Source organism: Amblyomma maculatum, chromosome 5 (genome assembly GCF_055883805.1).
Source record: "Amblyomma maculatum isolate TAMU_Amacu chromosome 5, ASM5588380v1, whole genome shotgun sequence".
NCBI lineage: Eukaryota > Metazoa > Arthropoda > Arachnida > Ixodida > Ixodidae > Amblyomma > Amblyomma maculatum.
Window position 1 is genome coordinate 79,399,998 of NC_139348.1, and position 72,089 is coordinate 79,472,086.

Here is a 72,089-nt window from a genome sequence, read left to right on the forward strand (position 1 = left end):
TGCCTACATCTATCATTAATGTGGAAGGATGTAAGAGAAACATTTTCTGGCAAGTATGTGCACCATACGGCGCCACTAGCACTGCGCTCCTCAACACCTCAGAGTTACCTGGAAAGCTTAGTTCGGTACAGTTATCTTACTTAATATTGTTTAGTCTCCGCTTATGAGGTGAGGTGAACAGCAATATGACGATGACCGATTAGCACCGAAAACGCGCCGCTTATTCATCGAGTCCTGACGATTCACGCATCTGTACCAGTGGCAGCGATAAACGTTTGCAGCGTCATCGCGCGATGCATCGCAAAAGAAAGATCGCCTGATGCGGTTACCACCACACTAAGTGTAGCTGAAAAGGATGAAATACAGGTATGTCACCTCCGAAAAGTTCTTGTAGTGCTTCTCCCGAGCCAAGGTAAATTTGATCTAGAATTGGAGGAGAGGTGTGTCAGCCATACGGCTTACCAGGTGACTTGCTTCCGCAGCTGCGGCTCGCGCTCGCCTCGCATTTGAGCGGGACTATATGTTTTGTGGCCCGCCTAAATAAAAATTAGCAGAGGTTTTACGCAGTAAACTTGGTATTCAGTGAAAGCTTCACAACTTCATTACGCTTGAAAGAACTCTTTGTTTCAACATATGGTTCTCCTTCGTCTTGGCTGCAGCCCGCTTAGCTCTTTTGGCCTCGCTGTTTTTCGTCTTTATCTTCGCACGACGAGCTATGTCATCCGAACGATAGAACGTCGCAAGCGCCAAATGACATCTTCGCCGAGCTCTAAGAACATTGCAGCCTCCGTTGTATCCCATGGCTAACTTTGAGTCAAGGCGCGATTTCTTAGCCCTCATACCCAGCCGTAGCTGACGTCATGGCTTTTTCATTTATAGTCACTCTTAGTCTATGACCTCGAAAGCCAAATTGAGGTCAAATTAACGCTCACTTGAAACGCGGCTCTGCTGTCTGTTGATTTATAGCAAAGGGAAACACAGTGTCTGTCATATATTTCTGAGAAAGCCTGAACCATATAGCAACAGTTTGTGCTCCTGTGCCCTGAAAGTTAAATCATGGTCAAATTATCAGACACGCGAGGTGCTGCTCTACCTAGTATAGTGCCGCTTTTGCTTCAAGAGAGCAAGACATTTCCTTGGCGTTCGCAGACATCCATGAAGGCGTTTAATCCATAGAAAACCGTGTCTGACAATTCCTAACAATTCCTGACAATAGGGAGATCAATAGGTTTGAGTGCAACTAAGTGGCGGTAGTATCCAATGTCCTTGTTTGGTGCTAGACAGACGTGCCATTTGCCGGTTTTTATGTTGTATGAGGTCTCCCAGGGGCAAGAACAGCCCCATAGAATATAGGCGCTCTGTGGGCGTATGTACAGGTTAGAGTAAGGTATGGAATTGTGTGCAACATTTTGCTGAACGCTAATGCGTGGACAAGCTGACTGACTTGACTCTCGCGTAGCCCGGTGTACTTATTGAGAATACGGCGAACTAGATGCGTAAGCTGATTGCAAACTATAACGGTTGTAGATACATTGGCCTGATTAGTTGACGCATGGATATGAAGTCCAAGAATCTGGCAGGATGATACGCGAGGGATGGGGTGACCTGCCATTGTCAAGTGGCGGGCGGCCGCAGAGGCACCCACTTAGAGAGAGTGGGCCTTTCACAATGCGGACGCCGCTGCCCAGATCACAAACCTACGTTGATTCAACTGCACTAAAATGTAAAAAAAGTAAAAAATAAACTATTTTCGTTCATCTGCCCGATATTATAAAATTAAAATAAGCAACACACAGACAGTTAAACTTTATGCATGAAACATTTTATATCAAATCAAAAAGATGCACAACAAACTGTAAAATGCACAGAAAACTATACAAGGGGTAAGCGCTGCTGGGCACATAGTTCGAATTTAATTAACAATGTAAATTGGCTCTAATCTTTTTCATATTTGAATTGCAGGTAACTTTGCAAACAACAAACGCCTACTCGTGACGCATCATATATGCCCAATGATAAGTTCGTTTTGTATATCCCATGTTTAGATCGCCACTCTCTCCTTTAGTAATGCCTTCAAATTTGAAGTTTTAAAGTAATAAAGTGAAGTGAGGAGGCAAAGACAAGTGCAGCTTTAAAGACGTGGAGTACGAACTTTTAATTATAGTAAGAATAATCAATAAATCAGTCAATCAATCACTCAGAATGGAGCTATTTGTTGGTTACCTTTAGCCAACAAAAGAATCTACGGTGCAAGTCAACTCACCGCCGACGCCAGCTTGGCGGCAGCGATAGCAGAAAGTGTGCTTGTAGCCATCGAACTGCGAATTGCCGCTTACTCGTCAGTGCTCAATTTGAAGTCAGCGATGTAACATGTATACAAAGCTGCCAAAGGTGACCAGAAAAGCTTGGAACAATGCAGAAGAAGACGCTAGGGGCTGCAATCATTCATGATGCTTGTCGGCGCATCTTGGGCGACAAAGAGAATGATAAAACCCCGCTCGGCAACTTGAGCTGGCGGAAACAGAACAAAATGTTCTTAGTATCGTCTAGGCCATTCAGCGCGCTACAACTGCATGCCTTCCTAGGTTGCCAGCAGCAAATAAAGACAATGGCTTGCAGCAGATTACGTCCTTCTGGTTCCAAAGTGATAAGGATTGCTGAGTTAGTAAACCTGATAGCGAAATATGTTCAAGTGTTTTGCAGTAGTAGAATTCATCTCAAGATATTAGGCCTTCCGTGTCTATTGGAAAATTCGTCATGCGTATATCGTCCTTACAGAGGGTAATATGTTTATTTTCTCTGGGATACGGGGGGTTGTCTACAATTTGAGTAACATCGTTTAGAAACATGCTCGCGAGTTTTTTCACAGAGGGGCAAAAAGGAAAGCAGATAGATGGGCGGAAAGGTGAGTTTCAACTTTTTAGGCTAGTACAGACCAATCAGTGCCAAGTAACATCTGACAGGGGCATCGTATGCTGTTCAAGATGCCAGGAAAGAAATGACGCCCCGCTCCAAACGAGCTAAATGAGCGTTCCTGCATCGAGTATTAGTTGCTTGTCTGATTCCTGGTTCCAGAGTAAAAATGGGTTTGATTTCAATCTGAAACTCCCAGTTCCTGGCTGCAGCTACTAGAAATTGACCAAAACATGCAGCCTCACAACGTTTTAACGACCATAAAACCTTGTATCCTGACCGGTAACATGTCAAGAATTGCCAACTAGCCCAATCAGCCACGTTTGCATGCAGCTGCCCACTACCGGCTGCCAGGCACGTGATTTACAGATTTACCTAATAACCATACAGACGACAGAGCGATAGCGAAACAAATTTCATCGCAGCGTTGTAGAAATAACTGTGAGGAGGTTGCGGAGGAGGAAGGAGCCGCGAAAGCCTCGCAAAAACACGCTGAAGATGAACCGAGGAAATAACGAAAAACCCTTCCAGGCCATAGTTTCTGTATCTCTTCTTTGTACTGGAACAAAAGTTTTAAATCGGATAATTGGCTCGATGCGATGATGTTTGCCGATGATAATGGGCTTGGTTTGTCAAATCTTAAGTGAAAAAATGAATTCAGCTTCGACTTTCAAATTACCTGTCGCGGGGCACACCCTATTTATTTATTTAAAAAAACCTTACAGGCCCATTAGGCATTGTGTAAGGGGGACATAAAATCTATGCAGTGCAATATATACATAAAATGTAAGGAAACAGGCAAAAAATACAAAGGTAATTAATATATGAACAAACAAAATAGTACGACGCGGAAATTATTATATCATTAAGAAAAAGAAATACGCGACACAGATTAAAGCACAATGGTACACACACAGATTAAGCACAATAAACAGCAAGCGGCACACAGTGCCCCGAATGGCGCTTAAAAAGAGAATGGTAAGGAAAAAGAAAACGGAAAGAGTACATAGGCAAACACAAGTAAAAAACCCATCAAGACATTTAACAGCTGCAACAAATTTAATAAAAATGGTATAAGACAAATAAGGCAAAATGAAGACTCAGTGATATAATGTGATGAGTTGGCGATGGAAAGCTTCTAGATTAGTAAGAGAAGCGATAATGTCTGGCAGGTTATTCCATAATCTGATGGCTCGTGGAAGTGCTGATGAGTTGAAGGCTAATGTGTCACCATATATTCTTGTAAAACGAAGGTGATTGTGCAATCTTTTGGACGTGCTGGATGGAACATCGAGGTGAAGCGGACAGGATCGATTGGGGTATACATACTTGTGAAATAGTGTTAGGAGGGCGATGTCGCGGCGTGTTCCTAAGGATTCTAACGAGAGGTTACTTTTAATCACAGTGACACTTGAATGGTAGTTATAGTTTCGAGATATGAATCGTGCTGCCCTATTTTGGATGGATTCTATTGCTGTGATCATGTTGTTATGATAGCGAGACCAAATGGATGAAGCAAATTCAAGTTGTGGACGAACAAAAGTAAGGTAAGCTAGTTTACGAATATTAGCAGGAGAATTCCTGAGCTTATGTCGTAGGTACCCTAATGACTTTGAGGTGGCAGCGCATATGGATGTAATATGGAAGGACCATGAAAGATCAGAGGAAAGATTAACACCGAGGTATTTGTAATGGGATACGACAGTCAGTAAATCGTCTTGAATGCGATATGGAAAGCTGGAATTGTTTCGTTTGCGGCTAAATGATATTATTTTGCACTTCGATACGTTAAGGGTCATTGCTCAGTGCTCAGATCGTGGTATCGCTGGCTGCTCAATTAGAAGGCGTATCGTCAGGTGCCCCATTGTCAGTTTTCTGGATCAGTTCTTTGTTTGCCCAAATTATAGATCTCTCTCGGAGGTAAAAGCACATTCCGATAAAAATCGTTGTCAATACCATGGCGGCTGCAAAGGACACGTACAAGAAGACGTCCGGAGCGTTGTCCAAGAATTGGCCCACGAGAAGCGGAGGCGATAAAAATCCAGGTGCCGCCGAAACCAGGACAATCGACATCATTTTATTAGTGATGTTTATGCGCTTCGCAACCCAGGATGTCACCGCTGCGTTAAGAGGGCCTTGAGCTATACCCATGAGAGCACTGACGGCCCAAAGAATTTCAACACTTCTTGATCCCCACGCCAATAGCAGACCAGCTGTAGCCACTAGGACGACATGAGATATGACCAGCACAGAATGGGTGGATACTTTGACAGTAAAAATAGCAGCGGCCAGCCGACCCGCGGTGAAGCACAGGAAGTAAACAGCCACAAGGCGAGCAGCGGAAAGTTTCGAAAAGTGCAGGTCGCATTTCACAGCGAACGCCGTTAACATTTGAGACATTGTGCTTTGAATGGTTGTATAGCCGAGCATGAAGGCACAGAGTAAAGCTAGCGTGATCCGGGCGAAGTGTCTGCATTGCGCCGACTGCTGCATGTTCTCTTCAATCCTGTTCACGACGTTGGTCCTCCGCGTCTTGAAGTTGGTTTTGTCGATAAAGTACAAGATGGTCATGGAAGCTCCTATAATCAGCTGGTAGGCACTGGCTATCGCGTACGCGTAGTAAATTTTGCTCCTGTTTGAAGGGGTTTTTGCGAGCGTTGTATTCAAAGGCACAGTGTCTATGTCTTCTCTAGGTTTGAAAGTTATACTGGTCAGAGTCGTTGAATTTTCGATATCGGCTGCTTGGGAAGACATGAATGACTGGGAAATTAAAGGAGCCATTATATAGCCTACGCCACAAGTAAAATGGAAGACCTGTAGCACTGGGCTCGAGTTCTCAGGCCACATCTTCATGGTCCAGACAGTTGCGCCTGCAATCAAAAAGAAAGGCAACGCCATCCTCACCTTGGTGGGTCCTCAAACGCTCTTCAAAATATGCCGATACACTGACTTTCAATTTATATCTATACTAAAATAAACCTAACTCTATGCGTCTCTTTTCGAAAGAGTACTTCAGTACTCCATGATGGGAGAGCTGTGCGCATAACCATGGCTGTTAGCATTGCGCATTGTACATTGGAAGCTGTCGCTTATATCACTAAAATACGCATACACGGCTTAACGTGTAACCAGAACAAAGTACGTAATAATAGAGAAGGGCTTTGGAAGTTTCTAGTGTATGCACGTCATTATGATGTTGTCAGTCATGATACAATGGGATGTGGAAGTCAGTGTACTGTGGGCGTGCCATGAAGCGCACGTGGGTGCTGCCACGCTAGATTACATTGATCTTTTGTGGCGCGTCTTTGTTTCGTATCTATGCCGCGGACCACTGCAACCTTTATTTGATGCGGCTAAGAACCTCTAGCATGCGGCCTTATCACTTTGCTTCGGGCGCGCAACTGACGAAACTGACGTGATCTGCTAGGCGCCTTCGTTCACCCAGCAAACAGCATTACTGTAAACACTTGATGAAAATAGGTGCCAAAGCTGAACAGCAATGTTTTTCTTACCTGAGCCGAAAGCACCCCAGCTGAATCCTTCAAAGAAGATCGCAACATGTGCCACCGCCAAGTATCCACAAAGCGGGATCGTGAAAGCTGTCAAGCTGGACAGCGCGATGGTCAAGATGGAAATGACTTGAGTATTGTACGTGTCGTACAGCTTGCCTCCTGGAGAAGAGTTGCGTACAGAATACGCTTGCAAAAAACCAAGAGAACCAACTCGGCGTTTTTGGAGGAACCTAGATTGCAACTTAATCTGCTTATAGTCAAAATCATCATCATCATCAACCTGACTATATTCACTGCCGGGCGAAGGCCTCTCCCATATTTCTCGAATTAACCCAGTTCTGTGCTAGCTGCATCCACTTGACCCCTGCGAACTTCTTAACCTCATCCGCCCACCTAACTTTGTGCTGCCCCCTGCTACGCTTTCCTTCCCTTGGAATCCAGTTTGTTACCCTAAGCGACCACCGGTTCATTAAAACTTCCTGCTGGGCGAGTTGGTAGTTCATCTTGATGTTCATCTTGTGCTTGTCTTTGCGGTAAAAAACCCCCACATCAAGACCATCGGTTATCCTTTCTTCGCACTACATGTCCTGCCCATGCCCGTTTCTTCTTAATTTCCACTAGAATGTCAGTGACTTGAGAGTATTCTCTGACCCATTCTCTCGGACCCATTCTCTCGGGCCCATTTCTCTGCTTATAGTACTTTAAGATATAAACACAGTACGAACTGCTCGTGCGGAAAAGTCACTGCATACGAGGGCCATATATATAAAAGACGAGGCTTCCGGATTGGCTGACGATCGACGTATTGAAATATTGGCCTGCTTTCAAACATTACTTATAACTAATGGTTTGGTTTGTGGAGTTTAACGCCCCAAAGCGACTCAGTTTATGAGAGATGCTGAAGTGAAGGGCTCCAGAAACTTCGACAACCTGGGGTTTTTTTAACGTGCCCTGAAATCAAACAGTACACGGACGCCTTGCTTTTTCCTCCATTCGATCCCGCGTCCTTGGGTACAGTAGCCGAGCGCCTTAACAATTGCGTCAGTAAGTGGCACATTTTACTAATGGCAGAAATACTATTTGCACTGCAAGCAACGGTGTTATTACCTAAACATACCAAGGATGGAATATTACTGTGACCATTTCCGGCATTCAACGAAAACACACTACGGTGCACGTACGCAAAACTTCTGTCACGGTCCCCTCATCACCACCTTTTATTTCTAATTATAGATCACGAAGAACGTTGCGGTAGGGATGCAACAAATATCAGTAAACTAGAAGAGAAACTGTTTAAATCCAGTTTCCTCAGTTAGACGTGAGTCACTTTATACCGCAAAAGCACCACTTTAAAAATTATCAACGACGAAATATGTTCTTGTGATAAAACTAAAATGTATAGGGTTTTTCTCGGTGTTCGTCTATTGATCGGGGCTATGCACAACGCACCGATGAGAGAGCCGGCGAGAACTCCGACAAACCGCGTCGTGATGAGCTGCGAGACGGCCGACAAGCTCGTGTTGTATATCTCTCCGAGGTCCAACAGTACAACGCCGGTCATAGCCATGATTAGTCCCTGGGCCAAAACAAAAACAAAAACATTAATGTCTTATTAGGGTTAGTGATCTCTCCAGGCGAATCGTTCGGGTGTTAAAATGGAGTATGCTAACCAGCGGAAGTCACTTAGAGTAATAAGAACGCCTGAGTTGCGTACATGGCGAATTTTTATAGGTTTACTTCCCCTCTTTTTGTTGAAACTCAACACTTTATTTACGTGCAATTAGAATTATTTTCAGAAATAGCTGCAGTATAATGAGAATAATTTTTGGTGCAGTAAATGGTAAAAGGACTATATACATTACCACAATCTTTAGTAAAGTAGTTACTCCAGTAGCTTGTTGTTTCTAAACAAACGAATTTCGCAAAGGACACAAAACAAGGCAAGTGCATGGGAAAACACTGCAGGAAAACTCAGAGCTCATGTTATTCAGAAACTGACTTTAGATATGCAATATGGAAACAGTCGGAGAGTATGCAAAGGCTTCTTTAATTTGTAGAAGGCTGCCGAGATGTACAAATAGTGTCTTCCTTGCAAGGAAGAGCCGCAAAAAAGACGGATAAGAAATATTGCATTAATTAGTTGATGAAGACAATTTTTGTAAAGTTGGGAGGATGTTGGATCCTTGGATCGAGCCGTGGAGCCCCGGCGGCCTCTGTTGTCAAGGGCACTACCCCCGCTTGAGCGGCAGGGCTATAGCAGCGCATCATTGCTTCTCTCTCCTCCATGATGTGGATATCACAGCTCGGGGTTGATATTGTTGCGGAAGCAACACTACGCTAGTCGCTGAACCATTTTGCGGAGCCCCCGTGAGCCTAGCTGCACATGCGCGAGGAGCGAGTGACGTCATACTTAGCAAAGCTGGCGAACCGTGTCCGAGCCGCCACCGACTCCTCCGCTGCGCAGGAGACTCAGAGGTGCCGCCGCCGCCGCCGCCGCGCCAGCTGCGCATGCTCCAGGAAGGAGTGACGTCACACGGTGCCCAGCTGGCCCCCCGGGGCACAGCTACCTAAGGCTCCTAGAGGAGCCTTACAGCCACCAAGACGACTCCTCCGCGGCGCGGGGACTCAGAGGTGCCACCGCCCCTGCGTTCGCCGCAGATACTGCTTCCGCAGTTGTACTCGGGATGGTCATTGGCCAAACCACAGCCAATTTTTTTGCGAACATGGCCTCAGAATGCTGGTTATGTATGCAGGTTATTTACAAAGCATTGCTGTAGTGATTGGAGTTGATTGCGTACAGTTTGGGGTATGCTATTTCGTGGATGAACATTATTCAGGATAGTTTGTGGACAGAGAAAATGGGGCAGCAAACGTCTTATTTACTCGGAAGACATGTCGACCTTTTCGTGCGTTTTGTTCTTTCATACGATAAACATTTCACGCGCATGGAGCTATATTTGTCAAATATCCGTAAATTAAAGTAAACCCTAAGAAGCCTACTTGTAAGAGCTACCTTGCCCTATTTATCCTTTTCTGCGCTGTAACTTTACCTTGAGCCGACCACGCTAGCATAGTATACTGCGCTCTACTTAGAGATATACGTCGAATGTTATGAATGATTGTAGAATACAGGATATGCTCACGGTTTCTCTTTTTGTGAAATATAGAAAATAAAAATTAAACGAATTTGCTAAAACCTAAACGAAAACAAAATACTATTCATATTAATGCACAAAAATAACCAAGAAATCTGCTGTGTTCAGAATGTCTACTTTTATTGCTAGAACCGCACATATCATCAATCTGTGTGTGATTCATTCTGTACGAGGACCTACGCGTAGATGCGCCGCGCACAAAGCACACGTTCCCTTGAGAGCTTTCGGCACAGTTCTGTGAGCCCGTTCGATCTTTTGTTGACGTGCAACGCGAAATGAGCAGCGTGCACTGCAGGTACGAGGGCTCAAAGGTACGAGGGCTCAAAAACTGCTTGGAGTGAAGGCCTAGCCACACGCGTTTAAACGTTTTCAAGTGCGACCATGGACGAAGCAGCGAAACCTTGAGATACTCACACTGTGATGACATACTACCAAACAGCAACCATTCACACATGAAAATATGAGGCCTGCAATTTAAAAATGATAATGAATCCGTTTCAGTCGTTTCGTGCGACATAAGGTACATTACTGCGATCTCTAAATTTATGGTCAGGATAAATGGCAGTACACAAAAATGAAATGGATTTTGTCAGGCTTTCACATAGCCTTTAGTCCCTGCCTCCTCTCGCTTGTACGAGGAATCAATGAACCAATTCCAATTCCAATTCCAAAAAAAGATTTTCAGTGCTATCTTGTGATACAGAGTGTAAGACATGCGAAGTGGGGTTTATTGGGTTGTCCGGAGAACTTTGGACGGCCACCGGTAGGGCAAAGTGATCTTGTTGCGAAGCACAATTCTGGTCCGATCAAAGCAGCACGAGCTTCAAGTGCGCGACAGCTGATTGCGAAGAACTCTTCATTGTCGTTTGTATTGGCACAGCGCCATCTTCTTTTTTACACATGTTCTTTTTCCGCAATTTTCAGTATTTGTTTTCGGCCTCTTATATATATACAACCTTTCTCAAAAGTGTAGAGCCCAGGGGGGGGGGGGGGGGGAGGGGGTCTGCTTCTGAGCCTCGTAGTGGCGCTGATTCAGCATTTGTTAAGATCTTCCCATAGGAGAGGATAGGAGAAAAGAGTGCTCATAGCATAAAAAGATTTTGAACATCGGAAATGCATTACAAGCCACACAGAGTGAATCAGAAGCAGACCCCATAAGCTCTACACTTTTAAAAAAGACTGTACCTCCCTACAGTGGTACTCCAGCTTATTTTTACTGGCTCGGGCTATTCGCATGCGATCGGTCTTCGGAACTTGCGGAATAACATGGCTGCACTAGATATCAAAGCTCTTGTGTAAAGGTTTTTTCTGTCTCACAGTGCTGGAATAATAAACGTGCCTGATAGTCTACTCTAGTTTCTCTATCAAACCAGGCTGCACTAGATATCAAAGCTCTTGTGTAAAGGTTTTTTCTGTCTCACAGTGCTGGAATAATAAACGTGCCTGATAGTCTACTCTAGTTTCTCTATCAAACCAGCCAAGCATTAATATCTATTCCCACTGTAATTCTCACCATGCCGAGGTGCCCGAGGCAGACATTACATGTTCGACCCATATTTGGCCACCATTGGGAGGAAGGATGCCGGGTCCTGAGTGAAGCGACGTAGCCACTGCACGAAAGAGACAACATTGTAGTATACTGATAAGGAAAATAATAGGGGAGTTTCTCATATATGTCAAGACGAACGCTTGAAACTATGATTCATATACAGTGATGAGTTGGAAATAAAAATGGTACTGGTAATCCTGAGATGAGTAAAAATGAGTGCGCAATACAGAATAATCAAGACAGAGGCGAGCAAACCAATTTTACCGATACTGAAGCTTGAGTAAATAAATTGGCATATATACTCAGGAAATAGTCCGGTGGACGGGCAATCAACGTTCCGCTGAAGTTCCAGCATGTTTTCTAAGTGAAAGGGCATGTAGCTGGAGACAGAAGAGAGATTGAATGGCGAGCGGCTGTTAACTAATCAGATGGGTAGCGTCTTGAGATGGAAAGATGCCTTTATGTGGCATTGTAATTAGGCTGGCGGTGGTAATAAATCCCCCTGGAATGACTGTCTAGATCTGAAAGCATGACATTATCTAGATGACAGATGAGAATTTTAACTAAAATACAACACATCCAAGCGCTCTCTTGAGTGCTTTGTGCACTAATGTGTCGACATAGTCTGGTTATGCAAGCACACAAACAGAGGCGCTGATTGAATTGAAGTTTTGCTGGATAGCGAAAGAGAAGGCAGTCTACATATATCATAGACAGAAGCGCAAATAAGTAGCTGTGTTAGTGGTCACACGAAGAAAACAAATTCTTTGCGGCCATATATTTCCTCGATCCAAGTGCATCTAAGCGCAGATTTCGTTAAAAATTAAAAAGTGTGCGTTTTCAGGTTGCTGCCACAAGCCCTGCAAGCGGCACGTGACAGAGTGAGGCCGGCAATCCGAGAAGTCAATGTTTTTGTGGATCGCCGATTTATGGCACGATTATAATATATGAAGACTAGTGTGACAAATACTGCGACCTTATCCAAATTCATGCCGCCAAGCGCAAGAGGTTGATTTGAAAGCATAAAACCTTTCAAAACTATCTCTCATAACACGTGAAATTATTACAGTCAGACCATCAATGCGCATATGCGTATTAATATGCATGTGCGGTATAAACCCTTCATACGTGGTTAGAGCGCTTGAAAAGCTTGTTCTCTCCTCCAACCAGCTTCTTTTACAAATTCTAGGACTCTTTTTGTTCGTTGTGTGTAAGCATGCAATAAAAAAAAAAGAAAATATATTAGGCATATGAATCCTCAGGTTCATCGGCGCATGCGCATTGTTTAGAGTTTACTTGGAATATTCTCCACTCAACTACTGCGATTTTAATAATGGCTGAAATTTAAATATGCGCCTTTTCTTCAATCTTATTCATCATTAACCATTCATCGCCTCTGTTTCAAAGTCTCCCCGTACATACCATCTCAAGCCGAGTCCCCGTTCAATTACTCTAAAGCAGCTTTTCAAAGCGTCCTTTGTTTATCTATCTTGATACGTGTGATTGGAATGACCATTGATTGGGGTTTAGATGGTTTAACGTCCAAAAGCGACACATGACATCACGTATGTGACCTGCCAAAATAGTTTGAGAAATATACTTTCTATTAACCCTTTCTTTTGCAAAAATATTATGCGACACAGTTTGCGATGACTAAGACCGGCAAATCGGAAGGAAATAATTTGAGGGCAACGACGAGAATAAATCTGCGCTTCGGTGTTTTGCCATTTACCGGTGAAAACTTTCCGCAGTGTGCAGCAAGCTAGTTCGCTCAATGATTTTTTTTTAAAACGTAGGAATTAAGTAGAATTATTGCAGTCACATTTTTTATATTCACGTCTCTTTGTAGAACCTATAAGGTACACAAACAAGTAAAAAATAGCCGCGTTTTTTTTTTTCTTCATCAAGTCGTGAAGCATGATGGCCTCGTCCCCCAGAACGATATAAAATTAAAGCAAGAAACGGTCCTAGTTATTAACTGTTCAAAAGGTTTGCAATGCCTCTTCATGAATTCTTTCTGCTCAGCATTTTCAAGCAATCTTTATAGAGGGATCGCCGCCCCTTGTCTAATTTGAATTGGGCAGCGGAATCCCGAAATACATTCTTCCCTAAAACCTGGCCCATGGCCAAAACGTTTGAAAAAACACCGGTAAGTATGTAGAATTTTGACTACTGGAGTACAGGAATCGCTGCTCACCTTTGGCTAATGACAGCCGCTGGATGCTCGTAACGCACATCACCGAAATCTATATGGGTGGCATCCCTGCTCATTTCCGACTACTTCGCATTCCTAGTGAACTGACAAATATTTTCGAATTCTCAGTGTGTTGCTGTACGGGCTACGCTGGTATAGACCAGCAGGAGCAAGCTGATAGGTTAAAAACAGCCTGGCGATGAAACTGTGCAGATGGTGGCGGGATCGTCGGCTACGAGAACAGCTGTTGAACGCGCCGAACAAGGACACTAAACTTTTCATTTTGAATGCTGGAGGCTGAGCAGGGAACTGCTGCTAGATAGACTGAAAAAATAAAATCTCACCTGACAAGTATAGGCAGGCAGTGTCGCAGTTACACGATCGGCCTGCAGCTAGAAGGCGGCGGCTTCACGCTGACGCCTCAGCAGCGTTGCTCTCTTAAGCGCTGCCTTCGCCCGATACGGCAGTCCCGAAAGTTGAAGGTGCTGTTTTTCTGCGATGTCGTTTTGACCACTGCCACTGCTTCGCTTCGTCGTGCACTGCACTTTCCTTTCTGCCGATCGTCTTCTTGTTAAGTAGCTTCTTACGTCGTGAGAGCGACGAACGCCCTCTGTATCACCGATTGCACTGCGGCGCGGCAGTTGATGGCGCCATCCACGCGGGCTCCCTTTAGTGTAGAATAAGGGCTGCTCATTTTCAAGGATTTTGGCCAGGTGGATTTGACGTCTTCCTCGCTCGCTCGAAGAAAGAAAAGACCGAGGCAGAGAGACCAGCCTCTATTAGACCACTGTACCTTATCGCTAGCCGGCTTCAAGTGTTAGGTAGCTCTTATGGTTTATAGTGAGGTAACACTAAGGTCACCCCTCATTGATTTTGCAGACCTCTGTCTCGAGCTTGACTCGTATTGAAGGTCGTGCCTAAGACCGAAACCATAACAGAACAGAAAGAAAGGCTAGCATGCCCAATTAGCATTTGTCCCCATGAAAAGCATCTGCCATTTTTGCGTAAATCCTGAATGATTTCTGTGTGGTATTTATGACGATACGCGTCATTTACGTCAGTTACATCCTTTCTTTATGCCTTTGTTCTCCCATCTCCTAATATGAATAGCTTCTACATGGTGTGTACGGGGCGTCCGGAAAACTCAGCATATATAAGAAATTTTGTATGAGTGGTCCACAAAGCATGAACGATTCCCGAAATTGTTTTACCAAGTGTTTATTTGTATTTTGAGTTTGTGCACAGTTTTTCCGCAGTAGAAGGGCATGCATTCCTTTATTTTCGAAGTGAGAAAATGTTGCCGCATCCTAGACTAAAGACTGGACGGGCACAGCGACCATAGGTTAGCCCTCAAAGAACCCCTCTCCAGCCAGTGGCATCGCTGCAAATGTGTGACGTCGTGGCACACAAGGGAAAAGAAAAAAAAAAGAAAAACCTGTTCTTCTGCGCTCAATATCTCGCGAGATCTCGCGAGAATCTGACCGAACCGGTTAGGGGAACAGGGTAATAGCGGGGTGACAATGCACACACACAAAGGGCTGCGATGATTAGACATAGGGCAATATTCGGGGGCTATTGTGCATGCCCAGAGTAATTACCACATGTTTCCCATATTCATCGCAGCACTGCGTTTGCCTACTGTCGCTCCGCTATTATCCCATTCCCCTAACGGGCGGGGTTCCCTTACTTTAAAACTCCCTTATGGCAGCAAGCGGTGTTACCTCGTAGGGCTCTATGGCGGAACAGAGATGCAGTGGAGCGCAGACCAACTAAGGAGTTTCGTAAAAATTCGTTTTACCATTTGTACTCAACCTGATGAGCGAACGACCGTAGTAGCGATCCTGTTGAGTAAAGCTATGTATTTTTGCTGGAACTCGGGATGCATTTAGGAACTATTTGCCAGCGCTGACTGACTTGAAGAAACCACGTTCCAAGCGTTAATGGTAGGTGCAAGGCGGTCGGTCGTGACGCCAAGGTATAGCTCGGCAGCTATTGGTAGGAGGGGGGTCCTTTGATAGCTGGATGCCGCTTTATTCTTGACCTGTATCTTACTATAGTGACTTGGTGTGTGCGCGGTGGTTATTGAATGTGATTCTGAAGGGAGTTTGATTTTGACCTATGCATTGCACTTGGCAGTGGCCATATTCCAGTATGCATAGAACGTTGTCTATGTCGCATTTAAGGTTTTCTTTAATGTTATGGTCATGACATTAAATGTCATGACACACAAAACAACCTAACCCACTTCATTGCAGCATTCAACAACGCCCATCATCCAACTATGTCTTTCACACACACCTACTCCGCACACCAAATAAACGTTCCGGACCTCACGATCCAAGTAGAAGGGGGCACACCACTCACTAGCATCTACACAAAACCCACTGACAGACAACAATACCTTACCAAGATACTTTGTTGGGCGAGTTGGTGTCAGCAAGACGTCTCTTGCTCTTTCAAGCAAAGAGGTGTCTTTTTAAGTGGTTTTTTAAAGTAATTTTTATGCAGCAGGTGAACCCAGGGGTTTTTTTCACGTGTCTGTTTCGTTTTCTTCATGTTTGTTTTTCTGGGCCTTGGAGTAAACGGCTTAGGCTTAGTTGTGAGTCAGCGCATGTACTGTGGCTTTCTTGTTTCTTGTCCCTTGTTTTCGTGTTCGCGCTGTTTATATCAATAATGAACAATACCTTCCTTTTAAGAGCTGCCATCCACGACACTGCAAAACATCTATCCCCTACTCCCAAGCCCTTCGATTTAAACGCATGTGTTCACGCCCTGGGGACTTTGAGGAAAACGTCAACCGCCTGCAGACGGTCCTTAAGAACGAACACTGCCCGGCTCCTATCAATAACGACGCTATTAATAAGGTTATGAAACTACGTCACGAAAATATTGTCAGGCAACGTCATATTGCACCTCCGAATCCTCATCCCTGAATCCTGATACTAACCCTCACAAGTATGCCCTCTAACATCAACAAAATTTTGAAGAAGCACTTTAATATTACTGAGTAGAGAGAGCAACTCTCCAAAATATCCCCAAATCCTCCACGGGTAACCTATGTTAAGAAATTACAAAGTCCGCAATAAAGTATATAAACCACCTCCCGTAGGTTGCCTACTCTGCGGCAAAAGTCGTTACCAACAGTGAAAACACATGCAGACCACAAAACTGGCTAACAGCACACATTCCGCTTTCAAACATTATCTTAAAGAAAACCTTAACTGCGATTCGGGGAACGTTGTATACCTACTGAAATGTGGCCACTGCCAGATGCAATACGTGGGTTAAACCCGAACTCCCTCAGAATCAGATTCAATAATCACCGCTCACACACCAAGTCACTACCCGACCTTCCTCCATTTCAAACACACTAATCAAACAGGTCATGAATTTGAAAAACTAGAAGTTACTTGACTGCAAGGCAACTTCAGAACTAATTGCAACCGTGACCAACGCGAGTAGTATTTTATTAATAAATTTCTACAGTTGACTGTGGCATAAATGAACATCCCGTAATCCTTTCGTCCATTCGGAGTCACTAATCCATTGAAGCATCCCAAGTAACAGATTCACAGTGAAGATAGCCTCAGACCTGTGCACCTCCCTTTACTTAACTGCCTTCACAAAGAGATACAGCCGGCGAGGTCATCTGAGCTCATACCAAGTGTTCTGTCCATTTTTCTCCCAAATACTTCACTCCCAATATTGACCCCCCCCCCCCCCCCCGCCTCCCCGCTTCTCTTCTTTTTCTTCCTCCATCTAATCTTTCTTTTCTTACTCTGCCTGCCCCCATCTTTCCTGGCCGAAGATGACATTTGCGGGATCTCTCCTTTTTCAAAAAAACAATCATTTTTTCATCGCTCCCAGCCTTTTCTTGCTTTGTGCACCCGCCCTTACTCATGTTTCGTCTTTTCCCTCATTTCTCGCATTCAACAGGTCCCCCATGGTCGTCGCCTATCTTTTTTTTTTTCAACCTTTTCTTGGTGCGTTCCCCATTAGCTGTGCCTGTCCAATTTTCAAACCTTTAACACAGAAACTCAAGCGATGTAACCACAGTCTTCAGGAAGATCGGACTCCTTGCGAAACAGCCACGAAGTACCAATGAACGGTTACGCATCTCCGCTATTTCTTTCCTCAGCAGCCAAGAACGTCTTTTTCACAACTATACTGTTACGTGGCGGCAAGCAAGGACTGTACGACATGGCGACAGGATGAACGATGATTTATTGTCTGGCCTAGCGGGAGGTCTCCTCTCACTGCCGACCTTCTTCCCAACACTTCCCGGGGCCATCGAGCGATCGTCCCGATCAATTCATTGAAGTCAATTGTGACGTGATAGTTTAGATGTTCAAGCAAAGATTGAAGGGAATAATGCGCTTGCCACCACGAAGACGATGAACACGATGATGTTTGGGTGATCCGCCTCCCTTGGAGCTGTTCAACCATCCGTCACCAGAGTCCATGGAACCTATGGCTCGAGGTCACGTCGGGTGGTTGGGCGGGGGTTGCGTGTACACGTCCGGTTCCTTTGGGTGCTTCGTCTTGGTTCTGGTTTGTCTGCATGTTCTCCTTGTCTTCAGACCCGGGCTGGGGGCTGGGCGGTGGTAGATGGTCGGGTCTGGGCAGGAAAGGCTGGGGCGAAGCTGCTCGGCGATGTCCCAGGGCCCTCGGTTCATGGTCCCGGCTTACAGATGGCGTCGATGCTCCAAGACGAGGATGGGGATGACGTACGCCGCGCCTACAACCAAAAATGTTACGTGGCGGCAAGCAAAGAGGACGGCAAAACATGGCGACAGGATGAACGATGATTTAATGTCTGGCCTAGCGCTAGCGCTCCTCTCGCGCCACTGCCGATCTTTGTCTTCGCAACTATATATATATATATATATATATATATATATATATATATATATATATATATATATATATATATATGTATGTATGTATGTATATGCGCTACTGCACAGTTTGCTCACTCTGCTACTAACGCGCGAGCATTATAAATATAAACATTGCGCAAACCCCTTTCCACCCGAATGAAGCCTCTAGCAAGGAAAAGATGGCAGCTGACAGGGCCGGTGATTGGTGGGTATACGTTGTGGGGCACATTCTACTCTCAAAGTGACTTCAGCATCCCCGTAAGTTTTCACATCCCCTGTTATTTCTTTAAATACTGCAGTCACCTTGAACCGCTGGTATCCACAGAAAGATTTAGTGCACATTCCAGGCATGGTGCTAGCGCTCAAGGAGGACACACACGGCGGGTAGGCGGACAGGACAAACGCCGTGTGTGTCCTCCTTGTGCGCTAGCATCATGCCTGAATTCGTTCACCAACTAGCCCAGTTAAGTGCATTGACTGCACATTCGAGTTCCCTTATTTCATTTTGAAAAAAGTAACAATTCAATTCAGATACAGAAACCCGCGAGTACAGCCGTGCCGTGTCAAGGACATAGAAGGAAGACATTTTGAGTAGCTGAGTAGTTCAGCGTGTTTACGCATGTTCAGTGTGTTTGTGATTGATTGTTTCTTTGGACGCAGTTAAATAGCTGTTCTCTAAGATGGAAGCCTCTGATGACAAAATACTGAGGACAGCATAGACACACACACACACACACACACACACACACACATACATACATACATACATACATACATACATACATACATACATACATACATACATACATACATACATACATACATACATACATACATACATACATACATACATACATACATACATACATACATACATACATACATACATACATACATACATACATACATACATACATACCTACGTACGTACGTACGTACGTACGTACGTACGTACGTACATACATACATACATACATACATACATACATACATACATACATACATACATACATACATACATACATACATACATACATACATACATACATACATACATACATACATACATACATACATACATACATACATACATACATACATACATACCTCGCCAGACCGCCGCGCATATGCAGCCGCTGACCTGCCCAGCTCAGCCATTTGAACGCGTTGGAATTGACGTGTACGGCCCTCTTCCTAGCACATCAACAGGTAATCGCTGGATGATAGTTGTAATTGGTCATCTCACACGCTACGCCGAAACGGCGCCTTTGCCTTCTGATAAAGCCCAAGGCATTGTCTCGTTCATTCTCCATCATATCATTCTTCACCACGGGGCTCCCAAAGAATTGCTTAGTGACAGAGGTCCCGCCTTCCTTTCTAACGTTGTCGAAGCTCTCCTTCGAGGGCGGGAAACCGTTCACCGCGCCACCTCTGTGCACCATCCGCAAACAAATGGAATGGTTGAGCGTTTCAACCGCACCATGGGCGACATGCTGGCAATGTATATTGCTTCCGACCACTCCAACTGTTGCCGCGTTCTTCCATTCATCACTTTTGCTTAGAACTCTGGCACTCAAGCAACCTCAGGATTCTTGCCATTCTTCCTCCTGTACGATCGTGAGCCCTCTTGTACCACGAATACCATTCTCCTATACCGACCGGATTTTTCCAAAGTCACGACTGTTTCACAAGCTGCAATTTATGCTGAAGAATGCCGCCAGCTCAACCGGTGCTTCAGTTCTCATGCCCATCAGCAGCAGAAAGCCACCCGAGATCAATCTGCACTTCTTCCTGCTTACCGTACAGATTCTTTGGTCTGGTTACGGGTACCTTCCTCCAGTCCTGGCCTTTCAACAAAACGTCTGAGCAGGTATACCAGGGCCCCTATCATATTGTCAAGCAAACATCCTTCGTCAACTATCTCATCTAACGCCTATGCCATCCGCCGACCACTGTCGTCGCAACCGTGAAAAAGTACACAGTAACCGCCTGAAACCTTACTACGATTCTGTAATCGTCACATCACCACAAGTCGCCAGGATGACGCCGTTTCGCAAGGGGGAATTGTAAGACAATTATTCGGCTCTGAAATGTTCAGCGACTGATGCTGATGAAAGATTACGACAACGATGTTTAACGCCTGAAGGTCAGGAAAGACAACGACGACAACGCTCGCTCATACGCTCGCGCGTGTGCTGACACAAGCTCTTCGACTTATAGCCGAACGTTCTTTTTTCTGTTCATGGCGTAGCGCCCTGCGCAAGGTCTTCTACTACACTACCTTTTATTATGTAGACGTCGTTCAAATGTAACTTCATTCCGCTCTGACAGTGGTACAGGCACCGAATTCTAGCGCTAGATTGAACTTTTCGGCCCACACGAAGGCAATACCTCCTTGTTGTTTATTCTATACCTACACTCAAGTTTCCTATGAAGCTAATGCTGCGAGGCTACTATAGATGAGCATAAAAAATTAGAGGGCCTCTTAGATGTCTCCTAAGAGGAGACTGATGAAAGCCTACCCTTCCTATCCTATCATTTTTCTCTCATTGTTTGCCTCTTATCAGTGCCTCGTTGCAATGCTAATATTAGTATAATTGGTTTACAGGAAAGGGAAGGTTGAATATATGTCACATTTTCTCCGGTCCGGAAAGTCTGAGTTTGGACGGTACATCATCGGTCCTGTCGCGTGATGGAATATGACAGATCTCGCTCACAGATCTCACGTACCAATCTCGGGCACAACTCTCGCGCAAGATATTCCATTCCAGGAGTCTAGAAAGGCTTTGTCCTCAATAAATCAACGACACCTTCTCATGCGTTTGCCACTGAAAAGTGTATATAGTTAACTCCATGAAACTGGAGGGCTTAGGTACTGAACCTGAATGAATCGATTTCCGTGAGAACTTAAAAGCACGAAATTGCCGTCTGGGGGAAATGGAATCCGCAGAAGACATGTTGAGCGGCCACGTCGATGAAGCTGAGTAGAACAATATCGGTATATGGCATAGCGACACGAATGAGCACCCCCGCTACAATGATGTCAGGCAGTTCAATGAGACGTATATGGTTCACTGGGATCGCACAGAACACAGCAAGCTAGTGATCAATAACAATAAAATTTGCTTGCCTGGGAGGTTAACCTCACTTCTGATAGTGATGGCATTTTTTGCTGACTTGTAGAGAACGAACTGTCGCCTTAGCACGCATTTGAGACAAAAAGGCAGTGAAAATAACGCGCCATGAATACTGAAGAAGTACAACTCTAGAATTGCAATGGGCTGGCACATATGCTCAATTTACCTGAGATGGAACAAAAATTAAAAAAGAGGTTGAATAAACAAGGTATTGTACGTACTGCATTATCCGACAAAGTCATCGTTCACTGTTGACCGCAACAGCACATATGACCGGGGCAGATTTGTAAAGACTTGATGGCGCGTCTGAGTGTAAAAGTTGGTTGACTAATTGTTCTAGTAAACTCCGACTGGACGCCTACCATCAAGCATAGTATAGGTCCTGACTCAGAGCCGTTCTTGGACTCTGCCGTCTTCAGCCGACTGAGTAGCCACTATGCGGGCGTTTTTTCGGTGACTGCATGAGGCTATGGTATATTCGGATTAGGCTGGTAGGATGGCCGCAATCTATTGTCTTCCGGCCACTTAGAAAATAACGGCGAGAATGTTTCTACAACGCGATTGCGCAGCACGCAGTGCCTGCTTCATGGTACAGATAAAATAAGATGACGAACAGATTAAAGTTATGCCACAAAACTATAGTTAGTATGGGTGGGGCTTGCAATACGTCAATTCCCAATGCACTCGGAAATGTATTTGCTGAAGGCAGGTAGAGGCTGAGGGCTGGCTCCCGTTGTGGTCACGCTTTGCGAGTAGGCTGAGTTGTGCAACACGAAGATGTAGACCATGGGGTTTTACCAAGCTCTTAAGCCACGTTAAAACGGAGTTTATTCAGAAATACAGAAATCCAGAATTATAGAAGCTGACATCCATCACCTGAGGTGGGAATGTCCAGTGCTGAAGCCAAAGCGGATCCGCCACCTGGTGGCAGCTGGCCTCTCCCCTTATAATCCGCAGTCATATGGCGCTTAGACGCAGGAACCACCTCATTGTTCACTCCTTGTCTTCATTGCATCAGCCAACCTTTTTCATTTATTAGACCACACCCTTCATCCTTCATAGCATTCATTTTAAGCCCTGAGACAATAAACTTCGTGGAAAAAAAAACACCTTTTCTCAGATAAACAGCCGGCAGAATAATGAGAAAAATGGCTATCAAAACTCCTCCGCCATGGCATTGATTTCGCTCTAAGCGCTGTTAATGGGATTATAATAGCCAATGTGGTACCTGGCACATCAACTACATCCTGTGCTGAGCAGTGTACATTACGGAGTTATAAAGGTATAAATCGTTGACGTCTTATAAGATGTAATTGTGTTGGTAGCTCGTCTACAATTCTTCAGCTCATACCACCAGAATGTCGCTTATCGTATCAACCGTAAAGATGTCGTTTTTCGTGATGTTACACTCCAGTTCCGAAAATAAGCAATTTAGACGTAACTAAACTGCACTTTATTTCCAACTAGGACCCGATTTAATAGTAATGTCCAACAACATTCTTTGCTTTAATCGTCGACTCCAGGCACGACCTCAAGAACTTCATCCCCCATGTTAACAGGTTCGTTCCGCGGTAACCTTAGGGAAGGTGTCCAACCATCGAACCGTACAAACGGGTCGTCGTCTAGGGTAGCCAGACGCATCATCGGGTGGTACTTGTACTTGATCAGGTGGTTGAGACGGCCAGGTCTATTAGTGATGATGGCGTCCACGCCCCTCCTGCAGGTCATCACGCGCGTGCAGGAAAAATGTAAGAAAACTAAATAATGAGCACGAGAAAGAATCGAAGCAGTGCTAGGATAGGGAGTCAGTAGGTTCTGCGTGTCGGTTCTCAGCGCGCTACGACGCACTAATAATTGAACAAACGTAACAAAGACCGGACGAAAAGAACGCGTACACATAACTGTTTAATGAAAGTACAGCACTTGTTTTTTATACATTTTGTACACATGCTTTGTCGTGGGATCATGTGTATTATTACATATAATGCACATATAGCTGCACCTCTATCAGTTTTTGGTAAAAACAATTTCGGCTTTCATCAATGTGATAGAAGCGTCACTAAGACATTTCTCCATATCTAATTCAATTGCATATGCCTCTCTAATCTCCCTTTCAATCCTCTCTCCTGCATGCCCGATTATGCTCGTTCCAGCAAAGTCCAGATGACATCCATACAAAGCGCAATGCGTAGCTAGGTTCCCCGGGTGCTAAATCAGCCCACAATTTCTTGAGTGTTCACTTCTTTTTTGTTAATACTTATTCCGGATTGTACAATAGAATGTTTACCAGAAGATGCTGGAATCTTTAATACTGCGACTTTCGTATTCTATGTACATTCTTTTGTGGGCGATGTGGCATTTGCAGTTTTTTTTTTCTTTTTCATCCTTGCTTACCATCGCGCACAATTTTTGATTGATATACCTTATCGGGAAAATTGGGGTTAAGGGTGTTAGGAAAGAGCAATAGTCGGCCGTCCTCTGTCGCGGAGTCCGTTTGACTCAGCAGTGGCCTGCTGCACCAGCATGAGCTGATGCTGTGCATCCGAGTCGGCTAGAAGTCCTGCCACTGTTATGGACTAGGGCTATCTATTTTAGGCATTAAGGAGCTTGCCCTACACCCCCATATTGTGTTGTATAGTGTAGCAGTGTTTCTGCACCAGAAACATTCGCTTTTGTATTGTGTTGGGCATATCTTGTGGTACAGGGCTCTGTTTGGATATGTGTTTGTTTGTAGGCGTCTATGTGTATAGTGGCTTTTTCTCGGCTTAGTGCGCCATGTGGAAGTGCAGAATTTCTACGCCCCTCCCTACATGCTCGAATTGTTTCCCCGTATGTTTCTGGTGTTGTGAAAGGCTCTATCGATGGCTCCGCCACCCGGCTAGTGAAACCTCAGACGACGGCATCTACTCTAATGTTACCCTCCAGCCCAGGGTCGGGGACACAAACAATTGTGTCGCCTACTTGGGTCTGTTCCTTCTGGCTGGCCGGCTAGGAACTTGTTTACTATGCGAGGAATCCTGTTGTTTTGGAACGCTCGACAGGCAGCTTGCGAGTCCGAGACTATCCACTAAATGTGTTGTCTTCGGTTTTCTTCTGAGGGGACTAGGGCTATTGCCACCTCTTTCGCTGGGCGGATGCATTTGGTCTGTATACTTGTTCCGTATATGAGCTTGCCTCGTGAGTCAGTGACTGCGGCTGCGGTCGCCTCTCTGCCTTTGTGCCTCACTGCGTCGACGTACATCACAAAATGTTTTCTGTTCAGTTGTTTGTCAAGGGTTTTCGCTCTGGCATTCCTTCTGCCGTTATGATTAACAAGGTCCATATTTTTGGGCAATAGTCTGACCGTGAAAGTGTCCCTGATATGTGGTGCGAAACTTGGGGTTTCTTCGCCATTGTCGTCTTTAAGGGTATATTGAGTTTCGTAAGGAGAGCACTTCCCGTATTTTTCTGTTTACGTCCTCTGATCTGGGAGTCGGGCACAGCTTCGCTGTGTTCTTCGAAGATACAGTGCATGCCGAGATCGTCACACTTGCTGTTAGAGGCGTGGGGTGGCAACTCTAGAGCCAGTTTGTATGCCTTCCTAATTAGCACGTTTATCGTGTTCCTTTCCGCCTTGGTTGGTTTAAGATATGGGAGACTGTAGGTGAGGCGTGGGATGACGAGGGCTGTCACTATCCGTATTGCACAAGGATATCAACTGCTGTGGTTCCATGAATATAACAGGAATTTCACACTTCGCACCAATATTTTTCAGGCGATGGGATACTATATATATATATATATATATATATATATATATATATATATATATATATATATATATATATATATATGCGGCCTTACCTCTAGGTATTGCTTTATGGTGCTTTTTCAGCATTGCCGCAAGCACGGCGTTCGGAAATCATTTTGCTTCGGTTTGTCTACCTGCACAACGATGCGGTTCTGAATTTTCTGGTGGCACGATTTTTAATGCTCTGCCTCCTGCTGAGATAAAGCTGTGCTTCTTTAAACTAGTTTTTCAATGACCCGATTCGTAGCTCAACAAGGCTCTTTCATCTTTTGTCGTGTACGAACAGCATGTGTGCGTTTCCGCTTATTACATCTGAATATCTAAAGCTCTTGCTCCCCTTTCTCTCTTTCCACTTTCACTCCCACCCTCCTCCCTTCCCTTATGGCGGGGTTCAGGTGTCCACAGGAAATAAGTGAGACAGTTACCGCGCCTTTCCCTTCCTATGAACCAATTATTAATTAATTATTAACTTCATAGGTGAACGCTAGTCCTTCGAACGCTTTTTTGAACCATTTAACGACTTCAAGGACGTTAGCTGCACCGCTTTTTTCAAACAGAAAGCCAAATAAGAACTCATCGACATAGTGAAAACATGCTAAAATTACCCGTCGTTCTAATTTTACTTTCAAAGCGCGATTCCCTTTAGCCATGTAAATATTAGACAACACGGATGTTATACAGGAACCAATGTACAGGGTCGTCCACTTCTAGCTAGAACACGGTCACTGCTTTTAAAGCAACATTGTATCTGACGCAGGCAGGTATCGATGCAAGGCGATGCAAGCACACAGAGACACGGATGTGCTGCTTCACATGGCCAGCCACTTTAGATTACTGCGTGGCCGGGTCGGATGCAATGACACCTTGAAAGCAGTGAGCGTGTTCTAGCTAGAAGTGGACGAGGCTGTACATATCATCAGAATGTACGAGCACTTTTTCATCAAGCTTCTAAACTTGAATTTTAGGCACATATTAGCAAAGTTCAGAAAGCTTTCTATGCTTTTTCCGCACTCATTCTGAAAGTTTAAGCAACCGAATTGATCAATGCACACCTCTAACTCTGTCAGGATGGCTGGAGAAGGTACAGGGGTAGTTAAAAGTTTTCAGGCCACACGGTCTGCTTCTGAGCACTATAGTGAAGCAGCTACGACGCCCATAAATATTGAAATATGTGTGGAGTGTAAAATAAGCAATATTTTAACCTGTGATATGATTAATAGCTTTAATGAGGTATGAAGTGTCAAATTATACCGCCCAGAAGCAGAACCGGTGGCCTTGGAACTTTTGACTACCCCTGTACATAGATTACGAAATCATTTCACTCACAGCGTACCAAGACAGGACTAAACGAAGAATGAAACACAAACAAGCGCTGATTATGAACTGAGGTTTAAAGAAAAACGAAACAGATAAATACTCCATGAAGCAACTTGTCACTACAAAACAATTGTCTAAACGATATGTGGGCGGAAAAATATGGCATTTCCTTTTCTGGTAGAGACAGGGAAGGGCTACTGACGCAAGTCATGCCATGATTATGAATGTGGAAGGCCTCCATCACCTCTCGTGTCACCTTATCACTGTGCCCAACTAGCCCAAGTTTTCGCTTTACATAGATTACCAGACTAGCATAATTTACCAGATCTCCGTATCTTGTTGCAAATATTATATTAGACAATCCGGAATAAGTATTAACTGTAAGGAAAACAAAGTACCGACAGCGCTGCGGCATCGCCATCACAATCGCTTGTCTCAGGCACCCATCTCTGTGCCCTGCGGCTTGGTCCAACGTCTAGCGCTGCCGAACTACTGGCAGCGCTAGACGTTGGACCAAGCTATTAAATCTACATTTCACTTGGTGGAGGTCCTGGGTGCCGATCCCAGTACTTTGAGAACTCTCTAAAGAATAAATGAACACTCCAGAAATTGTGGGCACGTTTTCCACCCAGGGAACTTATCTACGCATTGCGCTCGGTATGGATGTCATCCGGATTTTGCCGGAACAAGCATATACGGGTATGCAGGCGGCGAGAGGATTGAAAGGGAGATTAGAGAAGCATATGCAATTGGGGAAGGAGATATAGACAAGTGTGTTAGTGAGCTTCCAAACACATTGCCGAAAGCTGAAATTGCTTTATCAAGAATGATAAAGGTGCGCCGACATGCTCATTATATGTGATAATCCCATGACAAAGCATACGTTAAAAAACGTATAAAAACAAGTGTTGCATTTTCATGAAACACTTGTCAGTTCGAGTTCTGGGGGTCCTGTCTGTTTTACGTTTGTTCAATTGTTAGTGGTCGTAATACGCTGAGAACCAACGATGCCTCCGCTACTTGTTTACATCGCAATTTGTGCACTGCGATGACAACCAGGAATATTACGTCACTTCATTATGGTTGTGCATCTAATAGTCCAAGTGCAATAAGCAACGCAGACTTGTTATTAAATTTTCACCTATGACCTGGTTCAGATAACAGCCGGTAAAAAAAACTGAGTTTGCTTAAGAGTGGCTTGAAGGAAGAATAAACCAGACAGCGCGTTTATTAGCGCCTTATCATTGCGGGAATTTTGAACAATATTTTTTATGCTTATAATTATTATCACTAAAATCCGTGATACATCAGTTAGAATCTCAAGCACGTCATGCGCACCACAAAGCGTTTACTAGGCTCCCCCCTACCACGCCTGGTGTCAGTGACCATTCGTGCCATATATTTCCGCGAACCTGTATGTCTCGCAAAAAATATAAAACGCGAGATAATTTGCCTGAAGAAACGAAGTTTTAAAGACCGAGACACTCGCTACAGACAGCCAGGAAAACGTATCTTTCCGAGCTTAACGAAAGATAAAAACTGCGAGAATGCGGCGGATCTTCAGCACATCAAAACGCGACAAGATCAGTACTTGTTAGAGTATACCGCATTCCGGCTACAAAAAAGAAATGGTGGTGCGAGCATGAACACAATGTGGCACGCATTACTCTCACTGAAACATTTTTAAGCCCAAAAGCCTGAATAAAACAGAAGTCAGGTGAGCCGGTTCCTATATAAAAGCAGCTAGTCAAACTTTCCCCAGTGAAATAAAATTCGCAGAGCCACGTCTCATAATGCCGCCAAATATGAGTTATTTGGCAGTGTCACTTTCCTGTAGTTCTGCAATGCTTCTTTCTTGTTTGTATTCATACAGCACATTTATGTTGTAACCGCGCAAAATTCTAACGTTAGTAAATAAATTTTTATTTTCGCAATAGGTTCACTGTCAAGAACAGACAACAGTTCTGCCTTTAGAAGCGAAAATGTTCTGTACTTTTTTTTACTGGGTTCATAAGCTCATCCTGGTACCACTTACCGCAGGGAGCGTTCCATCTGTTCTGGAAGGTCGACGGTCCTATGATAGACCTTTTGTATGTAGCGTAAACGGTCTTCAGTGTCACGCTGATCCAGGATGGTCTGCAGCCGTTCATCGTCTCTGGTTTCCATCTTGCACGTGGAGACGCCATCTCCCAGCCAGTAGCGTCCGTTTCTGCCCATTCCGTTGTACATGTTCCTCAGGCCGTCTAGGTCCCAGTCGTCCCGGACATCAAATCCTGCGCCAGTTAAGGCAGAGACACGTATTGTCTTAACTGTAGCTGGAAAGTTGTATGTCCATGTGGTAGAAAGTAAACGCGCACGCAGGATCACAGCGCAGTAGACGCTGGGCTTGGCAGGAGGTTACCAGGAACGAAGAGCGTATAAGAGAATTTTTTCGCCCATTTACGACACGTGAGTGAGCTTTACATGAAGGATTGATTGCAAGAAGGAAACAATGTATCAGAAAGATTCATTACTACTAAGTGGCGGACATGCAACCTTTGCTACACAGGTTGCTGAAGCCTTAAGGTTACATTATAGGTTACTGTGTTTAGGGTGTACCAAAGTGGCCAGAATATATTGACCACTTCTGCTTTACCGATCAGCGAGTTTTGCACAGCAGTATTCGGGAGTTTATGGACGGGCAGCCCTGCAGATCGGATTCTATCTTAATGCACTGCTGAGAGCTGCAATGCGAAATGACGCATTTATCTGGAGCGTCGAATCCAGAACGAATGCGCGTGAGGGATCAGGGCCTTGCGTATAGTATTATCTCACGTTGGCGGCGAAGGCTTTCGGGTACCTGCTAAATTTATACTATCAGTCATTTTGATTTGCCTACTACTTTTGCAGTCCTTTCTTGACTGAGTCACATAGGTGGTCGTTAAAGCAGATGGCTCGTGACTTATGAGTAGTATGCCTATAAACATCAAGTAAGCACTGAGGGAACAAGTTTAAACACTGTTCGTTCGTATTTGTGCTATTCAGCATCCTAAAGCCACACATCAGATGTTGGGGAAGGAATAACAAAGCAATATGTAGTATATTATGATTGCCTCAAATTTTTTATTGTGCCCTGACACACAGCACTCGCATGCTTCCGTATTTTGCCGCTGCCACCGCAATCGAACTCGCGACTTGGAGCCCCTACACGGCAGCAAACATAAATAAAACAAAAAACATGAAACGAAATTATCAATTATGTTGATCTCGAAGCAGAGGAGAGCTTCAGCGACGGAAGCATTGTAAATAACTTATTCGTGGTGGTAGCACAACATCAGTGTTAGCTTTCCTTACCGATCGTCCCCCTGCCTCTCTTCGAAATAGGTAGCTTGCTCCGCGTATCTCAATTGACCAGGATTCACCACTTGCTGATTTTCTTATCTGCGTAACCGCCCTTATAAGGTTCTTGCTTGCCGAAGGGTTTAAACTTTTCTGTTTTACCGCAAATGCGTTAAACACCCCGTTATGCAGAAAAGATGCATGCAGTTGTCGGCGTTGTGAAACCTCGCGGGCATGGCTGCCTGGCAGTCGGTAGCTGGCCGGTGACATAGCCGGGAACAGATTGGTCGGCTCTCTTGTTGACGTCACGAGACCACGTGACCTGTCAGGCGCTGGGAAATCAGGCTTCTTGATTTTGAACGCAGGGCGAGATGGAAACTTAATATGCCAGGACTCTTTAGTAGTAGGACAGCTTGGTTAAAGCTGAATTATCCCTTAGGCTACACTTTACCCAATTCATGCGGATGCACCTGCATAGCTCATGAGTATCCTGTCTTACTAATCCCCTAAGGGTCCTGGAAGGTTCGATTACCCCATCTGTCGCAAATGTCAAACCAGAGATTGGCAGTTCTTGTTATGTTACGTGCTCTCGTGACGATGACCGCCTTGTCGACCAATCATACGCCCTTCCCCCTCACCTATTGGCATCCGCCAAAGACATGCAAGTCATTTTTCGAGCGCACCATAAAAACATCGACAGCATGGGATTTTCTAACAAAGGGTGCCTACAATGTTACCGCAGAAAAGTGCTTCTGTGCCTAAATGCACACCCAAGAGCCTTTTCTCGCGGCCCGCGCAGAAACGCCGCTAGAAAGAGTAACCGCTTCTGTCTGCTACAGACTACGTCATAGTATATGGCGCCGCTGGCTCAGCAAGCTGGCTGGAGAGAGAAACGAAGGACGAAGTGAAAAGGGAAGGAGGAAATGCTATTAGCTTACTAAATTTGAGGGTTATAAGCATTTTTTAAACGTTGTAAAAATAAATAACCTGTAAGAAGCACCACTGCTTCACAATAAATGCAAACATTGGTCAAACAAAGCCTCTAAGAAGAGAGTCCAAACTTTCAGAAAACTAATCGGTTACTGCACGGTTATTGTTCTTCCACTCTGGTTAGAATGATTATGTACGGCTTACAGGACATTTAGTGTGTTGCTATTTTCAATGCCGGCTGTTTTTGATAGATTCACTAATTTTTCTCTTTTTTCCGTAAGACGGTCAGCAGCTACACTGAACAATATCTCGACCTCTGCACTACAAGGAAGAGCCGTATTGTAAAGTACCAAACCGTTTCGGAGCAACTTGTGCACAAATCCCTCTAGTAGCACCCCCGGCTCCAGCAGAACTCTTGCTTTCCAAGGGCCTTAAAACATATACATGCCTTTATTAAGCACCATGTTCAAGCTGTGGAGTTGAGTGTAGGTAAGAGATTTCAGAAGGTCCCTACAGCTTCTTGCCGTTGCATTTATTGGGACTGCAGCTGTTGGGACACGGCGGTGTTAGCGAAAAATTAACATAGCGGCCCTTACCCGCAGCCGAAGGGTCGTTACTTTGACGCGAAGGAAACTTCTCCCATAGCCCCACTGCATGCCACATTGGTGGGGTTGCCAAAGCACATACTTCATTACATCTTGTTGTTACTACTGATTATGGATATTGGATTGTAGGTCGATTGTAGGAGAAACCACATGTATCATCAGCAACGCTACCGTATGAAGAAATTAAATGAAAATTAATAACTAAGCAAAAGTTGACATTTCGAGGTTAACTGCTTACAACGCATTTAATTAACTCCACGCGGGCACAAAGCCTCGCGTCGGCGATAGACTGTCGACGCGCTCCTCGTTCGTATAGTGCGCCGTAAAGATTTTCCCACTTGCTTGACTGACTAAGCGCGCACAAGACTTTCCACTTCTGCCTATTTTCCAACTAGTTCTTCACAGCCACCGTGGCCGCAATAGGGACCTGGTTGCATGTCGTCTGGGGTGGGCGCCTCTCGTCAGACGTTGGCATATGCTTCGCCCTGCTAGTGCGCGTTAAATGTTATCATGTTCCGTATTATGGTGTGCGTGATTTTCTCTTCATTATCTCCTTGCTTCGTTTCCCCATGCCTCTTCGCTAGAAGAAGCGATTGGTCCCTTTAATGCGAAGTTCCATGCGAGAGTAGCTGCATCTTTTCGTGAATCAAAACGGGCTTACACCTACGATGGAGGTCTCATGGTTGCGGAAGCTGACATCTGTCAAGAGAGCAAGTCGGGTGTTCACAGATAGTGCACTCTACAAACAAAAAACAAAAAAGATTTTGATCCTTCTCGTCGTTGTTGCACAGTGCTGGGCAAAAAGCTAATATGCCAAAAAAAAAACAGTGAAGCTGGGAGACGCTTATGGGTACTCCACACATCCAACAATCCACCCAGCAATCTCTTCTGTTGCCGGTAATCTCACCTGTCAACTACCACTTGCAGAAGTCACGCTCATTATTTTCCCTTCATGACACCAATACAAACCACGCCAAAGCCTCGTTTTCTAAAGATACTTTAACGCAATCGCGTAAAACGCGGTGCCATCGAAGTGACCCTGGCATACGTGGTAGAAGTCTTCCCTTTATTGAATAGTTGTTTGGCTCCCATTCCTGATTTTAAGGGACATTGCGCTATTTTTCCCGCAGCTGCGTGAGGAGAAATAGCCGAAAGGGAATGTGATAAAAAGGGCAAAGCTGGAAGAGAAACTGGTGGGATTAGAAAATAGGCGAGGACGATAAGCACACAGGAGAGCGCAAAATTGGCCAAACCCAGAGGTACAACCCAAAGCTAGCTGCACTGTATTTTTGAGGGTGCAAAAATATTACCTTAATGAATGAGCGGTAGCTTTCTTATTAGTGCGTCGCAGCGAGAGCTAATAAAGACCAGATGCAACGTTGCCCCAGCCGCTCCCTCCTGATCTGTCGTGGATTGCCCGCTTCACAGGTGCCATAGCAACCCTGAGGCCAGCCGTTGTCGAGGCATCGAAGCGACCGGCATACTTTTCAGCTATGGCTGTTCTCGCTCGTCGTCTCGCGCATGTCATTTCCTCTCAAGGCATCACTGGTGGACCTTCATGTGATGCGAAATTTATAGCTGTGCTCATCACAATCGCGGCGCAGCCGTTAGTAGACGTACTATCATGAGCAATATGAGCAAGAACACACGAGCGCGAGGCACATAGCCTCGAAACCCACTTGGGGCGATACGGTGCGGCCGCTGTGGGAAACAAAAGGGGAAGGGCGCTGCGGTTCCGTTAACTGTTCTCCCTCCCGCCTTACTAGCATTGCTGCGAAACGGCAGCTGATTGCGAGGCACCGGCCGCTAGCGATGATAAGGCGGTTCTGAAGCGCAGATTGTGAACCATGGTATCTGTAGTTCTGCGCCAGATACCGCTGTTTACCTTTTCGTTTCTTACTTTTTCTTTCTGGGTGTGTGGCAAGCATGCTGCAATGAGCTTTTTCTGGTCGACGTTTTTTTAATGGCCTAATTTTAATGCGCTTCTGTCCTTTTGTGTCTTTCTTCCTGTGGTGTTTCGTCAGCGCTATAAGAATCAAGATCATGTACCAACTAACCCGTCAAAAAGTCCTGCTGCATGATATGGCCAGTCACACGCAAACGTTCAAATCTCCGAAGAACATAAAAATGCCTCATCACTTCCGACAGGGTGTCTTGCAATCAGCTGCCATTTCGCAGTAATGCTAGTAAGGCGGGAGTGACAACAGTTAACGGCTCCCTTTCCACTGTTTCCCACAGCGGCCGCACCGTATCGCCCCAAGTGGGTTTCGAGGCTATCTGCCACGCGCTCGTGTGTTCTTGCTCATATTGCTCATGATAGTACAGCGTTCGAATGGTGCCATACCTGCGGCCTAAATCCCTCGCATCTAGTCTGGTTAGTGGTATAAATTCTAACTGGACATGTGTGCCTTCAACTTTATGCCCTTATTACCTAACTACAGCACGTGACCTAGCGCAGCGGGCTTTTTCGGAGGAGGAGGAGTGGAGTGGGAGCCGTCACAAGGGAAGGAGGAATGACTGAGGTGGCGTTGTCACTTAACCTGCAAAGGTACAGAGGGCATCACGCTAAACGTAGCGGTTGTGCGCACGACGCCACTAAGCAGGCTGACATAACTGGAATCCAGCGTACCCTCCCCCCCTACCCCACAACAAGCCTTAGTCACACAACAACAACCACAAGAACACCATGGGAATCGGGTGCTGCTGTGCGAGCTACCTTTCGTCTTATACGCGTAGGTGGTCCTAAGTATGTCGATATGTTTTATGTTTCGTCCAAGCTCGACACATGCAAGCCACACAAGATAGTCCACAAGACCGCTGACGACAACTTCCTTCCTCGAAGTAGGCTGGCAGGATGAGTACTTTCTCAACTTTCGCCCTAAAAATTTGCGCTGAAGCAGATAAACTGAGGTCAGGTAGAAATGTTGTGTCAGCAACTGAGCGGCCGTCGGGAAGCCTGATATGTATATAAGACGCCATTCAATAGTCTTTCGCGTCAACGCCGGCTAGAACTTTCTCTTCTCGGAAGCCGTGAGAGCGGCAAGTTGGCTGATGGATCTTGCGCTTAGAACCGAAAGGAGCGACCTTTTGCTGCTGGTTTGACATCTCGGATCGACAGGGCGAAGCGGAGGTGGATTCTTTTGCTGTTTGCTGCCACATTGTTCTGGCACAGTATATTTTCTCTTCGCATTATGACTTAGAAACACATAACGAGAATCTGTAGGTAGGTTCACATAGTAACGTTGGAAACTCCTTTACTAAGAAAAGTAAAAATGTTTCTCTTGGCGTTGTACTATATGCCCCAACGACGGTACCATGCAGTTATCACCGGAAAAATCCGGTGGTTTGTTTGGGCGTAGTAAATATATATTAAATCAATAAGCCTTGATACTATTCAACTGTCGCAATCAGTCCACTAGAGTAATTACTAAAAAGTGAGCCACAAGCGAGTAAACCCTCCCACGTTTTTAACCTGAACGCAAGAGCGTCGACGGTCGAGTTGATAAGCGCCGTAAGACGAAACAGCGGCGAAATGAGCGAGAATAAGCGCGTGCGCGCTATGAGTACTCCGGTGCAGCTGTCCTCTGCGAGGCTCTTCTGGGAACGGGACCTCACCCCTGCTTCTTTTGAACATCGTTATCGTCATCATCCTTTTTCTTTTCTGAAGGCTTCCATCAAGGTATAAATAAGCGGTCAGGTGGTAGCGCTATCGCTGTATGGAATGCGATATACGCCCGCTGATAATACTACATGCGTATCAGCATTTCTTTTCTTTTTCTATGGGTCACGTAGCGCTTTCCAGCGGCAAATTAAAGGGCAGGCGGTACCACGAGGCATTTTCTAATTTCTTCCTAGCGGCGTGCAGCAAGCAGAAGAAAATGCAGTAACGTACAAAAAAGCAATGGGGTTGGATCCAGTTCCCGTAACAGCCTGGCAGAGGACATATATTATGTTGAGGCATGAAAAGGAGAGAAAAATAAAGAGCTTCTGCCCGTGCCACATAGTATAACGGGCTCCTGGCAGAGGACAGCTGCACCGGATTGCTCACTGCACGCACGCTCGTATTCTCGCTCATTTCGCCGCTGTGTTCCGTCCTACGACGCTGATTGACTCGGCAGTCGATTGCTCGTGCGTTCAGATTAAAAAATTGGGAGGGCGTACACTGTGCGATATGCATGTTGTATTACAATGCATAGGAATATAGCAACTCTGTGTCCTATTTCTTACCGAGCCTTGTAATCACGTCAGGCATGTATTGTAAAACGGTCTTGTTGGTTCCAAGGATTACTAGTATGTCAAGGTGATTCTTCACTGATACCAGCACGTTCAGTATGTTCGGCGCAGGAACTGCAGAGAACAGGTGAAGTGAAGTGATAGCAGATGTGAACTTTACATTACAAATGGCTGTTTCGCGATTGACTGAAAAAATGTACTAAACTAACCTAGCAAAAATAATAATAAACCCGGATAGCCTTATTCACTTGGCCTAGTAGATAATGCAGTAAAGAAACTTCGACGATTATTTTGGTGAAGCTTCGGTGGTATTGTTGAAATCACATTCCTTTGTCATATTGCCTGCCTCTTTGAAGCACAGATTGGTTCAGCCATTGTCTCGTATATAATCTATGCCCAGTCATAGGCGCCGGTGTGAAAGGACTAAGATCGTTGCGTTCAGGGCCAAGGTACAATAAAGAAAAGTGCTCTGTTCGTTCAGACATAAGAATATTATGCCTGCATTAAAACTAGACCCTAAAACAATTCCACGGAGCACTACGGACTGTTCAAGTGCAGTAATACAAAAGCATGTCCAACTTCTGCCAATTATGTTGCTTTATGCTCTCTTCTTTATGACGTTGCCGTTTCTCACACGCGATCTACGCAATGAATCAAGGCCACAAATTCGAGGCTGAATGCTCATTTGCTACTACCTCCCAAAAACCGCACAATGCTGCTACACTATGTCGGTTTACGTCCACCACACTAGATGGCGCCACGGGTTCATTTAGAGGGATATTTTCTTTCTTTAATTTAGCATTTTCATGTATCGAAATGCCCTCGTTGCCCTTGAAACTATTGGGGGAGGTTTTTAATTTTTCTTCATTAAAAAAATACAAGAATGCGCTTAAATCTGCTTAAGAACGGTAATGGCGAAAGCCACTTTGCAGAACTTTATGTAACTGCATGGTATTGTTCCTACTGTCATCATCACCGCTATCGCTGCTGTTATCACTATCAACTAACTCTATTGTCGCTGTCATCGCTATACCACCACTATGATTATCATTATATGCCGTCATTAGCATCGCTATTGCCCTGCAGGGGTGGCGCAGTGATTAGGGCGCTCGACTACTGCGCTAAAGGATGTGGGATCGAATCCCGGTCTCAGTGGCCGCTTTAAGATGGAGGCAAGAAGCAAGGCGCTCGTGTCTTGTGCGGTATCCGTGCACGTTAAAGAACCCCACGTGGTCGAAGTTTCCGGAGTCCTCGACTACAACGTCTCAGCCTGAATTGCTTTGGGACGTTAAACCCCAAACACCAGCCAAATAAACCAACATTAGTACCGCTACTATCCCCATTATTATTGTCACTAACTGCATCGTCATTTGACATGGAAAGAGCAGGAACGTTAAACCACGTGAATGAAGATACGTTTCTCACGTGCCCGGCGTGGCGTAGTTGGTTAGCGTGTTCGGCTGGTGATTGGACGGATAGGAGTTCGATTCCCTGGTCCTGGCTTGTTCATCACGCGTTTAGGGGACACCGACTTTCTGCGCAAGCCACTGATGAAGCGAGAAATGCTTCCGCAATAAATGAAATTGCGATGGACTTTAGCGACTCAAGTAGTGAAATGCGGAAGCCTTAGTGCCGCATTCTGTTACGCAACTGACACTAATAAGTAAATAATTAGTCATTAGTTTATTATTATTTATCGAATAAGTAGGTAAATATTTAATTATTCACTAATTAATTAACAATTGTAACACTTGTTTATCATCAATTAGTGAATAAATAAAAATGAATTCGTGATAGATCACTGATTGACATACGGCCATATAAGGCACGCGTTCGCGCATGCTGTGGTGGTCCTCTATGATTGGTCTAGACCTCTATGACATCATCCCGTCTCGGCCAATCAGAGCCGCCGCGAAAGCGGGACACATTTTGTCCACGACAGCATCAGCCATTAAAGGCTTTCACCCTAAAGTCCCTCCGATGCTGGTGCTGCTCATTGCCGCCCCGTAGCGTGTAGAAAACTAACTGGATGAGCCTGGCGGCGCTGTCAGATCGTCTCTTTTACCAAGCGTTACTCAGCCAGTGTATAGGAGGTACGGATAAATGGAATGTAAGAGCGCCCCCTTTGAAACAGAAAAGGGCAGTTTCAACTATGCTCGTTTTTTTATATTTTTCCTTAAACCTCGAATGCTGTTATTATTGCGCTAACCATTTCCTCATTGCGGTTACTGAACTTTAATTTCTACCTTTCCAGGAACCCTATGCCACCATTCTGGCTTTCATCAATAAATATCGCTCTTTTTCTACCTTCAACCACCGATTCATTCACTCAATCAGTGATGTCTTAATCCCAAGGGTATCAGGGAAAGTGACTGCGCCTGCCATCGAGGTTCGAATGGATGCCATCACAGTAGAGTAAAAAATATTAAATTGTTTCTGAGGATTTGTTGCACACAGCACATGTTTCACCCCCTTGGTTAAATTTCTTTTTGTAGCCGCGCTTTCTAGACACCCTGATCTAACTTCTAAAAGCAGTTGCTGTCTCTTGAGTCAGTAAAGAAATATTGACTAGCTCTGCTTTCATCATCTCGCTCCAAAAAGGAATGCGGTCCTTTATGGTAGGGACGGATGGAACATAAGAACGTCTTATTTGAAACGGAGTGGTGGCAGTTTCCACCGGAGCCGCGCCGCGCTTCATCGCGGAGACCACGTTTCCACTATGATTGACTTTGTTTTTTTTTCCTTCATCTGAAGATGTCCGGGGGTACATGGTTTGGAATAGCAAATGTGATGGTTGTGAATCCCCGCCGACGTTAGGCTCCGAATGAAAAGCAGTTTTGTGCCCCATGACCCACCGAATATTTTCATACCGCGTTGAACCTTCTGTGTCAAAAGGGTGACCCATAAATTTTGTACAAATGGTTGCACTACGGGTCCAACCTAGATACGAGACGAAAGTATAAGCCTGGAGAAAATTTGGCTGTTCTTGGCCTTACGGGGCTTGGACGGTAGGTCAATGCCGCTTGCGGCTGGGGCTAGCCAGCTATCGAAGTTTTATCTGTTGTAGGCCGTCATTGCACCCGCCGCCGCTTAAGTGGTGGACGACCGCTGTTGCGACGCGCGCCCGTGCGTTTTCTTTTCCTTCTTAGAGTCGCCACAACAACCTATAAGCCTTTAGGTATGAATTACGGCACCGCAGTATCACTACAACGCATCCGTTGCTGCGAGGCAGCTGTCGTGTTGTCACGTGGTATGGTTTAATTTTTGTCGCATGGGATGGTACCGCTTTGGTCACATAATATATATATATATATATATATATATATATATATATATATATATATATATATATATATATATATATATATATATATATATATATATATATATATATATTTAAACAGGATGTCACACAACTTTCCCGATTATCTATTTTATTCCAACAGTTTCGGACGGTGGACCGTCCTTCTTCAAGGTAGAATTGAGATACTCAATTCTACCTTGAAGAAGGACGGTCCACCGTCCGAAACTGTTGGAATAAAATAGATAATCGGGCAAGTTGTGTGACATCCTGTTTGAATTTAACTCTGGCCCATTATTAACCAGCAATCCATGTCTATATATATATATATATATATATATTAAAAGCGAATGTACGCTTCATTTAAAGAAACATTTTATTGGATTGACGTTTCGACCAGAAGCTGGCCTTCATCAGGAGTGCGAATGCAAGCGATGCAGGTAGGTTCTATATGCGAAGAGTGCAAAAAGAAACAGGTGGCGCAGAGGCATACAATGGCATTGCAGCGGTGGGTAGGGTAAAAAGCAGGTGCAAGCGGGGAGTGAAAAAAAGTGTGCAGGTGGGGAGTGCAAGAAAAAGAAGGACGGCACATGGAAGGAAGCACAGTAATAGGTATGACCACAGGCGAAGAAAGAGGAATTGTGTTCCTTCATTGTGTGTATGGTGAGGGAGGCTGACATTCCTTCGGTCTACAGGCAGTACTCTTGACTTGGCAGTTTGGGTGAGTTTGCGGCAGGCCAAGTACGTTAAATGTTCTCGCATATACATATATATATATATATATATATATATATATGCAGATCAATCAAGGGGAAATGAGGGTGCTCGTTATAATGCATGAAGGAAAGAAGCCAACAGTCGACGAGGCCAAGGAAAGCGTTGGGGATGGTACTTCAGGTCTTTTTTTTTTTTTTTTACTTGGATAATCACAGAAATTAGTAATGTGATTATCGAAGTAAAAAATTAAAAAAAAGACCTGAAGTACCATCCCCAACGCTTTCCTTGGCCTCGCCGACTGTTGGCTTCTTTCCTTCATATATATATATATATATATATATATATATATATATATATATATATATATATATATATATATATATATATATATATATATATATATATATATATATATATATATATATATATATATATATATATATGAATTGTTGCTATGCAATGGCCTCTCTGGGTTGCCGTTATTAAACTATGGCTCACATAGACATGGATTGCGGAAAATATGACCTTACTAGAGTTACAAGTAGAGTTAGCTTTCAACAACTGATCCACTGATTTTATTCCAGGTTAAATAACAACCATCGGCTTCTGCATTTCTACTGCACAAGCAGATGGTCTCATTATTCCACAGAACTATGAAACGGAATGAACTCACGGATCAAATCTTTAGCACAGATCATTTCAGTATCAAAGAATTTCCTCAATCGTCTCACCCTTGATGTTTAAGTTTGTATTGTGTTATTAATTTTTCTTCACTTACTCTATGTAAGGACTTTTTTTTCAAGTGGAACTTAACATGTATACTGTTTTTTTTTTTTTAATCTGCACTCCACGTTTCTTTGGCTTCTTAAGAGCCGTTAGATAGATTTTTGTACTCCTAAAAATCAAATAATTCCGGGAGATAACCGACGCTGAGAGGTACATTTCACATATAAATAGCCCTACTAAAAATATACATCTTTCAACCTCCTGCAAGCACCATGCGTCGCACTAAGGCTGTTGTGAACCTTTAGAAAAATTCTTATGTCATGGAAGCAGCTTTAGCGGCATGGGCGATTGCAAGGGTTCGTGCGGTGACCTGGTAACTCAGAGAATTAAGCAAAATATAACTGAGACGTATTTTCTACCATTCACCGGCTGTTTCATGCCCACTAATATAATCGCTGTATTTTTGGCAGCTCGAAAAACAACGCTAGCTAGGCAGCGTTCGCGTGGAAGGGCTTTCAGTCACCATAGAAACAGGCGCAAAGCAATCCAATTAATGCACGCAATTTTATATGTTTCGAAAATTTAGCTAGTGCAGGGGGCTAGAGAGGCGAGTATTTCTGCTCCAATGATTCCAGAAATGCTCGTTAGTGACTCCAGTGCACCTTAATGTCGAGCTAGTAAGCATATATTTTTGGCAGGCTGTCGCGGCTTTGTGCCCTTATCAGTAGAAATTTTGGGCAGTGTTAGCCTGCCAGCAAGAGAAATTAGTTGTCGTGAGGCTTCTCACAAAGGCTGCGTGCGTATTCAATTTTCAATGACTGCAGTTACAAGGGAGAGCGAAATCATATTGGACTGACGTTTTTACTTCGCATATTGCAAAACACATTTTTATCGGTGACAGGAGAGGATTTATTGCGCTCATGTTTGTTTGTTTGTTTGTTTGTTTGTTTGTTTGTTTGTTTGTTTGTTTGTTTGTTTGTTTGTTTGTTTGTTTGTTCAATGTTTTTCTCAATCCCTTTGCAAACGAGTAAATAGGGCACCAAAGTAAAGCACAGTTCCGCAGACCAGCCCTCGTTGAAGCAATCCATGACGTTTGCTACCGCTCTCACCTCCATACCAGAGATCCCTTATAAGTCTATGAGCAAGATCTGCACCCGCATGAAGTTTCTGATCCCTTCTAAGAACATCGGTCTTCAGGTGCAAGACTATAATAGCCAGCGGGTGGCTGTGAATGCCTGAAACAGAGAATGCGCGACAGAGGCTCGGTTAACAACTAGCCGCACCGGTCAGTGACATGATATGTTTTGAGAGATAAGTAATCCAGAGCAGAGCTCCTCATTATTAAAGCAGTAATCACTCATTAGCGTCCACACGATCACCACCGTGAGATATAGGAAAAGCTGTAAAGCTTTCACGGAAACTTCGCAGTTAAAAAAAATTGTCCTGGCCCTGTTTTTATCAGTAACTCCTCATTAAGAAACGTTCTGCAAAATAGATTTAGGTTCTTTTTTTTTTACCAATGAATGCATAAGGATACCCTTTTTAGATGGAACAACAGCGCTTCAACATTCTCCCCAACATCTCGCGAATTACTTCCTTACTTCCTTAATTGAGACGAGGCAACGGTCATTCGTGAAAATTACCTGCCTCAGATCTCACTGAACTGCACCAAAGCTAATCAGCCAGCGCCAAAACAAAAACGCACAACAACCCAACACACGAGATCCTCCCGCATTGTCGAGGTCAAATTGAACTGTTCTCGCCATCACGGCCGATGTCAGCAAGGTTCAGTTAGCTTCTACCGCGTCAGCTGTCTCCAACTTCTATTTTTTTCGATCTATCGGACATTGTATTCGTTCCTCGACCACTTTCTTGATCCTGTTTCAACATGTGTGAGGCAAGGCGCCACTGTACAATGCATTTCGCTTTGACTGTGCTCCACGTCTTCTTTCTCTTCCCCTATTTGATCCCCTTATCCCTTTTACCCAGTGTAGGTTAGCCAACCGGAGGCCTTTCAAGTTAACATCCCTGCCTTCTATCCTCATACCTACCTACCTACCTAACTACCTGCCTGCCTGCCTACCTACCTACCTACCTGCATACCTACCTACCTGCATACCTGAATACCTACCTGCATACCTGAATACCTACCTGCATACCTACCTACCTACCTAGCCTACCTAACCTACCTACCCACCTAACCTGCCAACCTACCTAAGCTACCTACCTGCATAACCTACCTACCTACCTACCCACCTAACCTACCTACCCACCTGACCTACCCACCTACCCTACCTACCTACCTAACCTACCTACCTACCTAACCTACGTACCTATCTAACCTACTTGACTACCTAACCTACCTACCTACCTACCTACCTACCCAACCTACCTACGTAACCTACCTACCTACCTACCTACTTAACCTAACCTACTTACCTACCTAACCTACTTACCTACCTACCTACCTAACCTACCTACCTAACCTACCTACATAACCCACCTGCCTGCCTACCTACCTACCTAACCTACCTACCTACCTACCTACCTACCTACCTACCTACCTACCTACCTACCTAACTGCCTGCCTGCCTGCCTGCCTGCCTGCCTGCCTGCCTGCCTGCCTGCCTGCCTGCCTGCCTGCCTGCCTGCCTACCTACCTACCTACCTACCTACCTACCTACCTACCTACCTACCTACCTACCTACCTACCTACCTACCTACCTACCCACCTACCCACCTACCCACCTACCCACCTACCTACCTACCTACCTACCTACCTACCTACCTACCTACCTACCTACCTACCTACCTACCTACCTACCTACCTACCTACCCGCCCATTATTCCTTTCCTGTAGTTAACGACAACACAAATTGACAGTGGATGGAAGTAAGCAGACAAGAACCAGCACTCAACACAACAATAGGCGTGGCGGCAGTCTCTCTGTCGGTTACGAGAACGCGGTCCGCTTGACCGCGTAAGTAAACAGGCATGCATCTATTTGGAAGACGATGCTGCTCAAGGACTGCAAGTAAACGCACATTGTAAGTGATTTATATTAGGTGAATGATTACTCATTAGCATCCTTGAAAGGGCTTCCATATGGCTGCAGACGGCCTAGACAGTTTATAAAAATTACATATCTATGGAAAAATTCTTCATGGTTAGGGGTTCGAACCAGGGACTCCCAGATATCTAGGCACTCGCTCTACCAACTGAAGTAGCCTAGTTGGGCAGCCAATCACGTGGCAAGGCTACAGCGCATTTATGTATAGCTTAAAATGGCGGTGTTGGTCAAATGTTTAAGGGAATCTCTTAAGGTGGAATAGTTTTTAATACGGGAGTAATTAGTGAATAGCATCCATCTAGGTACAGCCTTGTGGCTTGGGAGAAAGCATATATAAAACTTGCGCACAAATTTTGTAGCTGAACAAAAATTCGTGCCACCTTCTCGAAATAATTCATGTTCCTTTTTTTCTGACAGAATCAGGCGCCAACGAGTTTTGTATGGACAGACCGGTGTCTTGATTTGCCTCGGCGCAAGCAAACGCGCACTTTGTCGCAGGCAGTGTTGATGTTCTGAATGACTGAAAGAACTGCAAGCCCAGGCTTCTGGTTAAACGTGTGGTGGTTTTTCTACGCGATCACACGTAGCCTGTTCTCTTGAAGAGACAGAGTTTTTGCTATTATGCCGAGGGTTGTAGTCAGAGCTTGCCCTTTTTTTGCTCTGCTCCGTTCATTGTCTTTTGTTGTTCTTTTGTTGTTTCCTCATATAAAATGTATCAACAAAGACAATTTTCAGGACTACCCTTCCTTTTTCCTTCAATCACATTTAAATTGTAGTCTAGGAAAGGCATATCTTAAACAGTGACTGTGAATAGCTACGCTCTTGTCGCGCGTTTAACCTACCAATATCGCAATCCTTTTCTATAAGGTATACTGAAGGGTGACTCGTATTGCCTTTGATGTCTGCATCATTTTGGTGTTACAATCAGTGCAGTTCTGTGTACAGGCATCTGGACCCTTACTATCTGATTTTGGTAAAGTATGTGTACTTATTTGTCCTGATTTAACTCGCACTAGACTTATACATTCGCCCGGTTATATTTCGTTTCGGCGCTTGGTGTTCCGATATTTTGTGATTTTGCTTGAAACTAGAAGCTGTCATCATGGAAAGCGGCGCTTTAGGCCCTTGAACATCTCGATCCCTTCATGACCACTCACTGTCTCTACGTATCGCTCCTGTTTTTTTTTTTTTGTTTTTTTTTTTACATATGCCTCCACGTCTGTTCGCCATTTACACCAAATTTTCAGTCGTCGTGATTACACGTCGTGAGAGAATCGAATCGTCGTAATAAACATTGCGACACGTCCTCCAGCCGGCAACCCAATCTTTTTCGCGACTTCGAAGCCTTCAAATTCTGGCACTACTCATTGCGACACGTACTCCAATGGACAACCCAAACTTTGCTGCGATTCTGAAGCCTCCAAACCCTGGCATAGCGCGTTTGTTCGGCGGGGTCTTCAGTGCTTCCGTTTGCCATATGCCAGCCTATTAACTTTTCCTACAAGGAGAAAAAGAAAGAGAGAGTGAGATACTTTTTAGTGGAAAGAAACAAAAATTGCCGGCTGTGAAAAATGAAATGCGTCCTGTGTTTTCTTCCAGTGTCCGTGCCTTTGTGTAGCGCTGATTATCTTTTTACGAAAACAGAGTTTAGCCTGCGTATAAATTTCTCTGCTATGCCACTCTTCTAGGAGAGAGATTTAAGGAGTGTAAGACGGAAAGAGTGCTGTGTGGAAAAGAAAAGAAAGCAGGGGGAGAGCATGCGGCCATAAATGCATGCTACGGTGCATTGTTGCGTAAATTTGTCATGAAATGACGAAATACATATTCTGATATATGTGCTGAGAAAGTTCACAGTGCGAAAAATGCCTATGGCCATCATGCAAGCTAGAAATAGAGCGTTCCGAGATGTCCAATCTCATTTAAAAATGCAAATAAAACGTTCATTGCAGCTCTGTTGCGTAGGGCGGGCTAAGGGATCTGAAATACTGCTCATTGTTGAGGCGCTGGAGACTGTTCCTTCATGTAACGTTCCCGGTTGACACCCCCGTCAGCATAAGCAGGGCACGGAGCAAGACGTGTGCCACAGTCTAGATCTAGCCACAGTTATCCCAATGCGGACTGTTGATGTGAGTGAAACGATATAGAAAGCCTTTTTAGGAAAGCAGTTCAGGCTACGGTCGTGATAACGAGTTTCTAGGTGGCGGGGAAGTCTGAGAGAGAGTATAATTTATTTAGATGTCAGTGTAGTCTTAGGAGACAGTACTGATTTTAGATGTGGGTTGACGGAATAAATAAATAGGTAAGGATTTCCGGGAAAGCTCCAGAGCCGACACCTTTCTTCTAAATCGAATCTTTAGCCAGATTGCACGCAAAAGATTTCGAGAAGGAAGTCCACATATATATCAGATGTTATCGTTAATAGCCGTTTCATCCATTTTCTTTCGATTTTGTTTGGTTTGGTCCGGGGTGGCGCAGTGGTTACGGCGCTCGGCTACTGTTCCCAAAGATGCGGGATCGAATCCCGGCCTCGGCAGCCGCTTTTCGATGGAGGCGAAAAGCAAGGAGCCCGTGTGCTGTGCGTTGTCCGTGCATGTTAAAGAACCCCAGGTGGTCGAAATTTCTGGAGTCCTCCACTACGGCGTGTCTCATAGCCTGAGTCGCTTTAGGACGTTAAACCCCACAAACCAAACCATTTTTTTTCTTTGGCCAGAATTCCACAGTGAGCTGGCACCAACTGAATATTGTGCAATGACCTGCGGCAACAGCCGAATGATGTAGATATCCGACGTAAAAGGAAATAGGCTGATGATTAGTTTTCTTCAGCTCGTTGTGAGGTATTTGTAGAAACGATGTCTAGCCCATAATAACCTATCCTCCATGGGGACGGCGCAGTAATTAGGGAATAGCTTCTTTAATGCAGTAAAGTTCAGCTGTTGTAGAATATGCCTTCGCAGCAGATAAAAAAGGACAACCCATATTGAGTGCATATAAAGGCTACAGAAAGATTTTTCTTGAGCAGTTGAGCCATCGGTGAAGATGTTGCATGCTAAATATAGTCCTCAGATTTCGGTGGTCCGTTCCGTCAGGAAGTCTTTGATGTATTGGTATGTCCTCCTGCCCATGTTTAGCCTGGATACTTGGGCCAGGATAGCCGAGGGCCTCACTTTATCAAAGGCGCTCTGTAAGTCCAGCCCGAGTACGGCTCTGTTGTCCTTGGTGCCCGTCGTATCGTCGATGATCTCGTTCTTCAGTAAGATCATGGCGTCTTGCGTCCCGAGTTTGTTCCGAAACCCGATGATGGAATTTGGGTAAAACTCCGATTCTTCCAGGTAACGCTGCCACCTATTCATGAAAACGTGCTCGAGGACCTTTCCCACGCACGAAGTGAGCGAGATCGGCCTGAGGTTCTCTATGTTGGGCGGCCTGCCAGGCTTGGGGATGAGGATCGTCTTGGCTGCTTTCCATTGCTTGGGTAGCCTTCCTTCTTGCCAGCACTTGTAGAAGTTCGTGAGCGTTTCGATGGCCGCTTCGTTGAGGTTCTTGAGCGCTCTGTTGGTCACTCGATCGGGACCCGCGGCAGACCTTCCATTGAGATCCTGCAGGGCAACTCTGACTTCCCAAGTCTGGATGTCGCGATCTAGCGTCTCGTTCTCTTTGCCTTGGTAATCCGGGTGTCTTTCCGTGGGGGTGGTCGGCAGGTACTTGGCGTCCAAGCGCCGCTTGACCTCGTCTTCCCCGTGTTCGCAGATTGCCTTGTGTAGGATCCTGGCCAGGTTGTTGTGTTGGTGGTCCTTGGTCTTGGTTTCGTCGAGGAGGTGCCGCAGCATGTTCCACGTCTTGCCCTTGTGCATCTGTCCGTCGGTTTCGTTGCAGGCCTCGTTCCACTGTTGGGTGCATAGCACCCTGCAGTGGACCTCGATCTGCCTGTTGAGCTCGGCGATCTTCTTTCTTAGACTTCGGTTGGTTCGTCGCTTTGTCTGTTCTGTCTGTACCATTTCACTATTTCGTTGAAGGTGGTCATCTTGTCCTTGGCACTGCGCCGCGACCAAGACTCCGAGTCGGCCGTGCTTGCAGCCGCGCGGTTGGTTAGTCCTCGCGCGGCCGAGTTGGCCGTCTCGTTGTGGTTCACGTTTCCGCGTTCCGACACGTCACTGCCCATGTGGGCCGGAAACCACCTGATCACCACAGGACTTTTGCGTCCGATGTCTTCGGCCTTGCGCAGTATGCGCGCGGCCTCACTACATACCCTACCCTTGGCGTAGTTCTTCACTGCCGTTCTAGAGTCACACAACACTGTAGTGCATCCGGGGTCGGAAACGGCCAAGGCGATGGCCACCTCCTCCACCCGGTGCGCTTCTCGAGTCCGGACCCTCACCGCGGTCTTAGTTGCACCCGTCGATGCCCCGACAACCACCGCCGCGTATGCGTTGGTGTTCCCTCGATACTCCGCCGCGTCCACGTAGGCGGCGCCTTCTTCTCCGGCGTGGAGGTCTACGAGAGCCCTGGCCCTCGCCAACCTCCGCTCCCTGTTGCGCTCGGGGTTCACGTTCTTCGGGATCGGGAAGACCCTGTGCTTTCTGTTGATGCTATATAGGTACGTCTTTCTGCTGCTTGCCTTCCCTCGGTTCGAGGCCAAGGTCCCGCAGTATCTGTCTTCCGGTTCTCGTTTCAGAGAGACGCTCGAGTTGCGCCGTTCTCTGCGCTTCGGCTATTTCGTCCAGCGTGTTGTGGACTCCCAGCGCCATGAATTTTTCGGTGCTCGTGCCCCCGAGGAGACCGAGTGCCGCCTTATACGCCTTGCGTATGGTGGCATCTATCTTGTTACGTTCACTCGGCCTCCAGTTGTGTAAGGCGGCCACGTACGTTATGTGGCTAACTGCGAAGGATTGAACGAGCCTAGTCAGGCTCTCCTCCTTCACCCCCGCTTTTCTGTTGGACACCCTCTTGATGAGTCTCATTGCCGCAGCCGCTTTGCCCGCGAGCTTGTTGACCGTTTCACCATTGGCTCGGTTTCGCTGGATGAGCAGCCCGATTACTCGAATCTTCTCAACCTCACCCGGGGCTTACCCGGAAGGAGGCAGTGTTATACAGACAGTTACAGACGGGGTCCCTGCTCACCCCGGTGCTAGCTAAGCACATGTGTCCGAGTGTGCACGCGAGCGACATGTGTACACTGTGCGCGAAGGAGAGAGCCACCGCGGCTCACATCCTTTGGGACCGTAGCGTAAATCTGCGCGAAGCCAGCGAGAAGACGACGATCCCGCCGCAGCTAGAGGCTGCAACGAGGATCTGTGATCAAGAGACACAACTCAAGGCCGTCCAGCAGGTCTCGGAAGCTCTAGAGAGGCAGCGACCGAGCGAAACCGAGGAGAGGGGGGCCAGCACCCCCAAGAAGGGGGCGGCGGCCCTCTCGAACCCGCGGAAGTAGCGAGGGACGTAACAAGACCTCAAGAAGCACAACGCACGAGACTGACGTAGTGGCCGCGTCACGGTAAAAGCTTGTCCTCCCTGCTTGGAGGGAGCCTAACCGATTCTGCAGGCATTTTAAATAAAAGTTGTTCTCTCTCTCTCTCTCTCTCTTAAGTAGATCAGATTAGTTTGCAAAATCGTGGCATGTGGCACGCGAGTCTTCGCATTTAGACATGGAACAAACGTTCTCAAAATTAGCGACGAGAGTGTCCAGGGGAGGGGGAGGGGAGGTTTAGAGGTAATTATTTATGTGGCTGATTAATAGTAGGGAGAGGCAGGAGCTGCACAGCTTGACCAAAGTTATAGTCACAGCGGACACGTTATAGAAACTGCTTCTTCCCTTGGAGGACGTGTCGGAGATGGGTAAGTAAAGTTTCTAGGGCAGCAATCACATCTAGCGGAGCAGATTGTGCTTCTTCTAGCTCCTGAAGCAGAACTATTCGGGAGTCCAAGAAATATTAGTAAATAGTTCTTCCGGGCCAGCCCAAGAATCGTCTTGCTTGTTGGAGGTAACCTTTGAAGCACCAGTAGACACGAGTGCAACATTCCTTCAATGTAATTTCCAAGCAGAATCATTTATCAACAGTTGCTGCCCAACCGCGTTCTCGCTATGAATTTGAAAACTTGAGTTGCTACGGCGATCCTCTCATCGGAGTGTTTTGATCTGAGGTGACCAAGAACGATTACTCTCAATCAAAACACCTAGTAATCACTGAGATAGTACATTGAGTAGTGACCGTCCACTAAGGGGGAGCGGAGATCGAGACTTTGTTTTTCTTGTGCAAGCCACGGCAAAGCTCTTTTCTCGTAAAAGAAAAAGACCTCGGGCAACCAGGTACATAGATATGTCCAGTAACGCTATCTGAATACGTTGCTGGGTAATAAATCTATTCCTGTGGAATTAAAAGGGCACAGTGGTAAGTGTTTGTTCGAAGGCATATTTTCCTTTCACTCCGCCATAATTTACGGGCGATGCTCGTTCTGGATTGCCGAAAAGGAAATCTTAAGCTTTTTGTACCAAAAAAAAAGAAAGCTGAAATTATGTTGAATTTCGGAAGAGGCTTTCACAACCCATGCTCATTCCGAAGTGACTGCTTTTCCGAGGCAAAGTTTCAAAAAATGTGCAGTCATGCTTTACTACAATAAAGTAGAGCACCAGTTCTCCACGCAGCAATACTGAAACTTAAAAACATTGGCTCGGCGAGAAATATTGCGTTAAGAAGAATAAAAACGTAGTTTAAATATATTGAAACAGGAAAAAAAAATCATATGCAGGGTAGAAGCTCCCGAGCGCCGATTATTTCATTCTTAAAAGGGCTGTTTAAAGTGATGCCTTGCGGTTTTGCCAGAATAATAAATGGACACTATTGTTTAATACAGCAAATACATTCGACGCAAAATTTGCAGTGGTAATAACAGATTTGTTCTTCCTATTGTTACATTGACGGTACTTTGAAAGGATAATAGATTTACGAGTTCACGTTAACGAGGATAGCAAGCGTTCAAAATTGATTGCACGAGAGGACTTAGCTCACTGTTTTCCTTAGGTTTGCTATGTAGCCCCGGTGTTGCGAATCTTTTTAAGTTGGGACAAAGTTTTGCATCATTCGCAAGAAACCCGTGGGCCCCAATTGTTTCACGCTGCATGATCCTCATTTGCTGTCTGCTCTTCACCTAGTTTAAATCTACTACGCAGCGGCTTTGAAGTTCTTACTTAGCTTGAGTTACTGTAGGTTCCCGCAGTATAAAACTATACCCACATATATAGTTCTTTCTTATTTCTGAGCAAAGGCATTTTGGCTAAAATTTCATCCTTGTATCATTCAGACAAGCGTCTTCGAAGAGCGTTCAAAATATGCATCTACGAAAGTCGCAATGAGTGTCATATATCTGACGAGAGCAGTGGAAAATTGCAGTATCGTGGAAATGCTAGCCGCTTGATTTTATTTCGTGCCATTTATATTTTGTCCTTTGAGGCGTATGAAAATATTGTTGCACGACGAGGGGCATGTTTACAGTGATGCAATGTTTTTGTTGTTCAAATAATATCCGCAGTAATCTTCCGCTGTAAGCAAAATTGAGAAATAAAAAACAAGGTCAACAAATATTCTCATTTATCTACCGCAACCAACGGAATACCCGGCAAGGATTCTTTTAGTTCTAGCAATAAGTGATATGCGTGCTCTAGTCACCAAAATATAGAGCTATTTCGCGCCTCGGTCTGTCCAGCTGTGACCCGGTAGCTACTCAACCTCTTCCTGCCATCGAGTTGGTCTGGTTACATTTCACCACGTTCTCAACATTATACGCATTATTTGTGGCCAATTACCCAACCGTCGCGTTACATGCGTTCATTGCACTACAATTACGCACATAACGACCGCGTTTCATCTTTGTGAAACACTTGCCAGGCTGCGCACCGGTATTAACATCGGCGGGTTTAAGCTTTTAACGCTATTATACGCTTTTAACACCCGGTGTCGGTGGCATTCAGGTGACGTCGAGCCAAACGTGGGAGCCGAAATTCGAGCATCGATATCCCGTCATCCTGGTACTGATTCTGAGTCATCCGGAAGCGAAACCTAGGGAGATCCACTCACTGAACAAGATTTAACACAACCAGTTCTATATAGACCCTTCATACAGCACCGCCATGCAAACATAAGGAACTGTCCGAACAATATAAAAACATTGTTGCCTCGAATTTATTCTCAAAGTTTATTGACATATCCCTCAAGCTGTGCATTCAAACTGGCATGAGTTTTCATTGGTTATTCCTAATAACGTCGTTTAAAGGCAGATATATGGAGCCTTAAAGTTCATTTTCATCCGCTATCTGGTAGAGGCTTTTCAGAGAAGGTCGCTTCAGGTTAAGTAGGGGCGTTCTAGGACGACAGGGGCTTTGAGTGGAATGACCGCTTCCACACCGTCCTCACGGATGGCGTCACACTCACGCACGTAGAAGACCACCCGACCCCGGAGGTCGAGGCGGCCGCAGTTTGAAGAGAGTCCGGGCATTTCGAATCATGTCTGGCAATGCTGCGATGTCAGCTGATGTCATTTTATTCTTGAGACGGCGGATGTATAAAGCTAGGAGAGCGCTTGAACGCGCTCCTTCTCCCACATTCTTGCTAGGGCCGAGTCACATAGGGGCAGTGCGCGCTTCTACATCGCTCTGCATATTAGCGCCTTCGCCGTCACAACTACTAAAGCGGAGCAATGATGCCTGATGTAATAGAGTTAGAATGCAACTTGAAGAGCGCCATCGCTTTGCGAGGTGCACGCCATTGCTATAAACAGCTCGCCCCTACCGACACCTCCATGCTTATATGGCCGCTTGCGAAAGTGTTGGAGGTGCTGTGTTTTGCACAAGACCAAATTCAAGATTGTGGCTGGAGCCCTCTACAACCAGTTTACTATGCCTGTAGCGGTTTCATGGTTAAATCTCATCACGGTTACAGGAGATGAAAACTTATCACATTATAATAATCTTATATTTTGTACAATTTCCTTACCGCCCTTATTAGTGGCTGTCCGAATATGGTCGAAGAGATTTGAGATCGGCACTCGTCTTTCACATTCTTCCGGCAAGCAGTTGCACCCAGAGCCGAAATGCGCGTCCGTGGCGTTCCCTGACTCTGCGTCGAATTCCACGTCGACCTGAATGCCGTTAGCACCAAGCTTTATGACGTTGTCGAACTTCTCGATCGAGTTCACCATGTGGGCGATGTTGTACACCGGTTTTAGCTCGTACTCCTGCATCCAAAATGTTTAAACAAAGATTAGGCGGTGGACGCCTGAGCTTCGCCTTACGAGTACCTATGATAGCTTGCTCATTTGTTGCTTCAGTGATGGTACTTTGATCGCAGCCGCATTTCTGATTATTATTCATCGACGTTCACAATTCAGCTCGTCATCTCTGTATTTAAGGACGACCTCAGCTTCACCCCTGCATTTGCGATCGTCGGCAGCTTGATTGCGTTTCAGCTGAGCTTCCCCCTCACAATTAAAACACATCAATTCGTTTCTGAAGTCCGTTCCAGGCATCTCGCCTTCGTTTAAACCGCCTAGCTTCCTCGCACCGGGCGTTCTTCTCGCTCTTCTGGATATCCGTCTCATAATTTCTTATCACGACCATCACGGTGAGCATATCGTCAAACGAAACCCCGGCACTATTACATGCATCTAGCACGACGTCGCGAAACGTCGCACCAGCACCAGCCACAGGTTTTCAAATTCAAATGTGTGTTGAAATTACGCACCACAAACTCAAGAATATTTCTCCGCAGCACTCTAGTTTCATTCACTAATCCGCAGTTACTACCCAAGAATCAGTCAGTCAACCAATCACACTACCAATCACCTCCAATTGATCAATCAGCCCAAAGAATATTATATACGCCCTTTAAAACGAGCCTATTATTTTTTCGAGTCGACCTTGACGCGCTGTTTGATCATGACGTACTAGAAAGCGAAGGCGCCATCTAACTTGTCAAATACGTGCCAGGTGTGTAGTTTCGGTGGCTGCCGCATCTCATGGCGGCACCACCTAAAGGAGTATAGACACCAATTTTCGAAGCGCCGGAAGAAATGCGATTTCTTTCCTGGTTACATATAGAACCTCCCCAAGCAATCCCAGCCTCTCACGTTGTCTCGAAGATATTTCGATTTGAGTTTATTTACAAACGGATAAAAGACCTCGTTTTTCAAACCCTATCAACAGTAACATTCCTGTGATGAAAACGTGTGCATAGGTAAATGCGACGATGTCGCCAAACAACAGTGACGACGCAGGATGGCTCGCAGCGTCTATGTCGATTGTGCACCTCCGAAAACTTATGCACTCCTGCTCACTTAACTCAATCACCTTACACGCATTCTGCATGGGTGGACGTTATAATTACTTCGCTTGGCGTCGATTCTGCGGTAGACGTGATTTACGAACGCAAAGCTTAGGTATACATTGTGCGCGCACGTGCACATCGATATCATAATCCGAAGAGGAGAAGCAGAATCCTGCCGTTTCATTTCAGTCGGACTAGTAAAATTTTGAACCTGGTAAACATGATGATTGTCTACTATATATACGTTAAAAGAGCACGGCTGCGTAAGTGCGGAGCTTTTGGCAAGAGTGTTTCCCGCTGACCCGCGGCCTGCTCTAGACGTCGCTAGGCCTACCCCGGTTTTACATCGAAGCGGTAGCGGACGGTGCTTCATAACGGACTAAAAATTTGAAAAACGCCAGATATTTCGGCATTTTACTTGGAATATCATATCATAATAAATTTTGCGCCTTGTATTGCAGTGCAATTCGATTCGTAATTTACGCCAAGCCTTCAGCAGCGAAACTAGCAGACGCTAGGCGAGTCGATCCTGGATGCAGCAGCAATTAGAGGGCTGAGGGTAAAAAACTCGCTTGTATCGCAGTAATTACTTCTACCAGCACACCAGTATTATGATCAAATGTTCTCCCAATTATTCACGATTGTCTATACAAGGAGCTGTTATGTAAGCGAATAAATAGCGATCTGGGATAAATTGCCGATAGCGGAGGCTGTACTTTGCAAACTCAGGTCGCCTTGACAGCACCAGATGACGCCACGTGTCTGAAAGGCAGCAGGCAGGCCTGACGCGTCGGGAGTGATCAGCGCATGAGCCCGGGAGTCGCGTAGTGCAGCAGATCACTGTGGCTGATCGCGGGTGGCGATCGCGTAATGCTGCAAGTGGCGAAAATATTTTTTGGGCGCGGCTTGGCTCACATCGCTGACAGACCGAGCTGAGGGAGCAGCATCTTCACGTAATTGCTTCGTTTTAACATGCTTTACCAGCTGACATCCGCAACGTACCGAACAACCATAATTCGTCGTCGCTGCTTCCTGGTTCGTTCCTTGAGTCGCTGACGAGCAGTCGAAATAAACACGCAGTGTCGATACCGACCGCCTTTCAGCCGAAATAATATTAGAGTTCCGAAGCTACGTTGAAGTTCTGCTCGACGGCGATTTTTTCTTGCAGGTGGATCGCAAACAGACGAAAAACGCTACCCGTTAGTGCCATTAGATACTGCGCCCACGTGTGCACCGGTCTTGCGAGAAGGGGACACTTGTGTGCGTTCTCGCGTCTTTGACGTCATCGTGCGCTCGTGCTTGCACAGATACAAACCGAAACTGGTGCTGATATATGCCCTAATAATGAATTAATTGAGATGTGCTGACACTTTTGGGTTGCAGAACCTCAGCTTGGGACCACCGGGGGGATGGACTAAAGCAAAAATATCGAAAGAGAATGTACACGTACATGTCTATACTCCTTTAAATGTGTGCGCCTGTGCAACAAGGATTGGCGCCTTAGCAGAAATTAAATATATGAGCGACATCATAACTATGCAGAAAGAACAGAAGCTTCAAAAAGAAGCAGTGTGCAAGCCGGCAGGAGTAAAAGAAAAAGGGCTCGCGGATGCTGGCCGGCCTCAAGGCGGGAAGCAAAGCCACAGCGACAGGTAGTAGTTATAAGCATTGTGTCATCGTTATCGTCGTTATAGCTTTCCTGTAATCGTCGCCATTGAACGGAAACGATATTATTTATTTATTATTTGTTTGAAACATACTGATACCTTTTTTCGAGGCTGTTTCAGGATTAGGGTACGTTATGATAGTTAATTTGTAACACGTCACGGGTTATACAAACCACTAAGGAATCGATTGATTGAATGTCCTTTATTGAATGGGATAACATCGAAATTTAGTAGCCATCATGCGCGGGAATGTCAAAGCCGATAGCGTAATATACAATGCAACATGGGTAAAGATGAAGTAATATTTCTTAACAAGTGATAGAGAAATTCTAGGTTATCATGTGAAAAAAGAAATGATTACCGCAGGTTAGAAAATGGCGGTGGGTAAAATGTTTGAAAGAAAAATGCGCAGAGATTCAAAGTTAACAACATCCTCGGGTAACAAGTTCTATTTCTTAATCGTTCACGCAAAAAAATGAATAACGAAAGCTTTCAGTTTGAAATTTATGCCCTAATAAATGCTGTGAATTTTTAGTTCTAGTATTTATTTTAGATGTAGGGACTAAGTAAAGCTCAGAATCTATTTTAAAGCACCATTTATTAGAAGGAAGAGGAAGTTGAGGCCTGAGGTTCGGGCGTGGTTACTGATAGTGGCAAGGTTCGCGCTGTTCAAAAGTTCAGTTGTGGAGTCGTTATGTCGATATTTGTTGAAAATAAACCTTACTACTTTAAGCTGAACACCTTCTAATTTATTTATGCATTGCATTGTGGACGGTAATCAGCAAAGAATGGTGTTCTCGAGCACAGGCCGCACAAGGAGACCGTATGCTAGCAACTTATTTGCCAGCTGTAGTGAAACATTATTTTGCTCTCTTGCGCGCGAAACCCAATCGATACATAGCCTCTGAAGTAAGTGAGGCATGAGTGGCTTTGCAAATACACCCACCAGAGACAATAAAACCAGCAATTATTGTGTTAAAGGGAAGTAAGAGTTTGCATTGCCACAGGTACTAACAGACGTGTATCCTGTAAACGCTGTCAAATAAGTTTGGTTCCAATGGAGGCTATTTTATGTATCGCTTAAATGAGGATAAATTGAAGACTCATATACAGCTCAGCTCTATGTCTCAGAAGCGCGATAGATTTGCTGGGAAAAAAGAACGTTTTGTTTTTCGTAGTTTTACCCGAACCAAAAGTGGGTCAGGACGTTATTGAAAAGTACTAATGACATATTAAATGGTAAGATTTGCCTCCAAATTGAGCTTAATTATTCTCACCAGCTTTGAAGTATATTTTATGTGCACGTTTCATCGAATAGTATTTCGGCTCTAATCGAAGATGGTAAATTTCCGCAATAAGGTACGACGCTGTTCATGTCTCAACATTAATCGCCATTTTCCCTTCGGCTTGTGGGAGACGCAGATTGCAAGTTCGATATAATTCATTGCACTTCACAAAGGTATATTTTATTTAAGCGCAAGAAAGAACTTTGATTTCTCAGGGAACTAGCCCATTTCCTGGGCACCGAGGAAAATGCCATCTTGCACGAGTACAGTAAAATAAATAACAGAGCTTGCACGAAGTAAAGCAGTCGTCTTGAAAAGTGGGAATCGCAGATGGGAAAAATATAAATATTCAGGGGGGTAGGAGGTCGCCTGAGCATAGGGCATCGCTTCGTTCAGCTCTGTGCGTTCATCGAGACTGAAAATTTTCAATAATTTTTGTGCTCTCATGATGCCACTTGCTGGATCATGACGGTTCAGTTATGAATGAGAGAATTATTACCACTGGGGCAACAAATATCAGAAATACATTTTTGAAACCTTGCAGTAGGGTGAGAGGTCAATCGAGATTACGGATTGACAAGCAGGAACCATTTACCGGAAGAAAGTGCTTATAAAAATTGGTCCTTTTCTTGGGAATTCGAATATATTATCCGCAACAAATCACGTCTTGATCGCCAAAATATATCAGTATCAGAGAGCAGTAAGTGGAGAGTACAGACACTTAGTTGCAACAATTCCCTACCCATGACTGTACTTACTGGAATGACTTCGTGTACTCCATGCTGCTGTGAGGCCCCCGCGATGATCTGCAATAAATTAGCAAAGATTTCGACATTGGCATATTTATAAGACTGATTTCCTGTACTTCAGAGCACACTTATGGAAATTAGTGTCTATGTCACTCGGCAGTTGTGCTCAGCCTCGATTGTTGGACAACCTGAGGCGATGTCCACGTGTTCACTTCAAAGATATAAGATTTTGTTTGGTTTATAGGTTGTAGCGTGCCAAAGCCACTGGACTATGAAGGAGTCCGTATTGTGGAGGGCTCCAAAAATTGCGGCCATCTGAGGTTTTCAAACGTGCACTCAGATGACACAGTACGCGGGCGCCTTGCTTTTCGCCTCCATCGAAGAGCAAGACGATCGTGTAATGAATATAAAAGCACCAAGTCCGAAGTTGCTTGACGTAACAGCATTGTACGATTAGTACATATCAAAACTGTCATTCGAAGTGCCCTAGAGATATTTACAATCGTTGTGCATTTTCAGGTAAGAAGGGGTCATCATATTGTGCACTGAATACTTAAAGGGCATCCTAAACAATAGGCTTTTTATACTGTGCAGCACTCATATTTGGTCTGAAACCCCCCTTTACGCAAAAACCATCATTCCGACGGACACTTGCAAATGTGAATTGCTTTTCAAAATTGTGCTCTTTGTATATTTTATGTTACCATCATAGACAATACTCTGCTCTCTAAGCAACATATTTTGAAGAACGTGTCTTTTAGAATTCGAATCCTTTTTAAACCTGTGGAAGGTTGATTTTCTCAAGTTCATCCAGCAAAATTGATTTCATGTCCATGGCAAAAAATATTTCTTTACGAACTTACGAATTCTTCTTTTTTTTATTTTCGCAAATAAAAAGCAATCCTAAAGAGGGAGGCTTAGCACATAGGAAAATGGCGGATCATAAGACAGTTTATGCAAAAATTTCAATGCCACGTTACAAATAATGGAGTTTGAGTCGTAGTCTTGCCATAAGGTACTCAACATTCCTGGACACTTTTATTCACATATTCTCTCTGAATTGCCGCAGGACCACCATATAAGCCATCTTGGGCGTCTTTGTCGAAAGAGTAGCATATTCTAGATGCACAGATTTTCCAGATTGAACTGCCATTTATTTTTAATTTAACCTAAATTGTGTCGCTCTGGGTTGGTTTAGAGAAATCGTGCAATCTACTAACTGGTAGCTTTGTTCTTCTAGCTCACCGTCGTAGCCGCAGCACCAGTTTCAGCAATCAGTGACGACATTGCTACGAAAAGGTTGGGTTATTGCCGATGTAATTTTGGACTATTTACGCGAAGTAAAACAGCCTTTTAGGTATTCTGCGAGTAGCAAGAATTGGGCACGGCAGTGGTTCATGCCACGTTCATATATTGAGCCGAACTCCGGTGGCATGAGCTGAAACCAATCCATATATGGAACTCCTAAAAGTTCGCCCCTTTGGCACCGTCGATGATCTTTCGGTGTTTATTCCCACCCTCTACGTAGGTACGACACGTTTAAAGGCTCCAAGAATGAGGTTTGTGTGCAAGCATCAATTGTTGATGTTATTTTAAGCGCGCCAGCTAGTTGAGAACGTGGGAACTAGGTGTACGTCTCAATAGCTTTCCTTTAAAGGCCTACTTGACCGAAACTCCTCGCCGGTTAACTATGCTCCCAATGCATCGGCAATGTAACCAACATTACTAATCTGCGTTTTTAAGGCTGTAAAGCGTTTGGTCTTATAGTTACACGCGGTTAAAATGTTTGGTAGCAGACGACGCAGCCCTCTAACGGCATGCTAAGCAATTAAGCATCAAACAGGAAATTGCGTACATTTGAGACGCTCCGCCTCTCCGCGGCTCCGCTACCACTGCCGCTACCCGTGCGCGAGCGGCCCTTTCGCTTTTCTATCTTCGCGTGCTATTTCCTTTTGCGCTGCTGCGTCTCGGTAGTCTCGCTAAGAATGCTGACTTGGCTACTGTGGCGTCAATATCTGAATTTTTGGCGCCATGCCAACAAAATGCGTCGCTGTTGGTTGCTCCAACACGCACTCGGTTCCGGGGATCAGCCTTCATCGGTTTCCGAAGAGCGATAAGCTGCGCAAGTTACGGGTCTTGGCGTTGAAGCGGGACCGATGGGAGCCGACCAAGACAAGCTTTCTTTGTTCGGCGCACTTCAAAGCTGAGGACTTTGTGCATGACGCCGACATCGCCGCAAGTTTGCCGTGCAATCAGCTGAAACGACTTTTGAAGCCCGATGCGTTGCCTTCAGTTTTCGCACACTGCAGACGCAGCGAGAACCTTCGGCCAGCCTTCGAGAAGCGCCGTCGTATGGAGGTCGTTATGCTTCTTTACAGTTGATATTACAGTGTTGCACCCCAGCAGCCTTTATCGTTTTGTATTAATTTTTCTAGATCGTGAATAACGCCTTAGCGGCGTCTGCTACTGCGAGCGTGGGCTCGTCTTCGGCAATCATCGCAGCGCCTGAAAGCAACCCAGATATCTGTCTCGATGTTTGCAGTAACCCTGCAGTGTCAACATGTGATGGTAAGTTGTATGAACGTATTTCAAAAAAGACGCTTTAGTGCGATAGGGATAGGACACTGTAGCTGTATATGTGGCCGCGGCGCTAAAGCACTGAAGTTTGGTGCTTGACAGAAACCTCGCTTAAACTTGTATAGTTCTTTACAAGGAATAGCTTTTCTACCACTGTCCATGGAATGGCCACAATGGCCATGGCACATTTAGTGATGTATCGTCAAGTGACACAAGGAAAAAAATAATAAGAAAAAATGGTTTACTGACACATTCCTGGTCACTTTAGTGTCAGAATGCATCTCGAGCCCTCGATTTCCAGCACCTATCTGAGCTTGTAGTTTCGTTCACATTTCATTATATTGGTCTTACTGCTACACCACTTTTGTTAGCTGTACAAACTCAATTGTTTTTTCTACCGATTTATACGTTTTGTGTATCCATTGTTTGTTCTAATAAAGGCTGTTATCTGTAGTTGTCTCTACGTTCTGGAAAATGGCATCTCTAGTTTCTCATTAGCACCTGATATTGCACTTCTCTACATTGGCGCGTCTGCTATTGTACCCTATGACAGATTTAATTTTTCAATATTACATATTGTTCATTTTGTTTGGATAGCCACTGTTTCAGGGTCACTTACATATATATATATATATATATATATATATATATATATATATATATATATATATATATATATATATATATATATATATATATATATATATATATATATATATATATTAATAAAGCATAGCAGCTTATACAAGGAAAACTTTGGATCAGTTCATCAGCCCACCGGCCAGCCATGTTTAGTGCCCTGTCGGCGTTTCGTTCACGAATGATGAGAAAAAATATTAACTTGTTTGACGAAGATTCATGGCACTAGATATTACTTTTGCCATGACAAAGCTAGGCAATTAGTTTTATCAGCGAAAACGAAACTGAAACGCATGTTTTGCCTTTCGGCTTTTGGGGTACATAACAATGACAACCTACCACGTACGTGACATATGCTTCATTGTACAAGCAAACATGTCGGATATTAGCTCCGATCGCGAATCTGGCGAAGTGTCTTCGGATGAAGAGACCAGATATGGGGTCGTTTCATATCAATTCGAGCCGAGAAGCGATTCCGCCGAGCGCAACAGCAGTTCACAGCACCCGCCTTCGGCTCCAAGCCCCCTAATTTAGACAGGATTATGAGCACGGCATGGTACGTATTCATGCATGCGTGTGTTGGACTGCTTCGTTGGAAATGTATGTGCACGCTCTTATCGTAGGTGCAGCTGCGCCCGATGCATAGTAATGCCAACCTGCGCGGAATGTGTGTGTTGCAGCGAAGATCAGCAGGTCCTGTTAAATATAATGAATGGCCAGACTTGCGTCAATGAAAACGCCGAATTCGTGACATACTGCCTCACGCCATTCATTCTCGAGGTAGAGTACAAGAAACTACAGCATTACCACCCGCGCTTTCCCGACATCGTTGAAGTGAATGCGTAAGCTATTTCAGTGATTATTTACAAATGCACACAATGTAATTTTCACTATATTCTGCATTATTTCTCAGTCGATACAGGTACACTGCGTACCGACAGTTTGCGTGGAGGCCCAGATGTGTCGTAACACTGATAAGGAAAACATTCCCATCGATTGCGTACACGGGCTTCAAGTGGTCCTAGGTAAGTGAGTTAATAAACTCGCTTCATATATGACATGTTTTTGTGTACCATACCTACTAAACTACGTTATTTCTATACAGCGGCATGATGCTCCGAAGTACGATACCTTCCCATCAACGGCACCAGCGTCATTTCGTGCTCATGGAATAAAGAGGAGATTCTGATTTTGAAAGACGTAAAACTTTCCTGCTTTCTTCGTTCACTTTACAAAGGACATCTATTCTTCATATGTAATCGGCCTGGACGCACCGTACTGTCACTGAATCACCTCGCGTTTTTTACCCCTGCTCGGATTTGCCATGCAATACCCGTGTCTGTCTGTAGAAATGACTTGAAGCAATCGGCTATTTGCTCTTGGGTTATACTGGATTATGCTTGATTCATTAAATGTGATCCGAACTCCGCATAAGCTCCAATTAAATACTTTAAGGCGAATATAGCTGCGTGACACGTGTAGTGCGAGCACTTTGGCCACTGTGAAATGCTTTCAAACCTGTCGTACATAGACCACAGGTATTTTACCCGAATTTAGGTGTTCACAGGCGGCATCGCGTGTTCGTTTACATATTATAGTCGTATAAAAGCAAAAAGCATCACGCGGAACCGCTGTCAGCGCTTTGCAGTCAGCGCTTTGCAACAGCCGCCCCAGAAGACGACGCACACGTTTCCTGTCTCAAACAAGCGTCACTTCCGGCGAGCGGTAATGGCGCCTGTTTTTCCAGTTTCGCTTCTAAAAATGCTGATTTTTGCGTCCCGCTTGCGCCGTAACTTCTAGGGCCTGAAAGGTTGTATTTTTATGGTAGCATGCTCTTCATATATACTATACAAACGTAGCTTTTTTGATGCCTAGAAAATTTGGGTAAAGTAGGCCTTTAAAGACAATTTTAGGCCTTTTATGAGGCTTAATTATAAGCGCAACAATATCAAGAAGATCCTGCGTTTCATTAGTTCAGACCTCACGAGTTCTCACCAGGAGCGTAGGAGCGCATACACGAATCGACAACACGAGCTTGTCCGTCTTTGGAAGAAAATGCCTGCCTGGCTACCGACCCGGGTCACTTGAAGCTGCGGGGAATATTCTCCTCGACAAAGATCTCTCCAAATTACCACTTATTTTTTTGCGCAGCCTTTTTTCGTAGGTATTGGAGCGATCCTGCGAAGTCCCTGAGCACAAACTACGGTCATGAGCGCCACGATAACATTCTAATTTGAAACATGACGCGGTCACTAAGGGGCGATTTATAAGGGAGATAAATAATGCCTGGTTTAGAAATGAATGTAAGATTTCCACTTAGGTTGTGGAACTTGTTTTCAGTACTCTGTACATCAAGCTGACCAATGGAAACATTTGTGGAATAAAAACACATTGTGCAACTATTCTGCTTGTCTTTTGGGACGAATACTGTCACATGACCGGCTCTATCTCAACTATATAGAATAAACCAAGTGCCTTTCCCGGTATTAGTTTCGTGAAGAGAGTGGAAAAGCAGCATGCAGCAGGGGCATTTTTTGAGGCCGGGAGCGTTTAAAGACTGAGCATTTGCGGCGTATAGCTCGCATCGCCCTTAACTCAGTGCCATGCTGCCCCTGCGGAGTAACGTACGTAGAACATGATTTGGCTTCATTTACAATGCTTTTATTTTTTAAAGGGACTTCGACAACGGGGGACGTCAACCCAGAGGGCTCGAGAAATTTCGACCACCTACGGTTATTTAGTGTGCACTGATATTGCACAAAAGATGGGATCGTTTATTTTAGCCTTCATCTAAAATCAACCGCAGTGGCGGGGATTCGATCCCGCGTGCTTGGCTTTTAGCAGTCGAGAGCCCTAACCACTGAAACAAGTGGTGCATGCAATACTTTTCAGGGTCTGTCATAAATATTGTAATACTAGCTGATTATTTTATTCCACAATAAACTTCATGGTTAATTTTAGGTGTATGCAAAGTCCATGCGATAGGCGTTCAAAATCGCTATCGCACAATGCGATCAGAGGCCGGAAAAGATAGTGCCAAACTTTTGGCATCAGTAAAGGTGTCCAGTGATTGACCACACCAGGCAGCGCACGAAATGCTCGCTTCAAAAATGCATACAGAAGTCTCTGCGGCGTTTTAGAACTGAGTTGGTCAGCCATGCTGAATAAACTCTATCGATTGGTTACGAATTCTGGCAGAAAAACGTCATGTGCACCTTTCTGGCATACGAACGTTTCTCGCCCTCACTATCGGAAGCTGAAGAAAACACAAAAGTGAACCGTGTACAAAACGCGGTTTTTAATGTTTGCGCCGTGGTAAGGCTTAAGTATACCCACCTTCTCAGCCAAGAAAGTGGTTAAAAATACGACAGTCAGCATAGCTCATTACGATGTGACGTCGCTTGTTTCTTACCAGGCCCCGGTTGCTCAAAGTATGGCTTATAAACGGTTCCAAGGAGGAGAATTTGGACGAAATCCAGGATATACCGGGCATGTTACGTTTATATATGTGATACGCTGTGGAGTGCAACGTCTTATAATCGGTCAAAATACTGCGGGGCTCGATATAAGGGGGCAGCAGATTAATGTGGATAGCTGAGAAATTCTGAAAGCTGCTCCCGAATCTGATTTCCCAACAGGAAGCCTTCCGAAATTAACGGTATCGTGGGTCTCCAGCGAAATTCGGCTATTGTTGCAGTTAACCCACCCGTTAACTTGTGCTAAGCAGCCGATCACCAGTACACATCAGTTTGAAGCGGCCAAGTGCGCAATAGTTTAAACCTAAAATGAAGAGCATGTTCTACTATACGTTACAGAGTAGATATAAAGGCAGGAGAGGTACCGATAAATTGTCAGGTCCGTAGAAAAGAAAAAAGAATAAAACAAGCACATAAAAGAATGAAATCAGAGATAGACCAGACTAGAAATCAAGGAGCCGTTATGACATACGTATGAAGAAAACCAGCAGCTATTGATACGAAGCATAGTGTAGAGGGATGTTAGTTTAACGAGACGGCGTTTTAATGTGCCGTTATTCAAAAAGTCCGTCGTCGGTGGTACCAGCAAAAAAATTACGGGTATGCATTTCGCAGATGCTAGTCGGCAGGTGAAAGGCCCGAGTACTCAATGGGTATCTGCTTGCTTGACATCACCGAACTACATTACATAGTGGAATTCGTTGGAGCTGCCAATTCTGACACGGCTAAGGTGGAGATGGAACCCTGCTGAACCCCTGGATCGCGTGTAAAACAGGTCAGCCCTAAACTACGCGTGCACGTTCGTACGGCTTGGTTTTTCACTACTTCGACGGGCCTCTTGCATAATGTGCTAGCATAAACATGTATACTAGTTAGTATGTATGAAAAAATAGGGGCGTAAATTAAGGGATTGATGATTATTCTGGTGACAGTGCGAATGCACACGAATGATGACTCCTAAAGGGAGCCTCAAAGGAAGAACTGAAATCCTTGAACTTTTTCTTAACTTGGTGATATGATCAATTACAGAAAATTCGAGGAGCGGAACGCATAGGCACGATGTTGTTCCTACTTCCTTGTGTCGTCCCCATGCAGCACCTTTACGAACAGTAACAAGGAGGCGGGTTGTGCTTTTCAGTTGCACAGTGCTTTCTCCATACCCTTTCCGAAGCTGCCAACAGGTGGAAGGATGATGCTACCACTTGCCCTGCCTTGAGACATTTTGGTGTTCTAGGAATATTTGCGCGTCTCATAAAACGAGCGAGTGACAAAACGTCGCATGATTACATCTGCAAAACACGGTACATCTTAATGGGCACCGCTCCAGTGAAAACCATTGGCTCAGGACTTGTGAAACAATGCAATAAAAATTTCTACGTTGAGAATAAGGATCGCGCGCTGGTAAATACTTGATTTGGAATCGAAAACAAAACTAAATAGCGTTAAAAATACCAAGCTTGAAGACAGTGGTTTGACTTACGGGCATCAAAAAAACGGTAGCAGCCAATACCAGACTGCGCGGCGGAAGCTGCATGCCTCTGGCGTTCCGTAACTGGTTCGAGAGCCCTCTCTTGGTAAGTTCTGCGAGCACAGCTCCTGGAAACCTAAAAAACGAAACTATATATCCAATGCTTTTGTTCAGCTTGACTCTGCGAATGTGAACCACTCTATTTACCTCCCACCCATCTTCTTGAGCTAACTGAGCTCGTATTTACTAATCGCACAGGATGACAGATCACAGTCCACTTTATAAGTGTGACCAAAACATAAATTGTGGAAGTGATTTTAACTAATAAATATCGGCGCATATATATTTTTTTCAAAATAAGTGCTGTACATATCCTTTTCTCAGCTTTGATTTCGAAACTAGGATGCTGTCAGTCATTACAAGTAAGGATAGGTCAGCGAAAGGTCGAAAAGGCGCTGGTGAGGCACAAAGAAAATGACGAGGACAGGTCTGTTAACAAACAACCGCAAGTGAAATCTTTCTTGTTACAAAATATGACCAATAGTATGACTAGAGAAATAAGATGGCTGCACAATGTGAAAGAGCACTGAACAGGGGTTAAGGTGGAGCCTATAGTTCGCAAGCCGAAACGTTTCGACAAGAGGACTTACCTTCGGGGCCCAGACGAAGACACATTTCTTTGCCGAAACGTTGGCTCGGCATACCAATTCAGGCTCATTTGCGACCTTCGTTCAGCGTGCTCATAACATATGACCAAGAAATATATAGGACACGTGTGATGCTTCCGAAGTTCTTGAGTTGGAATCGGATATGCAGGACAGAGCAAAGGGCAGAGAACTCTCATGCAGTCATCAGGTCGAAAATGTTGATGATAAAGGATGGGGTGTCACTGGCTTAAATGAAGATGTTTGGTGTTTTCGCCTTGCATCTAGCCTTTTACTCATGCTTAACTTTGTTGTTGAAGGAGCGAAGGACCAAAGACGTATATACAACGTAAAGTGAAAAACAAAAATATGCATTACAGCATAACTACAGCGCTGTACAACGAGTTAAATTTTAGCTGAATTTTAATTTAGATTGAGTTTTACAAACTAATGTGCTTTGCTCCAAGTCGAGTGGGGCATACCTGTTACGTGGAGGAAAAATAGAAAACTCAAGTTTCTTCTCTTTGTGTCAAACGTTCCCCTGTACACTGAGATAGGCATTATGTCACAAATAATTTTGTTAGATTGCTCGACTGTTTGCTGTATAAAACATCGCACTTACTCTCTTTCAGGGCCCTTACAGCGCTAATTGTTAAAACAAGATGTAGTTTAGTGTTCACGGGACGACTCAGACAAGACACACTCACTAAATTTCATTCTTCGATCACAGCTGTCCTTCACGCTCCACATCAAGCGTTGCAGGAAACCATAGACTTGGTTGTATTGGGATAATCAGTCATTTCAAGCATGAATAATGATGTCCTCAGCTCACTGTGCGTCGAAGAACGGCGCATGTGACACAAATAAACGTCTATTAGGTACAGTGTTTTTTTCGGGGTAATAATGTATTTTGTTCGGGCGGAGAGCTTTTCGCCTGAGAGGGCAGTATAATGGTTTTTGAAACAGCTGCTTCCTCGCATATGGTTCGTTAACGTCTTGAGATTCCCCATTAACGTTCGCTTGCAGAAAAGAAGAGACGGCCTGCGTAGCGTCTGTTATTTCCATTTTCTTGCTTTACTGCTTTGAATTTCTTTTGAGCCTTTAAAACCAATTCGGATCAACGGCTGCGCTATGTTGGCTCGAGTGCATAGGACCTTCTACATAGATATCATAATATGTAAGACCCTGTAAATGCAAATACGGCCCCCATACATCGTATTAACTTCAATTCTTCAATCCGAAATTCCGCATCTTGCGAAACTTGTAGCATATAATACATGTTATGCTCACATTACATGGGATATAAATATCGTTTAACATTGCAACTGCAAGTGGCTGCTACAGAGAGCCTCCATGAACTGCGCCACATGCAGCATAACCAATAATGTGTGCCATCGATGTCCGATGTTTAGAGCGGCACTTACCCGAGGACAAAGAATTCGCAAGAATTGTCGACAACGTTCCACGAAGCCATCTGTATTACCAGTCAGAGAGTAATTGCTCACTGACGTCGACCCAAGCGCAGCCATACGGCTACAAAGAAAAGCTCTACAGTTATCTCACAAACTTCGTAGTAGAGCAAAATTCATCCTGGTCCAGCGTTCGAACCAGGGACCATCGCCTTCCGGTACAGTAGGCCTACTAACTGAGCTAACAAGGACGGCAACCAGATCAGACGATTGGGCGAGAGTGAATTCATCGATAACTCGAAGTGGGAACGGTGGCGGTCAAACATTAGGGGAATACGCCAATGCGGAGCAGATTTTTAATAAGAGAATAATTAGTCATTGACATTCATCCCAGTGTATTTATTTGCGGTTTCGCTGGATGCCGTGCTGAGGGGCGAAGCATCACAGTGAACTCCCCCTCAATGTTTTTGCTTTTATTGACATTCTATGACACGGCTTCATGCATGCAGAAGACAATCTGTTTATTTTCCTGGAGGTCACTGCTGACCGAAAAAGAACACACGATATTTGAAACGTTTCCTACATGTTCAATATTATTACATGGCGGTGACAATGCCGCAGACAGTCAACGTACAGACAGGTGTGGGAATGCAATGAACTCTACATTTGGGTCCTACGCCCTCATATTCACTAAGGGACTCTGCGGCGGTGATAGCAGCAAACGTGCACATTGATCCTCGAACAGAAAATGGTGGCTGTTCTCGTGAGTGCTCCGTTTATAGTCTGAGAAGAAGCATCCAGATAAAGAAAACATCAGACTTCATTCAAGCAAAGTATCAAGCAGGCTTTCGGAAAGGGTACTCTACTTTCAATCATATCCATACCATTAACCAGGTCATAGAGTAACGCTCGGAATAAAACCAGCCTAAATACAACGCATCCATTGATTACTAAACAGAATTTGACTCAGTATTAGCCTCGATGGTCATGCAAGCATTGCCAAATAAGGGTTTATACGAGCCGTAAGTAAAAGTACTGGACGACATATATAGTGGCTGCACAGCAACCATAGTGGTGCATAAAGAAAGTAATAAGATTCCTATAAAGAAATGTGATATGGCATGGAGATACGATCTCCCCAGTACTATTCACAGCATGCTTAGAGGAAGTATTCAGAGACTTGGAATGGGAGCAGCTAGGGATAAGGGTCGATGGAGAATACCGAAGTAATCCACGTCTCTCATAGTCTAAGTTGTTTTGGAACATTAAACCCCACATACCAACCAACCAGTAATCTTCGATTTGCTGATGACGTTTCCTTGCTAAGTAGCTCTGGGGATGAACTGCAAGGAATTATTGATGACCTAGACAGGAAAAACAGGCTGGTAAGCTTGAAATTGAATATGCAGAACAGTTAATGTTACACAGCCTCGGGAAGGAGCACCAGTTTATGTTAGGTAGCGAAAAACTGCAAGTAGTAGCCGAATATGTCTACATATAGGACAGGTAGTAATCGCAGATCTGGACCATGTTTGGGAAGTAACAAGGAGAAAAACACTGTGACGGAGCGCATTTCGCAAATACTCGCAGATTGACGAAACAATGACACTATTCGCGAAATGTGGCTACCGGCTGCAGTCATGTAAAAGGAATCGCCTATCGAACCGTCTCTTCATATTCCATTCCGCGATGCCGCTGCATGCAGACCGTAGACAGCGCAGTCGATGCATCGTGCGCTCAGCTACTTTGCCCTAGCTTCTCCACAGCGCCATTGCATTATTGTCGGAAATCTGTGGCTTCGAGGCTGCCTCATGACACAAGTAAAAGAGCTTGAATGCCCCGTAATATAACCGCGTACCACAAGCTGATCTCTTCTGCGACTTCTTAACGAAAGGCGACTGTCAAAAATAATAGAAAGTGACCGGACATGAGTTTCATAAGGATAACTTAGTTGGGGTGTTCAAGGACCCAAACCTTACAAAGCGATTGTTCGACAAACCCTTTGCATGGGAAGTACAGACAGTTCCTTAGTGGTAAGAATGTCATGACGACTGATCGGATATGCATAGTCAGCGCCATGAACGCTTAAGCTACTAATAGTTTTATCGCGAAACTTAAGGACCCCAACCGTACCAGGGTAGTGCCGCCGAGCATGACAGTGGGCTCGACACCTTAGAAACCGGCGTGATATATCCTGCTTTCGAGAAATGCATGGCGGCGTTTTTACCAGACCAATGGTCTTCAAGACGATTATGCCAGTCTTGCTTACCTTAGTATTATAACCCATTTACTGCACCTTCCCATACTACGCCCTCCATTTGCAAGAAAATGAACTGCATATTCGTCAGGTACATTATAGAGGTTAACTAAACTGTAACGCAGAAATGGATATTTTACATTCTGTAAATGTGACAGCAGACACAAGGGCAAAAGAGAAAGTACAAAATCAGGCAGGCTTTTACATTGCGGCCAAAGAGTAATAATACATAGAATAATGATAAAATCGACCGCATATCTCCTACTCTCCCTGCTCTCAGCCTAGTAAGCTCGACTGATCAAGATTATCCGATGGATAAGGTTGCCAGATAACGGTGAACTAGCTTGATATTTTCTATTATCAAAGGTACAATATAGTTTTCCGTCAAAAGGAAGCTGCAATGAGCCACTAAAGCCTCAATAGCTCGAAAAACTGCCTCCTGTAGAGTATCTTGAAATCCAAAAAGAGATGACCGCGCAGTGATTACAGAAGAGTAAGAAGCTCTACTGATGATTTTCACGTGGCAGCTTGCTTGTACGAAATGCAAAAACACCTGTGCGGCCGTCTGTAACATAAATAGAAGTCAATAGCCCGCAGTCACCAGTGATGTTGATTATTATGGTCATTAGGTTAAATAGTTATGCTGTGGAATTCCTGGTGAATGGTGACGTCGAGATAAGCACAGTGCGTAGACCTCGACAATTGGAGTGCATCAGCAGCGGCTCCAGTACGCGGTTCTGCCCGGCTCAGGACTTAGAATTGGGGGTCTGTTGCTTTTACTCATAGCAATATATGTGGTTGGGTTTCGAACCAGATTGGTCGTACTCTCTGACACCAAACAGGGATCGTGTTGACGCAAAGCCCCATTAAAACGTACATCTTGAGCACGATGGCTTTGTTGCTTATGCCCCAGAAAACGAAACGAAATATTATGCGAGTCAATATGCGCCTGTTGCTTCTGCACACCAAATGCATCACGTGCAAAGAAATTATTGGACGTGCTATGACGCCCTAATGAATTTTGCGCTACTACAATCTCGCAAATTTTGTGAGTGTCTAAACAATGCAAGAATATTTGCTAGCGGTAGTTACAGCAATGCTGTAAATGAAGTGGACACGGAATAAATTATCATCACTAGATGTTCTGAGAAGGTTTAAAACCTAAGTTTACGAATGGTGAGCATTCACTAACGAACGAATGCGGAATAGTTGGCTATCCATGACTTTAAAGCACTGACACAAGAAAGGCGCACAGTCTGTCAACTTTGGCCATTGTTATGCAGTCTCTGCCGCAAAGCATGGGCGCTACTACCCCAGATACGGTCTCCGGTAACCCGTATTTCATCTCAGCACAATAACCCCTGCTCAATTGTGGCGATTGCGTGAGCTTACGCAAGGTGACACGCAGAAAAGTGGCTAAAACACTCATATGCAAGCCCGAAGGAAACCTCACTATAAACGTTTCGGCACCCTCGACTTTCAGTGAAGAGTGCGATCCGCACACAACAATCAGATGCTCACCTTTTACAGTTTGTTCAAAACCAGTTTTCGTGCAAGGGAGAACAGAAACGAGCACGAAATAGGAACATGTTGTGATAGAATTGTGTCAACTGCAATTTCTACTGGTATATTTTATACAGTGACCACTTTATGATCTGACTGAGTCCCTAAGCTTCCAGGACAAAAGTAAAGATCTATATACCGATTTACCCTCAATTCTTCCAAAACTAGGGTTGTCTCATTTACTCGCAAAATCCACAGCTTTATTATCTATTATTGTGTGAATTCTGTGCTGTTCGATAAGGTTGATTAAATTATAGACCTTGGTGTACTTTTTGACCGCACCCTAAGCTTGTTCTCTCATACTAAACGCATTGCTCAGCGGGCTATGCGCACACTCGGATTCGTTTGCAGACATTCGAAAGAGTTCCACTTCCGTTCTTAAAACTGTACACCCTCCCACATTTTTAACCTGAACGCACGAGCGTCGACTGTTGAGTCGGCAAGCGCCGTATGACGGAGCACAGCGGCGAAATGAGCGAGAATACGCTCGTGCGCGCAACGAGCACTCCGGTGCAGCTGTCCCTCAAAAGAAGCAGGAGTAAAGTCCCGTTCCCAGAACAGCCTGTCCCTTCCAGGCTGTTCCGGGAACGGGACCTCACCCCTGCTTCTTTTGAGCACCGTTATCGTCATCATCATTTTTCTTTTTTGAACGCTCCCATCAATTTATAAATAAGCGATCAGGTAGTAGCGCTGG

The 72,089-nt window shown here is 44.8% G+C and overlaps 2 protein-coding genes across 2 annotated transcripts; both read right to left on the bottom strand.

The window, feature by feature from the left end:
- Positions 1-336: 336 nt before the first annotated feature.
- LOC146188562 (sodium-dependent glucose transporter 1A-like) lies at positions 337-11,135 on the bottom strand. The gene is made up of 5 exons (XM_084605072.1): positions 11,094-11,135; positions 7,875-8,001; positions 6,426-6,584; positions 4,870-5,783; positions 337-423 (listed from the first exon to the last, which is right to left on the bottom strand). The coding sequence occupies exons 1-5, from the start codon at positions 11,133-11,135 to the stop codon at positions 337-339; spliced, it is 1,329 nt and encodes a 442-aa protein (XP_084461198.1).
- Positions 11,136-22,846: 11,711 nt separating this feature from the next.
- LOC146188563 (dermonecrotic toxin SPH-like) lies at positions 22,847-58,649 on the bottom strand. The gene is made up of 5 exons (XM_084605073.1): positions 58,608-58,649; positions 57,372-57,419; positions 52,332-52,572; positions 28,483-28,720; positions 22,847-23,057 (listed from the first exon to the last, which is right to left on the bottom strand). The coding sequence occupies exons 1-5, from the start codon at positions 58,647-58,649 to the stop codon at positions 22,847-22,849; spliced, it is 780 nt and encodes a 259-aa protein (XP_084461199.1).
- Positions 58,650-72,089: the final 13,440 nt, after the last annotated feature.

What these genes read in the sequence shown, in the direction of transcription:
- LOC146188562 (XM_084605072.1), bottom strand. Translation starts at nt 11,135, where the DNA reads ATGGGTCGAACATGTAATGTCTGCCTCGGGCACCTCGGCATG. An exon ending in GCCTCGGGCACCTCGGCATG is followed by an intron (nt 8,002 to 11,093) that starts GTGAGAATTACA and finishes GTTTTGGCCCAG; the next exon opens with GGACTAATCATGGCTATGAC. An exon ending in TCTCGCCGGCTCTCTCATCG is followed by an intron (nt 6,585 to 7,874) that starts GTGCGTTGTGCA and finishes ACTCTTCTCCAG; the next exon opens with GAGGCAAGCTGTACGACACG.
- LOC146188563 (XM_084605073.1), bottom strand. Translation starts at nt 58,649, where the DNA reads ATGTCGTCACTGATTGCTGAAACTGGTGCTGCGGCTACGACG. An exon ending in CTGGTGCTGCGGCTACGACG is followed by an intron (nt 57,420 to 58,607) that starts GTGAGCTAGAAG and finishes AATTTATTGCAG; the next exon opens with ATCATCGCGGGGGCCTCACA. An exon ending in GACAGCCACTAATAAGGGCG is followed by an intron (nt 28,721 to 52,331) that starts GTAAGGAAATTG and finishes TAACTGGCGCAG; the next exon opens with GATTTGATGTCCGGGACGAC.